The 70,609-nt window shown below is 45.5% G+C and overlaps 3 protein-coding genes across 5 annotated transcripts; 2 read left to right on the top strand and 1 right to left on the bottom strand.

Annotated features, from left to right (window-relative positions):
- Window positions 1–13,441: 13,441 nt before the first annotated feature.
- Window positions 13,442–29,777, top strand: VASH1 (vasohibin 1). Its single transcript, XM_065635282.1, has 7 exons — window positions 13,442–14,021; window positions 19,807–19,895; window positions 21,009–21,065; window positions 22,150–22,224; window positions 22,919–23,300; window positions 23,684–23,796; window positions 24,501–29,777. The coding sequence occupies exons 1-7, from the start codon at window positions 13,755–13,757 to the stop codon at window positions 24,571–24,573; spliced, it is 1,056 nt and encodes a 351-aa protein (XP_065491354.1). The 5' UTR covers window positions 13,442–13,754; the 3' UTR covers window positions 24,574–29,777.
- Window positions 14,464–47,136, bottom strand: ANGEL1 (angel homolog 1). Of its 3 annotated transcripts, none has more exons than XM_065635278.1 (11): window positions 46,805–46,983; window positions 44,439–45,038; window positions 43,682–43,908; window positions 43,015–43,084; window positions 42,160–42,593; window positions 39,976–40,102; window positions 38,992–39,102; window positions 38,117–38,186; window positions 37,523–37,686; window positions 36,520–36,684; window positions 14,464–14,637 (listed from the first exon to the last, which is right to left on the bottom strand). In XM_065635278.1, the coding sequence occupies exons 1-11, from the start codon at window positions 46,866–46,868 to the stop codon at window positions 14,594–14,596; spliced, it is 2,076 nt and encodes a 691-aa protein (XP_065491350.1). In that variant the 5' UTR covers window positions 46,869–46,983; the 3' UTR covers window positions 14,464–14,593. The 3 variants fall into 3 exon arrangements, with proteins under 3 accessions (XP_065491350.1, XP_065491352.1, XP_065491351.1); XM_065635280.1 differs by lacking the exon at window positions 46,805–46,983 and adding an exon at window positions 47,011–47,136 and having other exon boundaries at window positions 14,469–14,637; XM_065635279.1 differs by lacking the exons at window positions 14,464–14,637; window positions 36,520–36,684; window positions 37,523–37,686; window positions 38,117–38,186 and adding an exon at window positions 38,220–38,325.
- A 2,511-nt stretch (window positions 47,137–49,647) lies between these two features.
- On the top strand, window positions 49,648–67,799 carry LRRC74A (leucine rich repeat containing 74A). Its single transcript, XM_065636766.1, has 14 exons — window positions 49,648–49,735; window positions 53,153–53,263; window positions 54,448–54,623; window positions 55,252–55,359; window positions 56,088–56,184; window positions 56,613–56,662; window positions 57,448–57,529; window positions 59,216–59,301; window positions 59,650–59,844; window positions 60,719–60,814; window positions 64,310–64,453; window positions 65,618–65,725; window positions 66,374–66,459; window positions 67,724–67,799. Exons 1-14 carry the CDS (start codon window positions 49,648–49,650, stop codon window positions 67,797–67,799), a joined length of 1,503 nt encoding a protein of 500 aa, XP_065492838.1.
- The last annotated feature ends 2,810 nt before the right edge of the window (window positions 67,800–70,609 follow it).

Here is a 70,609-nt window from a genome sequence, read left to right as displayed (position 1 = left end):
GCCAGAAGTCAAGAATAGTAACATAGAAGAAGCAGTTTTATCATAACCACATCACCTGAAGGTAACCTCCACGCTTTTTAGAGACCAGTGAACTGACAGATGCTGCCTGCAGCACCAATTTCCTCTAGAGATCCACTTGTCAAGATGGACAGTATCAGTGTCCTTGCCAAAATCAGTGCAAGTGCTTCCAAGTGTGGCTGCTGCCTGCATCTGCCCTGCAGCTGGCCACATTCTCACCATGGATATGCTGTCACATACAGGAAGGGTTCTAACTACCAAGAAGTAAAACACAACTCTACACATTCAGCACCGACACAGGCAATAATCACCACAAAAAGTACAAATGAGTGGCTGGCCAGCACTGTAACCCATATGACCGGAAACTCTACATGCAACTAGTGAGGATCTGGCCCTTTGTAACAGCTGGTTTCAGGCCGAGAAAACAATAGACATCCATAGGGATGGCTGTGAATTGGCAAATCTCCATCCACAAACATAGAAAGGTGCTGCAGTTCAACCCACAAGTGGCCTTGGAATCTGCTTGCTGCAGCTTTAAAAAAGGTCAAATAGTAGGTGCTCACAAAAAAAAAAAGTTATGCTGTGATCACTCTGGCTGCTTTAATTGGGCAGCCAATTCTGCCTTGTGACAGACAGCTGGGAAATGAAGCTACTGAGAGACTGGCTTGCATCCACATTTAAGCACTTGTGTTTCACACAGACACATGAATCGTACAACAGGAATTTAGGAGAGGGAGCAGCTGCATTATGAGGAGAGATTTCTCTCCTTAATTTGGAGACATGCAGGCTGAGGGCGATACAACTGAGAACTACAAAATCATGAAGGCAGTGGAGAAAGTGAGAGCATGACTGTTACTCACTAAACCTTGCAATACTAGAAGTATAAGCACTAACTTAAACTACGTGCAAGAAAGGTTTAAAACAGACAAAAGCATTAGCTTTCCTTTACAAACACAGCAAGTGCTAAATTTCTGGTCATGTGGGACTGAGGAAAACAATATCAGCAGGCTAGACAAAAGAGCAGGCTATACAAAGAAGACTAATTTATGGACAGCAGTTTCAAAACAGGTAAAAGAATGGGCACAAGTGTACCTCATAACAGTCCTAATCCAATGGCTATGTATGCTGAGAAAGAATAAGGGGAATGCACAAAATGAAATGGTCAAGATCATGTCCAAGCTCCATATAATATCACCTGCTGTTACCGTCCAAGGCAAAAATACTAGTCTAGATGGGCCATAGGTCTGACACAATCAGGCATTTCTTACACTTTTATGGACAAAGTCATGGCTGGAGAAAGGCCATTGACACTATAGACCTAAGAGGCCTGACTCATTGCAGGAAAAGCAGCTGGTGTAGCTTTACCTGCAATTGCTGTCATATCACATATCATACTTGAAAAATACATGCAGAAGTTTTAATACAATAGGCACACATTTGGAAGAAGTTCTGCTACCTGTTAGAGCCCTGAAACTAAATGCAGAATGGTTTCTGTCATATCCCAGTAGCTGTAACTACTGAAGTTTTGGAAAAATTCCCTTGCTGTTGTCCCCCGCATGCAGCTACTGTCCATAACACTCCTCACTCAAGAGGAACTCAGTGATGGCACTGGGCTTTGTGCCTGTTGTAATACAGACTTCTCCACAAAACTTGTGCCCCAACAAGCTCACCTCATAGCTTCATAAAGGAGGTATCTAACAATGACAAGTCTGTCCCTTTCTCACAGTACGAGAGCACAGAGTTTTAAAGGAAAAAATCTGTAATTTGCTAGCATTCAAACACATGCTGACTTCCTCTGAGCACAACAGATTTCACCTGTTTCCTTCCTTCTTCTTTCAGACTCTGCAGCTGTGACAGATATGTCACTAACACAGCACATGTGCCACACATCCCTTCATCTTCCTCCCTCCACTTCTGCACCCCTGAAGAACGGAAAAGAAACTAAGCTGGGCACACTCATCCAGATGTATCTAAGGCCAAATCAGAGACTCATGAGACCTGACAGATTGACACAGCTACTGCTCCTCCTAGGTATTAAATGCCACCTCTTTTACCAGAATTTTCCATAGCTGCATTTTTATATATTACATACCAAAAGCCTTCTGGAGCATATAATTTGCCATATAACTGTAATTACTGGGTTAACTGCAGTGGTCATGAGTCTAAACTCAACCCAACTAACTTACCCAACTTCATACTATAATGGATGGGCAAGAGGATTTCTAAATATACTTACGACTTCCCAGGAAGCTGAGTAAGAGAGAGACTGATTTAATTTCACTGGAGTCCCCTCCTTTCTCAAGTCTGAAGAAATGTCTGCTTCCATTCTCCCTGAAGCCTGCCAAGCAAGTAAGAAGGCACAACATTTTTCATTACTGACATCTAAAAAATATGTTCATACACTAGCTCATTTCTTAGTGTTCCAAATTCTAACCTGAAATCATAGCATTGTATAATACAAGAAGCCAAGCACTGTCGGGGAGCAATGGAGATTTTTATCTAGCTCCTACTTCTATGGGAACTGGACAGCTGGAATTTGTGTGTAAGTATGTGGTAGCAACATCAGTTAAACTGGTCCAGTAGCCTAGAAAACAAGCCTTTGGAAATTACAAGAGGAAATAACCTATTAAAACTACCCATCTCCTCCACCTGGATCATACAAGCATAGTCCATTCTGTACCCTTAGACAGAATCCATTCAACAAGGTTGCCTGAGCTTGTAGAGACATGGGCTGAATGATGGAAGTCCAGTCCAGGACTCGAATCCTTCTCAGTGGAAGTGAGCAGTGTCAGCTCTTCTAACACTGAGAGTAATACATGAGGAAGTCAGGTTCTCAGTATAAGAAAACAGGTGATATTTTCTGAGGTTAGTTTCTTTTCAAATAATTTTTCCTCACAACTAAGCTATTCATGAGATTACCTCCCGCCAACACCCTAAAAAATAATAAAACCATATGATCCTAAGGTCATTCTGGTTGTGCGAAAGGGATAGCCATGTAAAAATATTCCTAAAAACAAACAAACAAGACATTAGACTATGTTAAGAGTAACCAGGCCTTGGCATCAAATATCAAACCCATTCTATGGCATCAGTCATCAAGTGAGAAAGTTACTGCTTATCAGAGGCTGGTGGCACACAGAAGAAGATGCAGTGATAACAAATTATCTCTAAATTTCGAGTTTTATAAATTCTAAGTGATCCCAGGCCATTTATTAGGAATTTATTTACTTTTCATGGTCTTGAGGGGAGAAAAATTAGTTATGTGCACTTTCATTATTAACCAGCAGATGTCACTCCTCCCATTTTGTCCTCACGCCTACACCCTCCCTGACATTCTTACCCGAAAAAATGCCAAGTAATCACCCTACAGAGAAACAGCGAAATTATCAAATATGGCACAAAGCTTTCACAAACACAGCCTCTTCGCAAGCCTGAAGTTAAAAAAAATCTAGCTTTCACATACTCGCGGGTCAGGGTGTTTGGAGCTGAGGCTTAGATTCAGCACCACCTCCAGGTGGAAAGAGTGCAAAATACAATCGTACTTATAGGTACAGACTTATTAACTGTCCAATTAATTTCCAACACAACACTAATAAAGTTAACAACTTGGGTGAAAGCAACACCTCTCAAGCCTCTGCAGAGTCCATTACACTCCTGGAGTGTGTGCCTTGAGCCCTGCACTACATTCCTTACATGATATTCTCTTAGAAAACTTATTTTTTAGTCCACAGCCAGCTAAAAAAATTCAGCTCTTTGTACAACAATGTAACTTCATGCAAACCCAACCTTATGTCCAAAATCTGAGGTAACAAATTCTCTCCTCTCTATGAATAGATGGCACTGTGTGGCATCAATCACTTTCAATTGGATACCTACAAAAGAAATTTAATGCGTTAGTGAATGTAAAAGTATCATTACTAGGAGATTAGCAGTTTTCAAACAACCAGGTTAATAGTAAAGAACTGCAATGTAAAATTCTATAGGGATAGGTCTGGATTTTTTGTAATTTGGCCAGGATTTTCAGAATACTTCCTGTTTTCTGGTCCTTGTTTGGCATCCTAATGTGCTAGTTTCCTCTAAGCAAGAAGACATATACTGGAAGGAAGCAAAGAGTGAGACATTGGTAAAATAAAAGCAGAGCTGTATTCTTGACCACTATTATATTGGGAGATGCGTTTTTCTTTTCTTAAGGTTCTATATGTTTATTTCTGGGAAATAAACTTGAGAGAGAAGCCAAGAGTAAAGGTCCCACTTGTAAATAAACTTGCCTGAGCATCTCCAGCTTGAATGGTCCATTATGCAGCTCTGCACCAACACAGTTAGATTTAGGTCTTCAGAAGTCAGCACTTTTTAACAAATAGGAAGTGCACAAACACTCTGCAACTTGAGCAATGTGCAAACTAGGACACTAATGCAGCCTCTCAGGTCCTTTTCTCATGCCATGTGTAACTCAAGAGTTTGCAGAGGCTCGGTTTGGAGAAGGAAATGTTGCCAACTCCTACCACACTTTTCAAAAAGCTTTGTCCTCTCCATAAGCTTTTCTGCTTTTCTACTTTTCAGTCAGAGAGTTTTTCCCCTCTTATGAGAAATTTTAATGGAACTCAATTTAAAAAACTGCATTTGAAGTTTTTCAGCTGTTTTCTACATTTAGTGTTGAAGTTACTGCTAAGGCAAAAGGTGGGATTTTGGCACCAGGAACATACTGCAGCTGCACCCACTATCACTCCAGTTTCCTCAGACTTCCCATGCTTTCAAAGATGGGATAGAATACCACTGACTAATGCATTGTGCAAAAAGGAAAATGCTTCCACAATGCAGACAACACAAAAAACCCCATCATCTTCACGTTCTTGTCAGTTAAGTTGGGTATAATAGGACTATGAATTAACAGGGTCAGAGGCAGATCAAGAACCAGGAGATTAACACTGACAAGAGGAATGTACCATTTCTTAATAGAGATAAACCTGGTTTTTGAATGAATCAGTTTACTAATATTCTTCTAATACATTCCTCAATGTATAACAATTCCTTTCAGGAAGGAAAACCCTTTCAGGATCTGCCCTCATAGGGCAAGATCAGTGCATTCCTACTCTAACTTCAATAAATAAAAGCAAGATGGAAGGCTGATCCATCAAAATTTTATTTGCATTTCCAACAGTGAAAAGCAAACTATGTATTTCCTTAGCATAACTAATCCCATTCCAAACAATTCTCTCCAGTCCACAAGACCCATGCTGTCAAAGGAATTAACCTACTTTCAAAAAAACATTGAAGAAGTCTTTCCAGATGCACAGAATTCTTATTCACTTACAATGTATATAGCCTAGAAGCAAAATTAAAAGAAGGTTGGCTTGCTGCTTCAGAGAAAACTCACATTAAGTCCCTACTCTACCAGAGTCTTCCTGTGTAATCTTGGACAAGTCATTCAGGACAAGTTTACACCTCACCACAGAGAACGATGCAGAGAGCTCTGAGCTGTGGGTTCCTGAGCCAGGAACTGGCTGTACCAGTATGAACCAGAGTCAGCACTTGGACGTGGTGCTAAACCAGTGAGCTGGTTCACTCCACTGAGCACACTGCTCTAGGTCAGTGGTCACAGCCCATTTAGGTGTCTTTTCACCTGCAGTAAAAGCACAGGTGCAAGTTCTCTATCTCATTTCTCCATTTGCAGAAGGGGAAGAGTAGCACTTTTATGTTTTGCAAGGATGTTGCAGGCATACAAACAAGAGAACTGGGGACACACGGGACAGAACAGAGTACCAGAGAGGAGGCAATGCAGCACAGACCTCTAAATTCCATAGAACACTTGGAAGTTTATTTGCTGCAATAATTTAGCTCAGGCTTCAGGGAAAAACAAAACAAAAACCAAACAAAAACAAACAAACAAAAACACACACACAAACCCCGCAACAAACACAAACCCATACATCACGCTATTACCACTAAATGACAAAGTTAAAACTGGAAACACTAAGGATCAAGGGATCAAGCTGTGAACAAAAGACTGCTCAGGACCAATTTGACTGAGAAAAAGGTTAATCAAAAATTTCTTGAGGAAATATCTTTGCTCTTGGAAAATGCCAGTTCATTGAAAGTTCTTGAAGAAAAACAAATTTCTGCTAAGAAAGATTATTCAGCTCCAGGGAGGATTATCTGACTAAACCAAAAGGGAGAGGTTCCCATTCCAGAATGTACCACCAATCTGCAGAGTCAAAGATAAGACAGACCATGGCAGGTGTACTCCACCCAGCCCATCCCGACGGTGCCAGAAACTTCCGGACCAATGGACCACTTTGGTCACATACACAACCCTTGGCTGACAGACGGTGCCCTTGCCAATGGGACACCTTAGTTAGAATCATAGAATCATGGATTAGGTTAGGAGGGGCTCCTGGACCACTACAGCTCTGATTCAACTTAAAGTATAGATGGAGCCCACCAGAGACCCTGTTGAGCTGGTCTTCCTTGGAGCAGCAGGTCTGCAGTGGAGGCCTCTCCTCCTTGGACTGGGACACCATCTAAGAGTTGTTCCGCAGTGACTGAGATGTCTTGTTGATGATCATCTTCTGGATGCCCTTAAGAGCCCTCACTTTTTATGAGTGGGGGGATGCACATTTTGAATCGTCATTCTGGAGGTTTGGGATCCCTTGAGCCTGAATTGGCTGTATAGCAATTGAAGTCCTAACCAGTATCCAAATCTGTGTTTTATAATGTTGTTGAATTGCTCAATAAATTTGGATGAACCCCATTTCTAGTTAGTTCTCTACTAAACAGTTAGAATAAAAACTGTCTAAACTGATTTTGGGGGTGACTCCATGACTCAGACTTAAGTTCAAATCAAATGCATGATGAGACTTGGCACAGGGAATTGAACTTAAGGCTCCAGATGACTTCCTGACCTGGTTAGTTTCGGAGTAGCATTTTTTATATACGTAGGTGAATGATCACTCTGACCCACATAAGAAAGACTCACATTATAGCCCAAGGTCAGCACACCTGTCTGGATGCAAGAAATGCATGCTTCAATTTCTATTTCACACAAAGCATTGTTGGGATTTGAAAGCAGTTCTACCAAAAAATCTAAATAAATACCCAGTGTGTTGGTATATTCATTATTCTGTTTCCAGTTAAATCTTTCAGAGGTGTCTGCTCTTTACCAACACAGAACAGGAAAAAGGTTTTATGGGATAGAAGCCTGTTTTCTCTCCATCTCTAGAAAAAATATCAGATAGACAGAAAGGAAATTAAGAATTTTATGATAAAAGAACCTTCCAGCTTTATCCAAAAGCCCACTGTAGAAGGAACTTTAAGTCAGGTACACTTATTTTCAATATATGTTCCACCATTGTTTTACTAGTTTTTAATGGAGCTATGTCTGTTTAGCTTTCACATAGAAAAAGGACCTATTAACTCTTCTATGACTCCTAAAACTGGAGTTTGCCACTCTCTTCACGAAACGAAGCTTCTTTTCCTTACCAGTTAGGTACAATACTTCATACCTGTTAGCTGTGCAACTTCCTTTCATGGAGGTTTGATGTGAAACTGTATCAGGCTATGGTCTTTCTCTGAAGGAAATACCTGAACTTCAGAAAGCATTTCCAATTACAGTTCTTCCACTAGTCACCGAAGTATCATGATGCTTTTCTGCTCCCTATTCAGATGAACAGACCTTCAGATGCCAGTTCTGCACACAACCCAGAACTCTAGCTTTTGGTCTCACACCCTGCCCCTAAGCTGGGGTGGCACAGAGCACGCGAGATGATGGGCTGTTTGTTTCCTTTCTCAGCTCCAAAACTCCACACCCAAGCCCTCTCTGAGTCTCTTTCATCAAGCAGAGGTGTTATTAAGAACAGATTAGAAACTCAAAAAAACCAGTCCAATTGTAAAGTTCCGATCACTATCTACAGACCTCTCCTCATCCCAGCAAGTCCTAACCTTTCAGCCTTTTTGAGTCCCAGTGTGAATCTCCACATGTTGGATGATGCACGGCTTGTGTATCAACTGTGTGACAGACAGGAAAGGGAATGCCATAACAAAATGTCCTGGGTGATGTGACAAGGTAAGGTCAGTTGGCTGTGTGATAACAGGCCAATGATAAAGGAAGATAAATGCAAAAGTTTCACAAGTATTTGCTGACATTTGATAACTTGATTGAATCTTAATCTCCTCTCTGATCTGACCCACACAGGAAACATAACCAGTATGACTGCACCTGAATAGTAAAATGTGTGGAGTCACTATATCAGTCTCTGATGAAGGCATTCTTAGCTGCCCATAGAATAGGGCTATTCTGGCACTGCTACGCCAATCAATCTCCCAGACAGACTAAAGGTTACATCAGCTTTGCAATCAAATAACAGAAGATTTGCTGTTATCTTCCGAGGTAGCCCTGATTAGAACTGAGGCAAGAGCAGAATTAGGGGCAAAGGTAGAATACCTGCTCTGAGCAAAGATCTGTTGCAATATATTATATGCATACTGCCCAACCATATACAGATCTCATAATGGTTTTCTTCACAGCAGAGGACTTCATTGCACATATATTTGTACGATCAGGCTAAAGGCAGTACAGTTGTGAGCAGAAGGAAGCTAAACACAGATAAAGGAAACAGCACACAAACAAAAAACACCACGTAAAACATTATTTTCAACTCTCTATCTTTAACTCAAAGCATCTTAAAACACACACACAAAAACTACTCAAAAAAGGTGATTCACGTAATGTGTAAAAAAGAAAACTTCCATTAAGCCGCTCTGCTCTGATGTTCCACCCTGACATACACGTTTCTCTCATATAAGTGCAGTAACTTGAATCCAACAGGCTGTTTGTATGAGAAAGGTTCATTCACAGAACTGAGTTGAGCTTACTTCACTTCAAGAGAGCCCTTCAAATCAGCAAGTCTCTCCCCACCTTCAGTGGTCAATATATTAGGCCATTGACTTTCACGCAGAGGACAAGGGATTTTAACAGGTCATACAGGTCCCTCCCCCTCCTCTCAAAAGCAGGATCAGCTCTAACTATCTCACTCCTGACTGACTGATGAACAACGCTTGAAACTTTTCAATGATATGGACTCCATATTTTGCTGAGGGCATTTCTTCCAGTCTTTCACTGTCCTTACAGAAAGCTTTTTTCTAATGTGTAACTGAATCTCATTATATTTTAAGTGTGTATTACTTCTTGTCCTATGTACTCTAGAAGTACAAGACATGCCTTTTATATATGTAAAGACTGTACCCTTTTAGGCTTCTCTGCCCCTAGACTTAAAAAATTCTGCTCCCCCACTTATTCCACACAAAAAAAAGTTCATGTAAATATGTTCACAGAACAAAGTATTGTGAATCCAACTTAACACCATATCTCACATGATTTTGCATAGAGAATTTGCTGCAAAAAAGCTATGCACGTTTCCTCCCCAGTCCTTCACCAGGCACAGTAGCTCCACTAACCTGTCAGGCCAAGGCCATCCTGGACTCCACCATGACATCCCTTCCAGCCCACTCCCCCAGCCATGGGACTCAGGTAGATAGACCCTGCAGGGCCCAGGCACAGCCAGGCAGCTGCAAACCTCGCTGCCTGCCCTTCAGCTCCTCACCTCCTCTCCTAACTGCCACCAGTAGAGTCAAGCCCAGATGAAAATACACGAATCTGCAGGAAATTTCCTACACATTCCCTACAGATGCAAAGCAATCTGTGATACATAGGAACACAGCCCTCACAAAGCACGTTGCAGGCTATCCTGTGTGATACTGAGGCTCTGGGTGACTTTGCACAAAGTTCTGAAACCAGTTTAGACAAACTGCAGGTGCCTTTGAAAGAAGCATTCCAAACACACACAGAGAATTAAATAGAATTAAAAAGTAAAAAAAAAAAAAACACACTGAAGGAAATCCAACAGTTTTTAATAAAAGCTTTGGAGCTAAATAAACTCTGGGAAATAGATTCAGAAAGCTGCTGATTTGTCACATGAGGCTTTTCACTGAGCTCTTGCAGGAATACAGAAAAGGGAACCACTCCAAAACAGTTACAAAAAAGGAAGTTAGTGGCACAGAGAAGCTTAGATCACAGAGAGTTAGGCCAAGATGGATAAAGACAGCACAACCCTTGCTCATGCTCTAAGCAGCATTTAGTGTTATATGAAGGGTTCTAATTCATACTAAGAAAATGCATGTTAACTAAATTACGGAAATAGTGGCCTAAAATTGCCGTCAATAGCTAGAAATATCTGTTAAGTGTTTTAATTGTTCCTGTGTGAGTTCATAAAGACACTGCCTAAAGAACAGTCTGGTGTTGTTGAAGGTTATTTTTTTAATAATAAAATGACGTCATAATAACAAATGATTGGCAGAAATTAGAAAAAAATAGTAAAAGACATTATGAAACAGGAAATCAACACTATCACTCACTATCCATGTTCACAGAAACAAATTTTGTATCCCCTCCAATAGACACAAAACTCCCAATTCACTCAGAACAATTTGTTTTTCAAGTGCTCTCTACACCACTTGAATGCTTTTATCAAGTATTTTATCTCTTATTTAATAACTTTATTCAAGGAAGCGCTGACTCAATTTCAATTCTTTATCAATGTTATTTCTTCTTTCACAAACAGCAAATCCCAACCCTGTCTTAACAAAGCTTTACCCATTTAAACCAATCTCAGGTGTGATTCACAGAGAGTGCCTGCACAGGCTTCCTCTACAGAGCATAGGTAAATGAAAGCTTTACATTGTTATTAAACAAAAATTGAATGGTCTTCAGGTCACTCATCATCCTAGCCACAGTAATATGCTAGGGGAAATTAGAGGCAGTGTTGAATGTCCATCACACAGCCTGTGCCACGGGTAACAACATTTGCAGTCAAGGAAACACCTGCTGTGCAGAGAGGCAGAAAAGTCCCTGTCCTCTGCTGTCACTGCAGTTACGTTCAGTCCCCACGGCAGGGACTGGCTCTCTCGCCATGGCTGTGCTCTAGTCTTTCCCAGCTAAACAAAGTGTAGTGCCGTGTTATTACCTTCAATTCCCCTGCTGCTGCTGCCAAATTATTTAAAAGTGATGGCCAGCAGGGAGGGACACCGCCTAATAATTAACTAATATAAACCAAAGAAAAAAATCCCCTGACAATCCTTATTTTGAGGCCTGATGATTATTATCAGCTACGTTTCCTCCAACCGAGATTTGAGAATATATTTTAAGGCATTAAACATACAAGGATAGTATTTCATTTCTGCTATAACACACTATTTTCATTTTTGGGAAAGAATAATTCTTAACATCCCAAAAATGCCAACTAATCTTTACAAAACCTCTGGCTGCAAGTTGGGGTTACTAGCATTTCCCTCTTACAGATAGAAAACCTGAGGTATAGAAAGCAATGTGAATTAACAACTGTGAATTAGTGCCAGAGCTCAAAATCAAAAGCAGCATCCTCAGTTTTATGGACAGCTGCGCTTAGTTTCAAGCAGGGGAGGCAATGCAGCTCTAATAGAAGCATTTAAAGCCTTTGCACCCTGTTCTTTTCCCAGTGCTGTTACTGGAAATATACCTGCCACTCAAACTGCAGATGATGTCCCTCAATCTGCCTGTGCACTGCCATCGCATGACTGGGACACTTCCAGTCCTGTGTCTGTAGAGTAATTGGGGACCACAGGGTAAGAAGGGACCAAGGACATGGGATGGCACGAACTTTTCTTACAAAATGTGTTCACTCGGGGGCCGTAGAGCGATTCCTGCCACAGGCTTTGCTACCTCTTTAGATATAATGAGTCAACTTCTACTGATCTCCACTTGCTCACAGGTAGAAGGCAAAGACAACCATAAAAAACACCAAAAGCCTTACTGAAGTGATAAATCAGCACTGCTCAAGGTCCCCATTCAAGAGAAAATCCTTATTCAGTGAAGAAGCACGTGTTTAAGTATTACAGAAGTCAATGCAGATTGCATGAAGCGATGCTGGTGATCTGTTTGGAAGGCAGAAGCAAAGACATGCATTTAGCTTAATTTTCCTGAAAGGAAATCAACCTTTCAGCAATTTGGGCAATGTTGAGTTCAACAGAGATGCTGTGTTCACGTATTTTCCCCTCAGAAATGCTCTCATGTGAACATGTGTCCACATAGCATTACAGGAAAAGTGGCATTTCTCTCTGAAATCCTCCGCCAGACTCCAAAGAGGTTATAGGCAGTGCTCAGGATGCATCAAATCCCATGGCAACCAGACCCAGGATGTATTTCCCTCATTCCCCACAACAACAGCCCTTTGTTTGGAGTGCTAAATGTCAGCATTCCAAGATGCCTTTCAGAAGGCGCCTCAACAGCTGACCTGTTACTTTGTACACATTTCTTTTACTCTGTGCTTACATTACAGAACACTTTTATATTAGAGCTTTCAAAATGGATTGATATCACAGGGTGAGGAGAAAACACAGCCAGCAGTCCTGCCCACAGCAAGACATAGCCCAGCTCTTATGGAAAAGCGCACAGCTGTTGTACCGGGAACACAGTGGACGGGAACAGGCTTCCACATGTCCTGCGTAGTGTGGAGAACCTCCCAGCGCAGCTGCAGGCTGCACAGTACCGCAGGAGAGCTGCAACAGAGAACCAGGTGGTGAAGCCAGAACAAAGTGCTCGGTCTTTCTCGTGTGGTGCGTCTCCACACCCCAGATAAAGATGCGTTTTGTCTCTTTCCAGGCAGAAGAGCCCTGCGTGGTCCCTCTCATGAGACAGACACACTTCATGTAGCACACCCAGAGCTCAGGTGCAGCTCACGACCACTTTAGCACCACTTGATAAGTCAAAAGAGGAGCACCCCAATTACCTTCTCTGCCACACGTTGCTTTCTAATCGCTTTCTACCTGGCGATTTTATCGCAGCTCTTCTGTTCCTCAAAGTTAGCCCCACGTGAAAACCTGCCCCCACTTCCAGCGGGGCTTTACCGCGCAGCGGCACCACCTCCCCGGAGCCGCCCGGCGCCGCATCCCCCTCACGCACCGGAGCCCCGGCGCACCCCGCGCGCTAGCGGCCGCGCGCACAGCCGCGAGCTGCATCTCGCGGCGACCGTTAAGCGGGCGCTGCGCTGCGCTGCCCCGCCCCTCGTGGCCCCGGCCCCCCCCGCAGCTCGCTCCGGCCCCGCCCCCCTTATCGCCCGGCTGCAGCCGCCTCCCGGCCTTATCGGCCGCGGGCAGCGGCGTGCCCACCCGCCCCGGCGCCCCGCGAGCGGCAAGGCGGCTCCGGGCACGGCGGTGGGGGGGTCTGCCGCGAACCGGGGGCCTGCGAGAGCCCGCGCCGCCCGGCCCGGGGCGGAGCAGAGCGGAGGGGAGCGGCGCCCGGCCCAGCCCCGGCCCTGCCCAACGCGGCGCCGCCCCGCCCCGCCCCGCGCGGGGGCTTTGTTACCCCGCGTGCAGCAGCTGCCGCCGGGCGGTTGTCCCCGCCCGCCCCGCGGAGCGCTGGGGAGGCGGCGCGGTGGGGGCGCCCCGGCGGCAGGCCCGCCCCGCGCGGTGCCCGCCGTCACTGCCGCGGGCGGTTGGGCCGCCGGCGCCTCCCCCGCCGCGGCGGCCTGATGCGGCACCCGGCGCCGCCCCGCCTGAGCTTTTTCTCCCCTTTTCCCCGAATTCCCTCCGCCTTGTTATCTCCGGAGGCGAGGCGGGGGCGGTGACGCCCCGTGCCCGGTGCGCCGGCCATGCGGGGCGCGGCCCCCGGCGGCCCGGCGGCGGGCGGCGGGCGCTGAGAGCGGGCGGCGATGCCGATGCCGGGGGGCGGCGGGGCCGGAGCCGCGGCCGCCGCCAGGCGCCCCCCGTCCGGCGAGGCGGCGGCGCGGGACGAGGAGCAGCAGGAGGAGGAGGGCGAGGAGGATCTCCGCGACGGCGGCGTCCCCTTCTTCGTCAACCGCGGGGGGCTGCCTGTGGACGAGCCCACCTGGGAGCGGATGTGGCGGCATGTGGGCAGGATCCACCCCGAAGGGGAGCGGGTGGCGCAGAGGATCCGGGGCGCCGCTGACCTGCCCAAGGTGAGGACCCTCCCCGTGGGCGAGCCCGGTCCGGGCCATCCCCTGCGGGGCGCACGGAGGGAAAAGCGGAAAGGCTGGCAGCCTCCTGGGAGGGCTTGCTCGCCTATCTCATTGAAGCCGGGCTCCCCGCCTCGGGAAAGATCCCTGGGGAAAAGGGCTCCCCCGGGGATGCTTTTGCAGGAAGCGAAGCCACGCAGTAACTCGGAGTGCGGGAGGGTGTCCGCGGGCGCTGCCCTGGAGTGACAGCAGTACCTTCCTCTTCCGAGGCCTTGCTGGAAAACACACTTCAGATGGCTCATGTGCGAGCCTCTTGGGAGGGAGATGGATTTGAAGAGAAAGCCTGGATAAATGATGAAGAGATGAGGAGAGTTAGTTTTAGTGGAGTCCTGAGGTGGGAGGGTAAGACAGGGAGAGGTGAGTTTTTCTCTAGAAGAAATTAGATTTTGGGTACAATCTCCCACACCAAAAGGCATTCTTGCACATGACGGCGTCTGTCAGAAAAGGCACTCGTGATGCCCAAGAGTTTTAGGAGGAGTTGGCGAGCGCTTGTGGAGCTTGTTGCTGGTGTAGGGTCACATGTGACTTCCAAGCTTGTTCCTGGCCTTGCTGTAGAGATCTATATGAAAAGAGGAACAGGTGATCATTTCACTTAACCTTGTGCCATACTGAATAATTCGCATGTGAATTCTTGTGATTGTTGCTATCTGTGTTGCACCTCAGCAGGGAGAAAAATCTCCCCCTTTCCTTGGCATCCTGTGAACAAAAGACACTGCAAACATTTGTCTGTCACTCTGCTGGCGGGTTGTGATACCATTCCCATCATGCTAAGAGAAGAAATTCAGATACAAAAATATGAAGTTTTTTCTGCTCAGGCTTTTTTAGCAAGGATTTACCTTCTTGGGAAGGTAATTTGAAGTATGCAAGAACATGTTATTATATAGTGCATAGGCAATCCATACTGCTTTCCATGAGGAACTCTGGAGAAGCATGTGATGGAACATCCTTTGTACAGTGAAAAGTTACAGGCATCTGTGGCAGCAACCAGAACAAATATTGAATCCTGATTACAGTCCCTATTCTAAACCCACTAGACTTTTCCTTCCTTTTCAGATTTCCTTCCTCTCCTCTGACTTTGTCCTGAGCCAGAGTGAAGGCTGGAAACATGTTTCAGATCAATCGGAACACACACTACTTAATTTCCTGACTAAAAGGGCTGATTTGGCCAGGAGAGGCAAGGGAAATCGAAGAAAGAAGTTCACAAACAAGAGTCCAGTGCATGAGAGGAAGGAAATACAGTGTTCAGTCTCCAGTTTTGGTATTAATGTAAAGTACTTCAACTGTTGTCACCTTATAGTCTTGGTGCCAAAGAGTTACAGTTTGGGGACACAAGTGGTACAAGCTCTTGCAGTAACAGATGAAATAGGGCTATCCATTTTTTTTGGCATCTGCTAGCACCCCTGGGAACCAAATCTATAAATTTTGTTCAGCACTCTGCAATCTGAGATCCCATTCCCAAGCTCACCAGGCATACAGCTGAGAGGATGCTGGGATGCAGGAAGCAGCAAAGATGGATGGGCTCTGTTTCCCTAGCTCATTTTCCCCTCTAGAGATGTGTTTATATCTTTGAGGGCTGCTTATATCACCACCCCTCTTGGTGCCATCAAGCTGCTTTGAATGGCTGATGCAACAGATGAGAATTAGGGCACTGAGTGTACTCCGCAGGGCTAGCTCCTTTGAAAAGCCAGATACTCTCCATGTGCTGGAGGGTGAATAAGCCTTTTTAAGTGCTGGGAACTGGACAGTGGTTTACCTACTCTGAAATTTTTGGCCTCGAACAGTAGCCAGTATTGGGAGAAATAACTCTTGAAAGAGTTGTCCATAAACTAAATACTGTAAAATGATGACTGCAGGAGGCTGTGATCAGACTTTATAAATATGTTCACAGATCAGCTGCAGGGGCCTTGTCTTTCACTGGCGTGTGAGAGCTCAGAGATCTCCCCTGGTCTCCATTTCCATCAGGCCAATTTGGGGTGAGCGGGCATTGAGTGAGCTGTGTCACAGTTGCAAGACGTGGTTGATTGGCCATGCGTGCTGGGCTTTAGAGTGCCTCCCTCCAGAAGGTTGTTTCCTTTCTAGCAGCAGGGTGCATATTGCTTTGCTTGGAGCTGCTGGGACTACCAAATGGGTGCACACTGGAAATACAAAGTGATGCATGCTTGCCTCATTAAGAAACGATGGATTTTAAATGAGGCGGTTATGAGGGCAAAGACAGGAAGAGTTGCATCTAATGGTTTCACATACAGAGAGGGGGAAAAATCCAGTTTCTTTAGGGAGGCTAACAACTGGGATTGGTATTGCTCCCATGCTGCTTGTAAAATGAAGATTAGGGAGGTGCTGGGATACATATAAGAACCATAAAAGAAACTGTTGCTAAACTAGGCTGGCCAAAAGAGCACCTCTGTGATATGGATAAGGGTGGAGCTTTGTCTGTGCCTCATTCTCATGTGCCTGGTCTCTTGTACAGCATGGCCCACTTTGTACAGGAAAATCTTTGTTGTTCTTGGGATCCCCTTTCTAAAAGCAGAGTCCCAATCCCATGCAGACAGACAGCCTGCTGGATGTGTGAATCCAGGAGAAGGGGTGATGCAGCCCCTCCACGCTAGTGACGAAGGGCCAAGGACATGTTAGTCAGTCTGCGAAGCCTGGCAGAGGTATGTGCTCTGGGAAATCTGGGCTCTTTTCCTAGCTCTCTCTCTCCAGCTTTCAGAATAACTAAAAGGGAGAGCAAAATAGAGCTGATTTCCTATCTTTTCTGTTACAAATAATTCCTCTCTGCTTTCTGGAGGATTGTGAAGACTGCCTGATATTTATAGCCCTTCTGAGATGTGCAGTGGACAATGCTGGCTAAGAACAAAGCATTAGGGTCTCCCATCCTGTCAGTGTGGGATTGAGGGATGGAGACCTTATGCCTCTGCTCCTGCTTCTATTGCCCCATTAAAATGCTATAGACCTGATGCAAAAGAAACTGCAGCCCAGTGTGGGCTGCAGGCCCAGATCTGAGAGAGAGCGAGCATGATGTACTTTCATCAGTTTAATTACTTGAGGTGCAGGAGGCTCTTCTGTGTTAACTAGTCCCCTGCTGAACTGGTTGCCATTACGCTGTCTCAATGTTGCACAGTCCTTTGAGGAAAAGGGGGTGTCAAGGTTTGATTGCAGGGCGCCAATAAACTGTGGCAGATGCTTTGTTAACCTCCCCCCCTTTCCCCCCCCACCCCCCCCTCTCTCCACTAAGGAAAGGTGATAGGAGGGAAAAGAGAGAGAGAAAGAGGACTTGCAAGTTGGAAAAAAGTTTAAAATGTTTTACTAATGCTACTAATAAAATAGAGAAAATAATACAAAATATACAAAACCAATCTTGAATTCCCCGGCAAAGCTCAGCACTGCTCCAGCAGCAGCAGAGCAGGCACCTGGAAGTCCTGGGTTGGACTCTGCAGCAAACCAGAACTGGATTCAAGGATGCAGGGTCTGTCACTAGGCCTCAGATTTGCAGGGACAGCAGACAGCGTCCTTCCCAGATGTTGGCCATAGTCGAAGAAGACAAAAAGGGACGAGACCCTCGTATTCTCCCACTTTTATATGAAGTATCACGTGAATGGGATGGAATACTTAGTTGGTCAGTTTTAGTTACCTGTTCAGTTCACTCCTCCTCGCCCCTCTCACTTACAGGACGTGCATCCTTATCAGTGACCTTGCATTCCATTGCTATGTCTACCAAAACATGTATCCAACTTCAGAAAAGTGCAGTTACTTAGAAGAATTTAACTGAAAGAAAAATTCACTAAAAGAGAAACTTGCCTTGTTTTTAACAAAACCAGGACAGGGGGCCTGGAGGCCTGTACTAGTAAAGGGAGGAGTAACTACCCAGAATCATTAGTCTGTGCTGTAAACATGCACTTCATCCGTCTCCACTCGAAAAGGATGAAACTCCATGCTGAAGAAATGAAACAAAGTTAAATAGTCAGCCTGTCCTGGTTGTTACCTCTTTCATTGTTTCTGCCTAGAAACGATTTCGTATGACTCAGTGCATCAGCTCACAGCAACCAAACTGACTCAGCTCATGTGGTTCCAGAGACGGCTCCATCCCTGTGCCACTCTCTGGAGCCTTCCCTGCTCCTGCTGCAGTTAAACAAACCCAATTTCATATCCACACCTGATGTTCCTGTGCTGTCTCCTGCACGTGAGCCAGCCGGTGCCTCTGCTTGCTCCAAGCAGGGTATGGAAATGAAGCACTGAAGATGGTAACTGGCACCTCCATGAGGTCCTAGGAAAATGGGTACCAGTGCCCAAATGGTGCTATTTTGTTTTTTAAAAAAAAGAAAGAAAAGAAAGATCAAAACACAGGAGAGAAAATGGATAAAGAGTTGAGTTTAGGTCAGTATTTACTTGCCGATGGTGTTTGGAGCTAGACTGAAAAACAGATTACAGTTTCCAGAGGCAGCGACAGCCTGTCTTTCCGAGTTAAGCAGTCTCTGGCCCATGTGCTGTGGGGGCACAACCAGAGTGCGACCATGTGGCAAACCAGAACAGGGAACTGATCTGACTGAAAACTACCCCTGCTTGCTGGCTCAGCTTTCAGCTGGTTCAGGTGCCTGACCTGGTTCACCAGTCACTTGTGCCAACTCAGGGCAGAAGAAGGAGGTATGGAAATGACTGGCTGCAGAAATACACGTGGAGGGTGATTAGTGATGAGTGGCTAACCAGTGCTGCTGGCTACACAGCCATGGCCAGCAGAGGCAGATGTGTGCAGCAGAGTGGAGGGCCCAAGGGAAGATCTGGTTCTGACTCACTTTTTCTTAGCTGGGGATAGCCCAGCTCTGGGGGAAGTCAGAGGAGGAACCGAAATGCTAAAAACCAACCTGCTGTGAAAAGCTGCAGTCTGATATCAGAGTGGTGTGTGCAAAGCACAAGCCCTTCAGAGGGAAAATGCTGGGCTGTTTCTCCAAGCCTGTCAGTCACACTGAATTTGTGTCTTCTCCATTATATTTGTCCTGTGGACAGGACCCTTCTCTTTCCTTAAACACATTTTCTCAGCTGCTGACAAGGCTGCAGTAATCCCCTGTGGAGCAAACAGTGAGGAAAATCTGACTGGACCCATATGGCTGAGGACTCAGAATGGGACAGCAGTCTGAACACTGAACTTTCAGATGTCATTGTGACCATGTAATTCAAAACAACAGACACTGATGGACTCCTCCCTGCTGGGGAGGGAGTCATGATGCTGTCACGTCTGTGGCCTAGTCAGTGCCAACTCACCTGATATGCCAGGAGGCAGTAAGGGGCCTTTATACCCTTGCTTATTGGACTATTCCATACTTCAGTGGCTTTGGGGAAACTCATTCTCTATTTTTGCCTCTCTCTTTCCTTCTCTTGTTTTTGTTTTGTGCCTTCCAGGTTGCATACTCAAATGAGGCCAAGCTTGCTCAGGTTATAGCTTTCCTGTCTCACACCTTGCCTTTTCAGTTAATCTAATTCTTCCAGTGTAACATTGCCTAAATGCAGGACCCTTTCACACAGTTTCTCTTGCAGCTCTGTTGTGGTGCTTCATTCTGAATCCTTTCTCAGTTACAACTGTGGCAACAGAGGAATGTTCCTGGTGTGGGCACTTTGGGCAGCAAAAAGGGGCTCGTTTCAGAGGAACACGCTCCCTGTAGCTATGTGCCACTGAGGTCAGCAAGAAGCCGGAGAGGTTTGGAAGTGGTGATTTATGTTCTGCTCCCCGTTTCAGATTCCCATACCAAGTGTGCCTACGTTCCAGCCGTCCACCCCCATCCCTGAGCGCCTAGAAGCTGTACAGCGCTACATCAGGGAGCTTCAGTATCCTTTACTGCTACCTGAGTCACTGGAGTGATAACCCAGGAAGGGGGAGCAAGGGGACTTTCCTGTGAAGAACAGAAAAGCTCATTCTGTGGTAGCTGGAAGAGAACTGAAACTTGCTCCCTAAAAACAGGAAGCTGGATTTGGGATGATGGTTTGTTTTGCCGTTCTGTTTTGGTTTTCTCTTTTTCTTTCTCTTTTTTCTGCCCACGTTACCTTCTGATCCAGTTCACTCTATGTCACAAACGGGCATGTTGTTGAGGGCCCTTCCCTACTACCCACCCTTCTAGGTCAGTGGCTTTACAGTGCCGTTTTGTTAAAAACATACATACCTAGGACCCTGACAGCCAGGTCTCAGATGGACTCAAAACTGTGTCACCTCACTGTTAAGGCACAGGTGAGCTGTGGTGGTGAGAAAACTGCCTCTCAGGTCATCCTACTCAAACACTCTTCTCTGTAACTGTCTTAAGGACAGCCAACTACTCTGCTTTTGTGCATCTGTGGTATCCTGCCCCTTTATATGCAGAGTTGCCTGTGCGACTTGTCCTGACATTGAGATTTCTCCCTCCCTGTTGTGCTGGACAGTAGGCATGTGCCACACAAGCACAGTCTAATCTCACTGATGAGATACAGAGCTAGCTCTGGCTTCAGCCCTAAAACAAGGCAAGAAGGCAAACCTTTGGGCACCTCTCACCCATCTAAGGTGGTTGTGCTCTGGATTGGGTCTCAGTCTTAGAATAAGGTATCATCAATGTTTCAGTGCTCCACGCATTCTGTGCAGAGTGGAGTAGGCAGAGATCAGTCAAACTTTATTCTGCCGTGGTAGCTGGAAAGCCGAGCAGAGGATGTGCTGTCAGCATGGACCTTTGGGAAATGGAGTGGAAACCTGTGTGTGGAGAGAAGAACTGACAAGAAGGAAATGCAGTGGAAGTAAGGAGAGACTGTAAATGGGAGAAATGCAGGAGAAGGAGGTGAGGACTTTCTTGCGTTGGTGTTGTATTTGTGGGATCATGATTCTGCTGTGAGAATAGTAAGTAATGTGAAAGTTCCTCAGACAGGTTTTCTTCAAATTCTAATTTCCAAGGTGCCAAGCCCTTAACTTTTTGCCTCCAGGTACAATCACACTGGGACACAATTTTTTGAGATTAAGAAGAGCAGACCTCTGACTGGGTAAGCGCTGGCAATCCCTACAGCATTTAATCCTTGCTTTAAGATGTTGGGGCCTTGCTACACCCACTGCTTTTTCTGCCACTCCATGGCTAAGGTCTAGGTGGCACTTGGGGCTTTCAAGTACTGCAGCTCCATCCTACTTTAGGTGACTTTACTGTCTGTTGCCTAAGGCACAGCTGGGCACAGCTGTGTCTGCCCTTTCTCAATGACAAGAGGAGGTTTTGTTGTCATGAATCAGTAAACCTAGTAAAATAACATCAATGTATTTCAAAGATGTACAGATTGTGCCTGCTTTTAATTGGAATATAACTACATAAACTTCTGATGGATTCTGAAACCAGGTCCTGCCCTAAACAAGCTTCATAAAAGCCAAGTATCTTTACAGGTCTAACTTCATAGTTCCTGTGAGTGACTTTGCAAAATCTAGGCTAAGTTTTTGGTGTCTCATACTTTGAAGGAGAAGAGGGATTCTCCTGAATGCAGATTTTGCGAAGAGCCATGCCCCATAAGTTCCTGGAGATAAGCACCTCACATTCATTGACTGTCTCAGCCAGCATTCTGAGAGTCTTTCAAGACTGGCTTCTTACTGTCGGTCTAGTCCATAGACTGATGTGACCCCACACGTCTTGTGCTGTAATCAGTGCAATGTCTCCTCCGCAGTATTTGTTGAATGCAGAGCAGGGTTGGTTCCAAAGAGGGCTTCACTGTCCTTGAGTCTTGTGAGGCAAACACTGCTGGCTTTTGGTCTTCTGAGGCTTCTGCTGGTGGTCACACCAGTGTCCATCCAGACCTCGCTGAGCCAAGTGCTGTGGTCTCCCTGAGAACAGAAATTGGCCGAGCAGGCAGCTTGGCTGTAACTCACTGAAGGGAGCTCCTTGTAAGCAGCAGCAGCATGTGGCAGAGACCTGGCTTGGATTCAGTATTTTCCTAAAGAAGGTATTTTCTTCTGTTCCCTGTCCTCAGTGGGCCACCTTCTCTCCTGGAAACCTACCTTACATATATAGCGCAACAAGGCTGAAATGGCCGTACTTGCATAGCACAAGCCTTCTAACTGTCCACGTCTTTCCCTTGTCCCACTCTGCAGGCTGATGGACCTGGCCAAAGAAATGACCAAAGAGGCCCTGCCAATAAAATGCCTGGAAGCTGTGATCCTGGGAATGTATCCTTTCGTCTTGGGATTGTGCATGTCTGCCCATCCTTGTGTTTTCTCCTCTGCTCTCTTATGATGCTTTGAGGCTGCTGCTAATATTTCACTGAGCCCCACATCACTGTTTTCCCTCCCTGGTTCTCCCCAAAAAGCTCTGTGTCATCTTTAAGCACACATTATTTCCTAGTTATATTCCAGGCTTAGTCTGTGTCACTCGGGCTGCAGATTTTTGACACACATTGGCAAAGCCACCTGGAGGGGCAGAGATGGCAAGTGAATGGTTCAGAAGGGTTGTCTGATGAGTATTTTGTCCTCAACATTCCTTGGTTTGTGTGTGAAATAGTAGCTAGTGAAACAGATTAAAACAAACTGAGGAATAATGCTACAGCATTACAGTTTGGGAGCTAGGGAATATAGTGCACTTGAGGTGTCAGCGTTTCAATTTCTGCATCACAAAACTGCCAGCAAATTAACTTCTCTTTGTTGATTGTCTTGTTGAAGAGGCCAAGTCTGGTTTCCCCATGACACCGATGAAAGTAGGGCAGCTTGCAATGAGCTGGACTCTTGATCTGGAGAACAAATCCTACTTACGTGATGTGTGAATCAGTGGTAAATCTGCTGAGCAGGCAGGGATGGTTTGGAGCAGGAAGTATCTTGCCAAGAAAATGGTATCACTGGTTGTTTCCTGAATAGCGGCTGCTGTCAGTTACCTCACCAACAACATGACCACGCTGGATCGTTTCCCCATCAGCTTCAAAACCCACTTCTCAGGGAACTACTTCCGACACATTGTACTGGGGGTGAACTTTGGAGGCCGCTATGGGGCGCTGGGCATCAGTCGACGTGAGGAGCTCATGTACAAAGCACCCGTCTTCCGCACACTGAGCGAACTCATCTTTGACTTCGAGGAGGCATATCGCCGCTGCTGGCACACTCTCAAAAAGGTGAAGCTGGGCCACTGTGTGTCCCACGACCCCCACAGTGTGGAGCAGATTGAGTGGAAGCACTCCATCCTGGATCTAGACAAGCTGACCCGGGAAGACTTCCGCAAAGAGCTTGAGAGACATGCCCGTGATATGAGGCTGAAGGTAAGCAGCAAGGATGGAGAAGTAGTTTGCTGCTGCATCCGCTGTCTTGCCTGGCTGATGGTGTGCTGGGGGAGTGAAGTGGCAGGAGGATCTCCTCGGTGGTGGTGGAATAGAGGGTGAATTGGAGGCTCTTTTCCTTTGTATACAGGCTGGTCCCCAAATGGACACTCATGCAGATGCAGCACTGCAGTTCTGATTAGCTTGGCCTATATACAGTCCTTGAAGCCATAGCTGTCACTGTAGCTTGTTTTTTTCTGGCTTTTGCATTTTTGATGCACTTTTTGTCTTTTATTCCTGTGTATTTATTGTTGTTAGGCTTTGTGTTTTCTGGTTACTACTCTTATTGGTTTTCTGCTCACATTGCTCTTACTTTGTTTTGGTAGATTGGCAAAGGAACCGGGCCACCATCTCCCACCAAGGACAGAAAGAAAGATGTCTCCTCCCCACAAAGAGGTCAGGCCAGCCCCCACCGGCGCAACAGCCGTGGGGACCGACGGTGAGTGGGGCTCCTGGGCAGGAGACCTATCTAGAGCATCACTGTTTTACTGACAGACTCCATGTTGCTGTCTGGTTTTGGCTCCTTTTGATATCTTACTGGGGTTCTTTATAATGGGGGATATTTCTCTGACCTGCAGCAGAATTCTTCCCTAGTCTTTGCCTTTGTGAGTTTATCATCACTTGGGGAGTGGGGGCACAGCTGTTTTTTGGTTTGGGTTTTTGTTTTGTTTTGGGGGGGGGGTGTTGGTGGTATTTGGGGAGGGTGTTTGGTTTTTTTGTTGTTTTTTTGGTTTGGTGTGGGGTTTTTTGTTTTTGTTTTTTAATTTTGGCAGGGAGGAGGAAAGTAGCTCAAATATACAGTGAGATGGTAGCTGATATTTAACCTTATGCAGGGCTCTGAGCTCTGGTGTCTCACAGACCTTTGCCCCAAAGAGTTTCCAAAAATTACACTGCTGTCAGTGAGATTGTTTTCCTGAAACTGATCTGGGGTACCAGATTGGACTTCCTACTCTTCCTCACCTGCATTTTCTTCTGTGGAGATGGCTGGGAGAGTTACCAGAGGTTGCAGAATAATCCTGCCCTCAATAGTGTAGGATAAGTCTGAAGCTTTCCAGTACCTTTTCCTGTGCTGCCATCTCTATGTGCAGCACCTCCTGACTGAAAAAACAGTTTCTGAATAGCTGTTACCCTCTTTGCTCACAGGCCATCTGGTGAGAAGAAGCCTGCCGATTCCAAAGCCATGCCAGACCTCAATGGGTACCAGATCCGGGTGTGAAGAGAGCTGTGCCTTGTCTGCCTGGCTCCACAGACTTCTTGCTGGCCACAACTGGGACCTGGATCCACCTGCAGTGATTCTGACAAAGGGGACAGGGGAGCGGGAGCGGAACAGAGTGCTGGTCTTCCCAGGTACTTCCTAGTGGGCCAGTCCCAGAGCTGGATCCCATGGGTCCCAGAGGATTCACCTGCCTGTTTCTGGGAGAGGTGTCCATCTTAATTCACTGAAAGAAGTATTTTTTAAAAAAATAAAAAACATCTGTACGCTGGTGGGAGTTTGTTGCAGGAAGAATATGAAGTGAGTGGGGTCAGCCAACTTGCTATCAATTTTTTTGTGTTGACAGCAAGTGGATGAAGCATCTTGTCAACAGTACTTCTTCCCTGTCTGCACAGAAGTCTTCAACCTATGCGAGGCCTGCAGGGCTGAGGGGGAAATGATGCTGCAATGGGATGGCTCCCACATCTTGTGCAAAAACTCCTGGTTTTGTCATTACGAACACTTTGTTTAGCATTGCTCTTGTGAAAGACAGGGCTGAATTTGCTCAGGCTGATTTATTGATCATACATGGGCTTCTCATCCGGAGAAACCACATCCTTTGTGTTTAGTCCTGCCTATTTCAAAGCATTTCATTGTCTCTGAGGGGGTAGACAGTGGGTTGATGATCCTCTTTACCCACTGCAATGCTGGTGAGCTGTTGCTCTAAGTCCTTTTGTGGTTAAGTGGGTCAGGATATGCCTATGCCATTACCGTATGTAAACAGGCACAGGAACCTCAGTCATCCCAGCAGTGGAGACAGGGGCTGGTGGGAAGCCTGAACTTTGAGTCATCTCCATATCAGCCTTTTCTCTAGTAACTTCTAGTGACTGCTACTGTGAAAGCTTGCAGAAGGCACTTCAGCCACTGAGGTATGAGTTTTAAGACTAAATAGTTAAAGAAGGATTTAATTATGTGAACAGGTTTTACAAGCACTTCTCCCTTCCACAAGGGTCTTGCCCCTTCCTCACTGTAGTGTTAGTGCTAGAGTTACAGACACCTGTTGGTGGAAAGCCCTGCTCAAGGAGATTGCTGCCACTTTCCTGACAGCTCAGCCTGGAGCCTCCAGAAGGTAGTTCTCCAGTCCAGAGCTGTGCTTGTGTTCTGGCTCTCCGGATAGCTGCAGTATAACAGCACCACTTATGGTAGCCTTCCCCGAAGGGCTCGGCTGGGCCTTTCTGCCTGCTTACAGCCTTGACTCTTCCTACACTTCTTTTCAGGGGAGTGTTGTATTACTGATTAAGCAGTGTAATGCTTGTCAGAAGTCTGGAGTGTTGTCAGAGCTCTCTTTGAAGCCTAGGGCCTGGAAACAGTGGGGTTGCCTGAAGTCATAACAGCATGGCCTTGAAGTGAACTGGTGTGTGCATCTAGGGCAGGAGTGACAATCTCATTTTCACTGGGGGCTCACATCAGCCTCGTGGTTGCCTTCGAAGGGCTGAATGTAATCTTAGGACTGTGTAAATGTAACTGCTCCTACTCCTTCGGCCCTTTGAAGGCAACCGCTGATGTGGCCCCTGGTGAAAATGAGTTTGACACCCCTGATCTAGGGGATGCAAAAACTGAGCTTGAGAGTGGGAATATACTTGAGAGAAACCAAGTCTTGTTTTAGCACAGACGAGGAGCTAAACTTTCTGAAATACTACACATTTAATTTTGTTAGAACTGGCCTTATTCCTTCCTGTGACCTTGTTAAAAACATGATGGAGCTTAGCTCTACCAGGTTTTTGTTGCAGTTTTGCTTTGCCACACCCTCACATAAGCAGTGCTATTTTGGTGGCAGAGAATGGATTCTTATCCCTAAACAAATCAGCTCTCTGAGTTAAAGCAGTGTTAATCCTTGAAGCACCACCCACAAGCGATTTAACTCTGGCCTTACAGGTTCCTAATTGTACATCCTTAATTGTGATGTAACTTGCAAGGCGCTATATCCATCCACTGCAGTCTGTCCTTCCAAGCTCTCTTTGTAGCCCGTACTTTTCTGCTATGCTGTATGACCAGGAGGACAATCCACAGGGATGTGGTAGAACTTGCTGCTGATCCAAGATAAAGTTAATCCAGAAGAGGATGCCAGTTTCCAGAGTGCAGCGCAACATCTGTCCCCTCCCTTGCACTCCAACTACACACAACAATTTGCAATTAGACAGCTGGAGCAACCCAAGCACCCATGTCAATGTGTCCTCTGGTCAATTTTGTGCAGCTGTAAATTAACATATTTAGTGTCCAGATGCTAACAATGATGTTAGCTGCAAAGGTACATTACCTGTAAATATGGGTTACTTGGAAGCCACAAACTGCCTTTGCATAATGTTTCCTATGCAGCGGACTGAAAGTTCAGGTGACACTGAATCACGTGATAAATACAAGCAGCAGTCAGCAAGGAAGACTGAATGTCAGGTTTTATTAAAGTGGATGAAATCCAGAAAAAAATATAAGAGCCACTTAGATAAAACTAGGATGCATCCTCACCATGATTTTGGTTGGCTAGTTAATTCAGAGTAACTGGAAAGCTCCTGAGAATAATTAGTAGCTTCATACAGAGCACATTCAATAGCTGGATAGACTTGAGCCTTTTTAGGTGGAAAGGAGGGGAAGTGTGTTGGTGGGAGGAAGACTTCAAAACAAATGGGGCAAATGAGGAGGCAGCTGCAAGCTAATGATGCTTTCTTGAGAGCAGGGCAAAAGGGATGCTCAGCAGTGTTAGATCACCAGGGCAGCATGGCTTAAAACAAAATGCTTTGTTTGACCTAGTGATTAAGTGCTTTCCTGCAGGATGTAAGCAAGGCCAATAGCTTAGAAAACCAAAGGAAGTAGATGTTTAAGGAATGAATGACAGGTAAATTTCAAGGTCTCTTAATCCTCAGCTGTAGCCAGACAAGAATATCCCTTTCAAGATTTAGTTGCACAATTATGTATGTTAGGAAGCATTTACTACTTCTTCTGTATCTAATGATGACAGCTTCTCAAGATGGGCACAGGAACAGATACGAGCCCTCTCCTAGGGTTACTATTTCAAGCCTTCTGCTAAGTTTCTCTGTGTGGTAGAATTCCTGCCCCTTACTGTTTCTGTATCTCCAGTTTAGCAGATGGTGCAAGAAACTGGAAAAAGACCAAACAGTTCTCCCTTTCTTGCTCTTACTCCCCTCATCTTTGTAACAAGATGAATCACTTCAACACAAAGCTTAGCTTCCTTGCTAACAAACAAGACAACATCTCCCTGTGACACTGAGGATTAGTGCAACCCAGTCTTAGGCTGTAAGAAACATGAGGGTACAATGAAAGATGAACTTTTGCACTTCCACTTCTTCCCGCCCGCATCCACCTGCTCTGGCTTCTGGTCTGTTTGCCTTTAACCATAGGGGAAAAAAGGCTGGACATGAGGTTTTTTCACTTCTGCAGCCTTAAGAGCTACAGAGAAGGAATGAAAATAAGGAACTAGACTGTAACTCATACTCCTTAGTGCCTGCAGAACAAAAAAAAAAGGATCTTGAGGAGTCCTATTAATTATTTAATGTTAAATATTAATATGATCATTCATGTAGCTCTGAGGTGTAAATTTCACTGTTCAGTAGGTCCCATTTGGTGTCTGTGCTGCAGTGCGAGTCCTTCTGAACTCTGTGGAAGGGAACTGCATCTATACACAAGGAATGGAGAGACACTGCCTATGCTGTATGTGAAGTCTGAGTGAGCTTTGAAAGATCTGAGCAAATGCTGACCTGCTACTAGCAAAACTATTTTAAATGTAATGCAAATCTTGAAATAAGAATTTCTCTTTATACTTTTATGTAGACAAGTCCCTTGGTACCTGGCCAACTGCATTTTTTTTAAATGGATGAATGGATTAGTGAGCAAAACTTTCTGCTCTGGTGTCACTGATATAAATTTCATATGCTAAAGAGTGGGATTGGGAGTCCAGCAGTCTGTGACACACTAGCCTTTTTTAACTCTGATATGGTGAGCTTAACAAGTCTTTAGGAACTTAAGGTATGTTAACAAGTGTTTTAGCTGGGAGTGGAGTGCTTTTTTTTCAGTTGACTATTTTACCTGTGTGCCACTATATGAGTCAGTATGTAGTATGGCTGGATCTACCAGAATAAACGTCTCTAGAACAGTGGCTGAAACATAGTTTCTGTTCATGCAGTAGCTGTATTACTGTTATCAGATCTGTTTCACATGAAGAATTTTTTTTTAAGTATTTCAGGTGAAAGCCTTAATCAGGTGTCTGCCCCTTAAGGCAGGCTCACATGTGGTATTGTATAGACTGAAACATGACTGTCCTTAAAATTGCAGAGTTTAAGAAACCATAATGAACAGAAGAATGCTCCTGTTGCCAAAAGGCAACAGTCTGGATTAGATGGGTTTAACCTTGCTCCACTGCCTTGAGTTAATCACTTCAGGTACTTGCTTTAGCCATTTGCTCCTTCTAAGTGAAGTATTTCAAGTGGTCCTGATAATCGGGCACTAGATATAAGCAGGAGGTGCCCTGTGTCCCATGCAAACTGTGCGTGCAAGTCCGGCTGAAATAACACCGCCTGTTCCAGTGGTCTTGCACTGTTGTCCTGTCAACACTGAGACCTGCATTATAGATTTATAAGTTAACATAAGAAAGCAGGTGCTATTCTGGCTTGGTGTTTTCTCTGCCAGAGCAAGGTGGATTTGGTCCCTCTACAGCCAAGCTGAACTCCTTAGGGAATGTAATGTTTTTGTCTGTTTTCTGAGCAGGTGTTTACTTGTGTCACAACCACTTTCCTTCAGTGGTGCCCTGGCCCCATTTGCTCAAGAGCAACTCATCTTAGGCCCAGAAGGCTACTGAATCCCCCATAATCTCTGCAGAGCAGAGATTCCCTCCAGGTCAGGGTTGCGATGGTGCTAGTGGGACCTGAGTGGTCCCCTTCCATATACATCAGTATTCTACTCTAGCACTGATAGAGTGCTCCAAAACCATTTACATCTTTATCACTGGTACAGCTCAGCACTAAGAAATGGAAGGTTTCTTTCTTTAAGAACAATATCACGTGTGTCTTTTTGTAATTAATCAGTGTTGTTCTGTGTTCTTATGTAGCCAACACAGAACTTGTACTTAGATTTAGTTCTTACTGCACTTCCCATAGCCCTCACATTGATACTTCTTCCTGTTCCCTTTGACACTTAAACAATAAAATTCCCTCTGTACTGCTCTCAGCTTGTGCAGAGAAAACAAGATGTCTGTGCTGTCTTTCTTTCCAATTTAAACTTTCCCGTTGTAAGTTATCTGAGAAGTCAAAGGCACAGCCTTAAGGGATGGTATCACACATTATGTATAGAAGCCCTGTACTTGAAACACTGTGGACATGGAAGAACCCTCATTCTCCTTCAATCACCTGAACAAGTGAGTATGTCTGTACACACAGAGGCAGCTGCCAGAGATTAAGTATGCATGTGGCTGTGCAGCAAAGGGTAAAACTCATTGTTTCCTCTTGAACTGTCATCAGTCAGGCTGGATGGAAAAAAAAGTCAGTGGATGCAGCAAAAGAAATTTCAGTTTTTGAAACAATACAGTAAGGGTTAACAGAAGCCGCTGCTTGCACTGCGCTACTCTTCAGGATCCAGTCTCCCTTACCAGCCTGAAAAGCAATTCTGCTTAAGCTCTATAGTTTAGTGGCCTTCTGGACTAATAACCTCACCAAGACTTCTCAAGACAAATGCTGGGTTAACGAAGGACAGTCAGCTGCAAGATTCAGTGCGTTTCCCCAGCAAGGAGGATCTAACTTTATTCAGACTATCATCTTTCAGGCATAACATACCCCCTCTCTCTAGGGAAATGAGTAATAGCTGGGATCAGGGCCAGGACGTAGGCAAGCCTGCAGTGTGTAGAGGAGAGGAATAAACAGCCCCTAACCTCTTACTCCAAAGAGAATGGCACATGCTATAGTCCCTCTTGGCTAAGTTAATTATATGAACAACTTCTGCTCTGAGAAGTATTTGCACAAGACCTAGTAGGTGGTATGAAGAGACAAACGAAGAGAGTAGCCACCGCATAAGCCTGCATGGCCTGTGCTCAAGCCCGGGAGTTGACAATAGACTTCAGCAGCAGTAGAAGGCTTCTTGCTCTCCTGTTAAATACTTAAAAGACTAATAATATTAGCAAAAGAGACTAAAATGCTGAGACTTCTGTAAACCTTTATTTCAGATGCCTGCTTGAAAATACCCTCCACCCCATGTCTTACAGATTTTGCTAAAAAGCAGGTAACTCCTAAATCCCCTACAGATTCATAGGTCAGGGTGATTGCTAGCTAGCCAATCAAGTGAGAAAGGCAAAACAGTGACTTGACCACAGCTGAGATTAAAAATAAGACTTTCTGCTGCCTCTTAGATCAGGCTTTCCCCCCTGCTACTGATAGTTCCTGCAGTTATAGGTTTTTAAGTCAGTTAGAGATTACACTACTTGGACCTTAGTGAAAAGCCTTTGTCATGGCAAGGATGCAGAACTCAGTGAAGTAGTAATTAAAAAAAAAACAACAAACAAACAAAAAAACCCACCCCACAACCTAGTTGGCTACTATGCTGAGAAGCCCAAGACTGCAAAACTTAAGGCTCTCACATGCCTAACAGCAAACAGAAATCTATTGAGAGTGAGACTGAGCCTTAAGAGCACCATCCATGCTGGATTCACTGCAGGATTATGGAAGGCAAAGGCACATGGCATGCTGTGGACAGCAGGCTGTTACAGATTTCAGTGAAGTCAGCTGAGTTGGCTTTCCTGGTTTATATTTTTATTTTGGCAAAGAATGATTGCCATCCTACCTCCAGCCTTACTCAGGAGGAGGAAGGGAAGAGAGAAGTAGCTTTAGAATAACTGCTGCATTCATTTACTCCCCGCTCAAAAGCAGCTCCTGAAAGTGGACAATAACTGATTAAACTTAGGACTGCTGTAAAAGGCTTTCCATCCAGAAAGAAAAGACTAAAACACTAAATAGCATTGCTAAAGCTTGAAGTCAAGTTTTTTGTGTGTATAAAAGGAAAGACTAGATGGAACAAATGCATCTTTTGTTGTAGCACATGCCAGTGTCTAGTCCAGTCCTTCTCCCAGTTGCCAACTCAGTACCTTGAAAGCTGCTGTGTTTGTCTAACCAAAGTTAGGAAAAAACTTCCAGCTCCACTATACAGCATTCCTATTCCCTTAGAGCACAAGAATGTGCAGTCTAGGTCTGAAATAAATAAATTTAAAAATAAAAGGAAAAAGAGTTTCAAGACTAGAACGACATTTTCAGTGGAAGTTGGAGGATAATCTGTCTCGACAGGAAAAGCCAAACTCGTATAGCTGACAAAAGGAAGGACCTTTAGGCATGGCAGCTGTTAAATCAGTCATGTTGGTTATCATTATAGCAGGTGTGTTCTCTACAGAAACTCATTTTCTCTATATACCTTGAAACGCCATTCAGTGGTAGTGATCATGCAGCCTGACAGTGCTGTGGAAAACGCTAAAGGCCAGGCAGCTGCGGTCTGGTAAGGAGCAGGTTGCAGCCAGCAATCCAATTACCTTGCACACCAGGAAGCCTACAGAAAGGAGATGGTGTCCCACTAAAGCTTCTGAGCTCCTTTAGATGAGCCACAAAAGGCTTAATCTGCATTTGGGTGAACCATGGATACTCTGCAAATTCCTAACAGTACATCCAATAATGTTCATTACTGTGGTGGTGGCAACAGGAGAAGAAACTGCACTGTAGTGACACCCTGCTTTGCAGACTGTTTGCCAACACCACTCTCAGATATCATTAGAAGCAGGGCATGTACCTTGATCACTTCTTAAAAGAGATTCTCTCTGAGATGCTGAACTGTTCTTAGAACCTCTACGAGACTCCTGAGTGAAGAGGATTTAAGGTCAAGTATATTTCAGAGTTCTCCTGTGCTTCACAAAACAGGTGGCATACAGGTGGCTTTAATGATAAATCTTAAACTTGTTTTTTTGTTTTATATAACAAGAATTATTCCCATCCAAGTGTTGGATTCAGAGCTCCCATCCCTCCCACTCTTAACTCTTAAGGAGTGAGAGAAACCACTATCTTACATCTTGATGCTATTTAAATATTGAGTTTACAATAAAACTTAGCCCTAAAGAACTCCACCCATAGCTTTTAACTGAAGAAATACAGCTGCAGAAAAAAGCAAACATCAGTAGCTCAGAAAGATAACTGGATATAGCAGTCATGGGAAAACAGCTGTTGGAGAGATACATCGTAAGAAAAAGGCATGGAGAAAGACCTCAAGCAGCAGCCAAGTTTCGTTTATTGAGAAAAAAAAAACTAGAACAATTTTGTTTACCACTCCTCCCATCCCATGTAATTGGGAAAACTGATTATAAAGGGCATTCTCCTGAACTGATGAACTTAAAACTCTGAGAAAGTGAGGAAGTCCAACTTCTATCTAAATAGCATAACTAAATACTGACTAGCAGCTGTGGTGCAAACTAAGCTGTTGTCTAGCAAAGATACTGTGTCAAATATGTGTTTGCCTCAACAGCTGCATGCTCCCGCAGCTTAGGACACCGGTCACAGGGTATGTATACACATTGCCAGTGGTCTCTGGCATCCCTCCCTCTAAGTACCAGTCTCCCTGAGCTCAACATCACTACTGAAATGATGTAGATGATCCTACCCTCATGATACCTTCCCTTTCTGAGTACAGCAGATATTCCTGTTCCACTTTCACAATCATTTACAGAACCCTCTGTAGTCCATCAGAAAGCTGTGCTAATGACAACTAGTCATGCATTTAGGTCAGAAAACAGTGTTAAGAGCTACATCTGGAATCTTAGTTCTGCTTCCCACCACAAGTTGCTCATTACCACAGCCTCTTCTTATATCACTGTGAGCTATTCTCTAAGCATCACAGAACACATTCTTTTCTTGCTACAGCTATATACCAGTTGCTATTTTAGTGGTAGCGACTCTTTCCCCCAGTCCCACCTCCAAACTTCTCCTATAGTCCCCCACAGCCAGAGGCATTCATAGGTCTCCAGATCCATTTGGTGTTAACTCCAAATTGCTCTAGAACACAGGGGGTGTTTTTCTTTCCTGAAATAGGTCAGCTCTGTAGTGGTCTATGCCAGAATTTCAGGAACATTCATCAAAACCACCACAGCAATTGACTCCTCAACTCTGTCTCTGTGTGTCTGTATGCAGACACTAGCAACACAACAGTTTCACCTATGAACACCCAAGGAAGCATGTGTGAGCCGGGACCTTGGGAGCTGCAGGTCCCTCTGGGAGCTTTCTGACCTTCAGAAGGAAGAACAGGAGGACTTGCAGGCATTGTCCTGGGGTTTCTCAGCACATGACTCCATCTCCAGTGTTCAACAACCTAACCATTCCAAGTTCATTCCATATTATTTCGTGTATTGAAAGAGGAAGCATTAGCTTGACGCAACGGGTGAGGCAGGAGGGCTGTGTTCACACAAACATGCACACCCCCATCAACTGCCCACCAGAGCCAGCCAGCAATTACAACCAAAGCAAACTGCCCAAGTTGTAGGTGCCAACACTATGGGTCACAGTGCTTTTTGTTTTGCTTTCGGGTGGTTGTTTTTAAACCCTTAGTGTCTTCCAAGTTTCCTATTACAACGTTACCAGCTGGAGGATGTTATTTGCAACCAGGCTGCTTTTTGGCAACCTCTTTTCAAGCCTGGCAGAAAATAAAGCTCTCAGTTCAGTGATTTCCCTTTCCTCCCCTGCCTTTACAAATACATCCAATTACAAAATCAGAATAAGAGTACTTGGAGAAATTATTGCAACTGTCACACAAACAGAGCCATAGAAACACACAGCTCTGCATCGCTCCCCATGTACAAACACCAGTGTCACGCCAGAACCATTACCTGTGAAACTAAAGGCAAACAAAGCTTCAAACTTATTCACCCCCAGATTGCCATTCATTATACAGACTCCTGCATGTTATCCCAACTGGGGTAGCAAAAGCCATCCACACATCACCAGGCAAATACCACACCATCTGGCAGGGGCAAGAAGGAAACATGCAGTCCTGACACAATCATATGGGCACAGACCACAACCTACACACACCCCTCTTGTTTCTGTAGAGTTTACAGAAGTGAGCTGTAAAAGATCAGCAGTACTTGCTTTCTTTGGGAGGAGGGGAAGGACTCCTGAATGCAAACCATTTTGCAAGACAAGCCCGATGCCAAATAAACCACCTCTAGGATTTGGGGATGTGCTGGAAGACAACAGCTAGGCCCACTTCTTCCCTCTCTTGAGACCTCATTACTACTACCACGTGTAGCTCAATTGTCCTCTCCTCTTTCACATCCCAGCCAGCAAAGCCTCGTTGAGCAAGCCCTCTGAGCATTCAGCTGCTAAGAGCACAAGGTGTTGCAGTTACTTTGTGGGATTTTTTCTTATATTAGAAAAAATTTATTTTTCAATACGGAAAGTAACATTTAAAACATGAAAGTCCCCCAATATAACCCAGGAAGAGAGAACAATATTTCAAGTCTCCTTGTACCTTCCCACAAAAACCTGAAGTGGGACCAGATTTCTCTGCCTCATTTGTAAATAGAAGATTGATAATATTTCCACCAATATTGCTCTCATCTCTCAGGGAAAAACTGAGCACCAAATGTCAGGCTGAACTGCGGAATCTGCCCTAGAAACCAGCATAGTTCTATTGTTTTTCTACTGGCCAAGCCACTGCTGACAAAAGTACATTGACAGGACACCAAAGGTACACTGGGATCGAAGAGACTGACAATCTGGCTCCATGTTACACAGCCGTCCTCTCCATCCCAACACCTGCCCAGACACAGGAGTCAGTACTACAAGTTCTACCTACAAAAACAGGGCTGGCTCCAGAAGGCAGTAGTACCAACTTCAGTCTGGCACAGGAAGATGCTACAGGTTGGCTATCTGACCCCTGCTAGGCTGAATGCAACAGGGAGGGGAGAAATAACAGGGCAAGTGACAAGCATCAGTTCTTCCATCTGATGGCTCTGCTGCCTCTCACATGCCTTCCATTTTCATCTCTCTTTTGGGACCTCCCAGACCTATACGCTCCTGGGGTTGTCATGCCTTACAGGACAAGTTTTTCCACCTGATATTCACTGGGAGGATTTTAAGTATTTTTCCTACAAGTGCCAAACTAGGTACTGTTCTGAGACTGTTAAAAAGGAAGAGTGCCTTCCCCAAGGCCTCTAAGCTTTTGCTGCAGTTCTAGAGCTCCTGCGGGTGGCTCTGCAGAACCCCTGGCTCCACTCCTGACAATCCCCTTCCCTGGTCCACTAGTCACAGCAGGCAGCTTCTTGTAGAAACTGCTCAACTACACAAACCCTTCTGCAGCAAGGCAGCCCTTACACATTATTAAGTAAAAGCCATTTCCAAACAGCAGAGCCAATACTCTCAAAGGCAACACAACTAGTCCTAAAAGGACTATACTTCATACATAAACTATCACCGAGAAATTAAACCAACCATTGTTCTGGTGTGAGAGAATACTGGCGTACACATCCACTGCTTCTTGGTGGCAATTAACTAGTCAGAAATAGGCAGTGTTGTCCCCTCTTCCCCAGTTCCTTGAAGATCTCATATAGGGACAGACAAACATGGGATTTATGCTGGTTCCTGCAGCACTAAAACATCTGCTGAACAAAGCAGTGGAACAAGGATCCCTTTTAGAGATGGTAATGCCTGAATACAACTGGAAGCCCACTGGGAACACAGCTCAGCTTTGCAGAGACCCACAAAATATCAATGCAAAAAGCACTCCAACTGTCCAACATCCCTGCTTTTTGCGAGGGTGTGAGGGGAGAAAGGGACTTTTAGGGCATGGCAAGGAAAAGAGTTTTCTTGCAAGCAGGTGGTACAATCCAGAGCCTCATCTGCTGTATTCAGAACAGCTTTTCTTTAGGGAAAGGGAACCAACACTAACCCTCTGTGAGGCTGGAGATCTCCAAGCCAAAGCTAGCCAGCAGGCAGAGATGATCAGATGAACAAAAAGGATTTGGTAAGCCATTTGCCATCAAGAGAACATCTTCAGATAGAAGGGAAAGGCGGCCAAGCAGCTTCAGGGCTCCATCCTGGTACAGCCTACGACCTGACAAAGAAAATGGAAGTATCAGCCAGAGACTGGTGCTGTATATTAACTCTTTACAGTCACAGGAGGATACTTGTCAATGCTTTCCTGTTCTTTCCCTGATGAATGAAGACTGCCTGCACAAACACTGCATGCACCTTTGAGCCTAGATGTGAAAGCAGTGAGCATCCTATAATACTGCTGTTCAATGTTTTCGTATACTTGCAGGCACAGGAATTGAGTATACACTAAATTGACCAGGCAGTTGCTTAAATTGGAAGTTCCATTCATGGTACTAAGTCCCAGCAATAGCTTCAGATTCTCTGAGGAGGAGGAATTCATCTCTTCATTCCTAATCTCCTCCCAAAAATTGATTCTGACACTATCCGAACCAGGTCAGAGACAGTTTCTGGATGCATTTACAGGTCTTTCATCAATGTTTCAGGTAGCAAAGAGGTGGTGCCACTATAACGAGATTCACCACCTTCTAAGGCCCGTGTGTGGTCTCAGTCAGACCAGAAGTCCAAGCCTTGAACTTTGGACCCAACACTGCCTGTTACCAAGAGCACAGGTAAGAGACTCATACAAAAGAACAGCATCCATCCTGTTCTAGCTTCCTCAAAAGTCTACATGAACCTAAGCTGAGCAGCTTCAGTTTTTCTACAGCAAAGATTAAGCGTCTTCTCATGATACCTGAGCAAATGTTGCTTCCACTTTGTGCATCATTTCAGCCAAAGTCGCACTCTGTAGATCCACCCCACCTTAACGAAACGCACTGCCCAACACTGAGCTGCATGCTGACATGCCTCACAGCCCTCTCCCAACATCACAGGGATAAGCCCTGCACTGCCACACTCACCCCCTCTGTTCCTATTCTCCACAGGCTCTGCTGAGTAGAAGATATAATCGACAGTGGCTCCAAGGCCCATGGGCATCGTTGTGACCTCTGGGCGTCCTCTCTGTGGCAGGAAGTGGCTGTAGACGGAGGTCAGGTTGAGGCCATGCTGGATAATGCCTGAAGACCTGCACATGAACAGCCACCGTTTAGCAAGGAAGGAAAGAGAACAATGCAGTGTTCAGCACTGCACTCACAGTTGAAGTTGGGTGTTCCCTTGCTGATGCAACTGACCAAACTATTTCTATTTTGTGAACACATAAAGAACAGTCTTTCAGAATTATTCACTCCACTTACACCAAAGACTATGAACTTCCTTTGCCTCCAATACCCAGTCCTGTCTTCCTGTCTATGTCCTTCATTGTCAACCTTACAACGCTGACAGAGCAGCGCCCAGCTGCTGGGACAACCCTGGGTAGGTCTGGCTCTTTCAGACAGCACTCCTTACTCTTCGCCACCCTCTCATTTATTTCAGTGTTTACTTCAGCCAGATTTTCAGTGCTCAGGAAAATGAAACTGGGCTCAAAGAGTGGGGCCATTGAAGATGCAGCAAATTACCTTGGGACGAATGGCTGGGGATCAGGGTCTTTCACGACGGCAGCAGGCTTGGGCCAGTGTGCAGGGCGGTCTGCAAAGGAGCAAAGAGATTCCAGCCAGACTTACACAGATCCTGGAAGAGGCTGCTCATCCCAAGTCTGAGAAACTTCTCTTGAGACCAAACGCATCTTTTTGCCCAAGAAGAGCAGATAGCTTCCAGTCACAGGTACCTTAAAGAAAAATATTCAAAGGAAACTCCAGCTCTAAGACTAATAGGAACATTCTAAGAGCAGATCAGAGCAAACACCTGAGAAGTCATATTCTGTCCTGGTAAGAACATGCCCTTAAGGCATTTATGATCAAAGCTCAGGATACTTCAACCTTTGCTCTCAAATCAAGTTCATTTGCCTCAGCCTAGAGCTTACTCAAAGGGTGTCTAGAAAGGCAGAACATAAATGGAGAGAGCAGACCCAGCCATGCCACAGGGCCCAGAGGTGAGGCAGTGTCTACTGGGTACCAGCATCCAGAGAGATTTATGTTGCGGCCATTGTGACATTACAGTCTTCAGGTTTGTCCTCCCTCACCAAAAATCTTGAAGGAGAAAAAAAAAAAAGTACACATATATATATTTCACTTCATAAGAAACTCCAAAAAAAACTTTATAAGACTTCAAAAGAGACTGAATTGCATCACAGTGCATCTCAAGAAACATCGTCAGTGTGTATGAGGGCGATAAGACTGTACTCCTCTGAGCTCTCATGGAATCCATCAGTAATCACATGGCCACAGAAGACACCCTTCTGACTTCCCCTTTTCTCACCAGGTATTACCTCCACCTCGCATTTTCACCAAATCCAGCTAGGAGAGTCACAAGCTGAAAAATCTCCCATTAATACCTGGTTTAGCATCTGTCACACCTTCCAAGAGGACCAGGTGTGGTGGTCGTTCACAGGCAACATCGCAAAAATGAAACTGGAGCAGGAAGTCCCGGCTGTATTTACGTCTGCCTGCAGAGAAAAATAGAAGTTAAAAGAAGAAAATAACTGCAGCAAAGTCACATTTGTAGGGAACATCTGCATACTCTTTAGATCTTCAGACCTCTTCAGTTTGAGAAAGGTTTTTGTGCCCAAGTAGCCTGATACCATGAGAATTGGAATCACTTAATAACCTAAATGGAGAACAGAACACACCTGTAAATGTAGCAGAACAGAACACAGTTACTGCTACCCCTTTAGCTACTGCAACAGTCATGGTCAGCACCTTGATGAAACAAATTAAGAATGTTGCCTCTGAGACACCACAAGTTCAAGGGACTTTTAAGCAGATCAGTTAGTGTGTAATTCAAGGAAATGTCTGCCAAAAAAGAAAAAAAAAATCTGGAGATCAGGTTGAATACAAGTTCTACATTCAAGATTCCAGCAAAAGCTATTTAATGTGGACTGCTTAATTTTTTTAATCCACTCTAAGAACAGTAGAGAACAGCCATGATTGTAACTGTGCTCTTAGGAACAACTTTTTCAATAGTGGTGTGCAAATACTGCCCAAAACCGCTCCCACAAACACCTGCAGCTGAAAGCTGTGGCTACCGAAAAAGGTTTACAACTGCACAAAAGCTAAGTCTGGGAATATGAAAGAGATACATAGGGCAGTGGTTACTGGTAGGTGAACACTCAGCTCCTGACTAGAGAAAGAAAATGGCAGAAACTGGGCTACAGCAATAGACTCCAAAAAATAAATTTAATTCATATACCAAGGAAATAGAAGGGAATCTTTGCTGAGTGCATCATGCAACACATGCTCAAGCTACTCAGAGAGACAGCAAGGCCCACAAACTGTCCATTCTCAGCAAATTCATGTTGTCAGTGCACACCAGAGCTCACCTAGTTTCTTTGGCTGGCACAGGGTGACATATTGGCAGTTGTCTGTTATACTCAGTGAGCTTGGCAACAGTGGGGACAGCAGTTTCCGTGAATACAACTGTTGGGAAAAGTCTTCCTGACCAGACACCTGCAAATAGGCCAGAAACAGGAGAGGAAACATCAGCAACACAGAGCAGAACTTTTGCAAGCCATATACAACGGACACATATACACTTGCCAAGAATGCCCACATAGAAAGGCATGAATTCAGCTATTCAGAGTGTGGTGCTGACATAATAAACCTTCAGCTGTGGGGGACAGACACAATTAGCTAAAAGTTACCTGACCAAGATTCTTTGCAGGCATCTATTACTGAACTGATGATTTAGCTTGAAAGCCAATTATGTATTTAGAATCATAGAATAATTTTGGTTGGAAGAGATCCTCAAGATCATCAAGTCCAACCACTATCCTAACACTGGCATTAAACCAGTGCCAGTAAACCTAAGCCTAGAATTACATTTGGCCGTTTGACACCCCTGCACTAAACCACGTCCCTAAGAATCTCATCTACACATCTTTCAAACACCTCCAGGCATGGTGATTCAACCACTTCCCTGGGCAGCGCATTCCAATGCCTGACAACCCTTTCTGTGAATAAATTTTTCCTAATATCCAATCTGAACCTCCCCTGGTGCAACTTGAGGCCATCTCCTCTCGTCCTATCACTTGCTACTTGGGAGAAGAGACCAATACTCTCCATGCTACAGCCTCCTTTCAGGTAGTTGTAGAGAGCAATAAGGTATCCCCTCAGCCTCCTTTTCTCCAGGCTAAACAGCCCCAGTTTCCTCAGCTGCTCCTCATCAGACTTGTGCTCCAGGCCCCTCACCAGCTTTGTGCACTCTCTCCAGTACTTCAATGTCTTTCTTGTAGTGAGGGGCTCAAAACTGAACACAGTATTTGAGATGTGGCCTCACCAGTGCCTCACCAGTACAGGGGGACGATCCCTACCCTAGTCTTGCTGGCCACACTATGTCTGACACAAGCCAGGATGCTGTTGGCCTTTTTGGCCACCTGGGCTCACTGCTGGCTCATATTCAGCTGCCATCGACCAACACCTCCAGGTCCTTTTCTGACAGACAGCTTTCCAGCCACTCTTCCCCAAGCCTGTAGCGCTGCCTGGGGTTGTTGTGACCCAAGTGCAGGACCTGGAACTTGGCCTTGTTGAACCGCATACAATTGGCCTCAGTCCAATGGTCCAGCCGGTCCAGATCCCTCTGTATGACCTTCCTACCCTCCAGCAGATCAACACTCCCACCCAACTTGGCGTCATTGCAAACTTACTAAGGGTGCACTCGATCCCCTCATCCAGATTGTTGATAAAGAGATTAAACAGAACTGGCACAAATACTGAGCCCTGGGGAACATCACTCGTGACCAGCCACCAACTGGATTTGGTTCCATTCACCACAACTCTTTGGGGGCGGCCGACCAGCCAGTTCTTTACCCAGCCAAGAGTACACCCATCCAGGCGATGAGTTGCCAGCTTCTCCAGGAGAATGCTGTGTGAAACAGTGTCAAAGGCTTTACTAATGTCTAGGTACACAACACCTACAGACTTTATCTCATCCACTAAGCAGGCCACCTTGTCATAGAAGATCAGGTTTAGTCAAGCAGGACCTGCTTTTCATAAATCCATGCTGACTGGGCCTGATCATCTGGTCGTCCTGCATGTGCTGTGTGATGGCACTCAGGATGATCTGCTCCACGACCTTCCCCGGCACAAAGGTCAGACAGACTGGCCTGTAATTCCCCAGATCTGCTTTCCAGGTGTCATATTTGCCAACTTCCCAGTCGACTGGGACCTCCTCAGTTAGCCAGGACTGCTGATAATAATTGAAAGAGGCTTGGTGAGCATCTCTGCCAGCACTAAAATCCCATAGCAAAAGGAGAGCCAGGACCTGAAATTAAGTGGTCTATTATCACTGGTCTGCCTCAAAAGAAACCAAAAGAGCAGTTGTGGAAACAATATGCACACATTTGTCCACTTCTTTCCCCAACAGTGGTGGAGGCATTGGAGAAGACTGCTGTATAACTGAATTCAATATTCAAACTATTTCCTCATGAGATAAAGAACGCAGCCATGCATTTCTCTAGCAGCATGCAATAAAGAGCTACCCCATCGCAGTTCTGGCTGGCACCTACCTTCCAGGCTGGCATCCCATGGTAGGAAAGTTCACCATTCCGGATGAATTTGTAGAGTGGAGAATCAGGTACAGAATTCAGGTCTCCACATAAGATGACAGGATAGTAGCTGCCTTCAGTAGTTTTAGCAATCTTGTCGATCTCTGCTAGAAGCAAGGCCATCTGGGCCAGTTTGATATCTCCCCGCCGGGGATTGAACAACACATGAGTGTTGGCCACGCACAAAGGACTGACTGCCTTCAGATCCAGGCCCTCTGGGAGTAGAGGCTGTAGCAGCAGCACCAAGCCCACATTATCCCGATTGAGGACCTCCAGGCCAGGACGGAAGTATTCTATGGGGCTGTGGTTGATCAGCTGGAACCTGCTGTGCTTATAGCACACTGCACAGCCATCTGTCTTCGTCCCGGTTCTCCGTTTGTAGGAGCATGCAAAGCCTGAAAAGAAACCATCACCTATTTAAAGGTTTATCCAGTCACTACCTCAGGATCCCCACATCAGCTGAGGAGTTCAGCAAGTCTGTGTAGCAGAAGAGGTTCCTACTACATCTGGGTACAGCACTATACCCTATTCTGTTCCAATAATCACAGTTTATCACTTATCACTGAGGGTATTTTCTCTCTCCTTGTCCTTCTAGGACCCTCTTAATTTTGCTACTCTGATCTGTCAACTCTGAGAAAGATCAGTTACAAAAGAAAGAGTATGGGTCTAGGGAGACAGTTCAGAAGTAGAGCCAGCACCCACCCGACAAACAGGAAGAGCTCTCTCCACAGCAAGTGCTGTGAAGGCATTAAGCGGGAAGCACTGCTAGGCCAGTCCCGTGAGCTGGAGGTACAGACACACAAAAGCAGGACATACCCATCTCCTTGAATGCTGGTTCCAGCTGCTCCTGGTAGTGGTTCTCTTGCACCTCCTGCAGACACAAAACCTGGAAGGAAGGTAGAGACCTCACTTGCTCCACCAGCATTTGCTAGTTACCTTGTTTTGGGGAAGGAAGAAAGCAGAAAGTGCACTCACATACCAACCCTGCAACCAGAAAGGTCATCATTGCAACTCTGTCCTGTACTTTCCAGATAGAGAGCAATAACTTTCTGGGTCACATTAGCTTATTATTCAGTTTTTCGGTGACAAGGCAGAAGATCCTTCATTACACAAAGAGGACTCAAGTAACAGAGAAATCATGAAGTCCTCTTCTGTGCAGGCTTCCCCTCCTGTGCTGCCTTATAAACCTGGTCCTTTCCTTATCTCTTCTTTCTCTGCTTCTGCTGTTTAAAGAAGTTAAGCCCTGCTATCAAAGTATGACTATTTTCTACAGTAACACAATCAAAGCAAGATAGACACCAAAAAAACATAAGCACAATGCCTCTAACACACTCAGAGGAATCAGTGTTCAGTTACCAAGCAGGCAGCATATCATAGGGATTTCTCACTTACTTTTTTTTTTTTTTTTTTTTTTCAGTGTTAGATCAAACAAGGAATTCAAACTCTGGTGGCACTGATGTGAGAAGGGCCAAGTCATACTCACATCAGGATCCCAGTGCTGGATCTCCTGCAAAAGGTTTGGAAGGCGGTAGTTCCAGTTCAGGATGTCTGGATGACAGTGTAGATAGAGATCAAGGCCCTGCTCCACCAGGTCCTGGGCAAGGATGTTGTAAGACATGACTCGAAATTCAAAGAGAGGAGTGTTTTTTGAGACCTGTTCCAGCACATGGGGCTGGACAGAAAGATCCTCCCAGTCTCTCCATAAAATATCTACATGCAAGAGACAAAAAGCCAAGTTACAGCCATGCTGGATACCCTGCCGATAGTTTTGCTCCCCAGGGACCCAGAAAATAGCCATTCTTATTCTGTGAGCTAGGGTGTTCTAGCCTCTGAGCAAACCCTCACCCAATCTGGTTATCAGGTGCTCTTTTTGGATGCCTTTGGATAGCTGTCAATGGGGATGACACCACAGAAGACCACAGTCAAGCATACTGAAACACCCGACCAGCTTTTGGGTGCTTTTTACATTATAAAGCTGGCACTTGGGAACAGTTCCTGGGAAATGAACATACATTGATGTTCAGACCAGATGGTCTAATAGCACAGAGACTACTACAGTGACCAGCCTTTCCTCAGCAAAAACTCACTTTACAGTTTTCACTAGTAGATCCTGTCAATTCTGCATGGACAGATACAATCAATGTCTTACTGACAGCAAGCCCAGACACAAGAACCTGACCACATTCACTACAAATGTGAATTCCAACCCAAACATTAGATTCAGAGCTGTTACTACTGACCATGGTAGGGTACCTCTGTCAGGAGAGGACAAAATTGCACTGTATCCTGAATGGGCCAGGCTGGGGGCTCTGTTGGCACTGTCTCTTCATCAAGCGCTAAACTCCAGGCCAGCACAGCTGGGTCTTCATTCTGCACCTTCACATCAATTGTGGCACAGCCAGCTATCTGGTGATCCGTCTGTGGTGCCACAGCTGCCCAAGGGGCACTGTCTGCTACAGCCACTGTTTCCTCTGCTGGTAATTTTGCCAGTTCAGTCACTGCATCATCTTGTGGTTCTGAAGAAGCCAAGGTGTGTAGCTCTGTGAGCTGCTGACCAGCACACTGGGTGACTTCTGGAGCCAAATTCAGGTCACTGAGGCTAGTCATCAATAGCTCTGAACCTTCTAACCAGTCACTAGTGAGTGTAACTGATACTTTCCCCACAGCTGGAGCACTCTCATCGGCTGGCAAATTCCCTGCTCCTTCTTCCAGCCACTGCTGCAGAAGGGCTTCTTGCTCTTCTGGGACCAACCTTCCTCTGGTCGCAGCAAAGACGCCTTCTATCTGGGTGGACGTGCTCTTCGCCAGAAGCACATTCTTTCGACAGGTAAAGAAAGCATCTGCCATTTAAAAACAAACAAAACCAACATAAGACAGAAGGAAATCCTTTCTCACCCTTTTCTTTTTCCTATATGTTTGCTGTAACTCTGTGCAATACAACTATTCAGCATGGGAACCCAAACGAATTACTTCTCTGAAGAAAAACAGTTACAGTCTGAATAACTTACCCTGCCTCTTCCTGAACAGTCCACAGTCCAATTCTAATTATGTTAGTCAAAGTCGCTGAACCTGTACAGGATGGCTATGGCTTTAGCAACTCTAGAGAATGCAATTCTAACTTGTGTAGTGCCACAGCCAGTCAGCCAAGCTAAAAGGCCTTGTGGAAACTACCAGCTCTCAGCAACACATGTAAAGGCACAGATTATGGAAGTCAGCTGATGGGGCGCATGGGCTAAGAAGCCAGGCTCTGGCAGACGCCCACTTGGAGCAAGTTTCTTTCCAAAGATTGAGTAAGAAAGTAGTGTTCAGCTAAGAGAATCAAACACATCACAAGACCATGTTGCAGAAGAAAAACTGTTCTGTTATTAAGAGATGAAAAATAAAGACACAGAGGAACCAACATGTGCAGTTAAAAGCATTATTAGAGAGAATGTATACACAGAAGTAGTCCTGGTGAGAATTACAGATCACCTGATTACTGACATCCATGTATCAAATTTCAAAACCGTTGCTGTTACTTTAACACTTGAATATACTACTATTGGCAGGGTAAAGTAGAAAAAGAAAGGGACTCTGTTCCCTTGTACCTATATAAGAGACGACAGCACTTACGTTTTGCTATGAATCCCGCGCAGACACTGGTCCCTACTGTTGACTTATCAGTATCTGTTGTCTACAGATCACTTTTTCGCTGCCATATCCCTGTGACAGTCAGTCAGCCAGAGCAGTAACGTACAGGAGTCAGCAACATCTGTTTAAGCTTTTACTGTATTTTTTGTGTCAAAGCTTTCTGTATGTGTCATAAATGGGGCTTTAAGAACCATACTTCTCCCTGTAGTTTTGTAATTCAGTTAATGAACATCAGAAACACCAATGTACCAAGGTAATATTTTCACACACCACTAGCCAGGCACAGCTGTTACAAGAGCCTGCTACTGTAGGATGGGAGCTGAATTTGAGAGGAGTCAGGTAGCTGCTCACTATGACCACGGCGTGTGTGCTGGTGGCTACTACAGGCCTGGGGCCACGTTCAGGCAGGAGGGTGGTTTTACACCAGCAGAGTCACCAGCGACTGTGAAGCAGCAGTACAGATCTAGGAAACTAAGTGAAACATTGATGCACGCAAAGCAAGACTCCATCCACGAGTCACCTGCTGGTCCTCGGGTGGTCACAGGCCTCAGAGCGGCCCATATCCAAAGACCTTCCCAAACCCGCAGCGCGGGTCGGGGCAGCAGGCTCGGGCCTCCATGCAGATTGCACCCGCTGCTGCTGCACAACAGCCGGCCCCTCTTTCCTCCACAAGCCGAGCCCCCGCGCCGCCCCGGCCCGGCACAAGTGCCAACGCCACCTCGGGCAGCAGCCCCAGGCCCACGCCCGCCCGCCTCTCCTGCCGCCCGGGGCGAAAGACTCGGGGAGCTGCGGGGGGGCCAGCACGACCCTGGCTCCCGACCGCCGAGGCCCGTCCGGCAGCATCCCCCGCAGGCCGGGCGCGGGGGGAGGCGAGGGGCACCTGCACTCCGCCCCTGCGGGCCCCCGCCGCCGGCTGCCCCGATCCCCGCCGCCGGCTGCCCCGATCCCCGCCGCCGCCCGCCCGGGGCCGGGTTACCTCGGAGGGCCCGGAGGAGCCGCGCCGCCGGCAGCAGCACGTAGCAGAGCACGGTGCCGATCATACCGCCCGCCGCGGCCCGGCCTCCACCGCCCCCGGCCCGGCCCCGACGAGTCGGCGCGCCGGCCCCGCCTCAGCAGCGACAGTACGGCGCGGCCTGGGCCTGAGCCTCTGGGCCCGAGCCCCGGCGCCGCGCAGGCACTCACCGCGCCGGGCCGGCACCGCGTTGGGCCGCCGCGCCGCAGGGGCCAGAGGCCGGCTCAGGCCTGGCCCTCCTCGTGCGCTGCTGCGGGCCGCCCCCCCGGGAGGCCGCGGCCGGCAGGTGGGACGGCCCCAGCTGGTCGGGCCCGGCCGGGGTGGGGCCGGAGCGCAGCCGGGGCCCAGGCTCGGCCCCGCCGGGGACGCGCACCCGGGCGGGCCCTGCGGCGGGGCCCAGCAGCGCTGCTGTGCCGGGGGGGTCGGCAGCTGTGACCCTAAGCAGGGTGACAGCAGCTTTCCGGCCCCACCACCCTGAAATTTGTGTTGTCAAACAAAACTTCGCACGCCCTGTTCTCTGGAAATCCAAACTGAAGGGAAAATTCCCAGGAATTTTTTCCCCTGGAAAGCCACTAAGCAAAGTCTCATTTGCTCCAGATGAGTTAATAATTACACGGGCTTTGCAAACACCGTTGATGATAGCCAAGGTTTGGCGGAGTGCAAGCTCTGTGTGGACAAACGCCATTGGGGATGGGTGAAAGCGCTGCGGGAGCGTGCCTTGCCTCAGCGTGCTGCTCACAGGTCCCTTCCCGCCTGGCTGTGCAAGCTCTGTGTGGACAAACGCCATTGGGGATGGGTGAAAGCGCTGCGGGAGCGGGCCTTGCCTCAGCGTGCTGCTCACAGGTCCCTTCCCGCCTGGCTGTGCACGCACTGTGCCCTGTGCAAGATGAAACCAGTCACATGTTGAAAACAGACAGTTCCATATGAAAAGAGGAGTGCTGGCTGAAGTCCACGTTTTAAATGTTTTGCTTCATTCCACATTGGAATGTGCACAACATCTAAAGGCAAACAGATTGAACTGAGCACTCCTACAGCTTTTTACACCAAATACACACTTGTAATGTGTGATCTCAGTAGTCTTCCAAACCCTCTTTAAGATGGGCACATGCAATGGATTCAAGACTCATGTCATCCCTGCCTTCTGCATTGACGAGTGCTGCCAGACTGCCCCCTTGATGGTGACCTGCTGCTATCTCATGGTTTATACTTAGACAAAACACTTACTGAGGGACAACCTGGCTCTTACCCTTTTCGTGTATGGTGATTAGCACAATAGGTGTCCACGGCTAGGATCTGAGCTGATGTTGTAATGTATATAAATAATAATCTCACCAGTCTCATTTTCAAATCCCCATTTATAAAACACCACAGACATAGGGACTTGTCTCAAATCCCGCAGATGTCCCTGGCAAAGCACAGAACTGGACTGTGGTGTCCCATCTCCTGCTGCAGTAAGCAAACCTCTAGAAACTATCATTGGTTTCTAGTCTGAAAATTGAGAGTATTCTCCAGAGGAATGACCCACAACATTAAGGGCTGATGACTGGGGCATTTAAAACAATGCTGTTCTTTAAAAGGAAAGATCTAAGACAGTATCTTCAGACCCAACCCAGATCAGTATAATCAGATTGAAATTGGAGAAGGATGTTAGACGGTGCCACACACAAGCAAGTATGTGGACAGCCACAGTTGTTTGGCCTACAGTAGAAAAAATATTTACAAACTTTGGCAATAAAATCAAAGCTGACAACAGTCATCTGCTTCAGGGTCAAACCTTCCACTGGCTTTTGCGGCATTTTGTTCTATATCCAAATATAACCCTACCATGGTCTCTAATGACTGGACTACTTGAGAGGTTTATGTAGAATTTAGGGGAATAAAACCACTAAAAATACCCTGTCCTTGGGAAAATGGACATTTCTTCCTCTCTGTATAGCCCATATTGCACTGTGTAGGCTACATAAACTTCAAAATATGTATAAGAGATAATGTTCACTGAGCATCACCTATAATGGAAAGATTTCTAAACATATGTATTCATTTTGTTCAACCCTTGTCAGAAAGCCTCCTCTGTTACAGTTTTGGTTTTAGCCCCTTAGGAAAGGTCACAAAGTCTTCAGTATAAATGATGTAAAATAAGCACTAAACCAATTTTGGCACCAACAGTAGTTGGTGGGATGAACGAGTACTTGAGTCAAGATCCCATTAAGTGCTGACATGTTTACAAGCCACACTTTATTACTGAATGTACTGAGGATTTGGCAGAAGGGAGGTCTGAATCTATTCAAGACTAATAAGGTGAATACACTCCTTCTATCCCCATCTCCTTTAAGACTATAACTGCCGCAGTCTGGCTTTCTCATGAAGTTGTACAAACCAGAATACAAACTGAAAGGAGAGGAGAACTCTTACCAGCAGTCTGGCACGACTCTCTGATGCATCTGAGAGGGTTTCACAGCCAAAACTGCAGCTATTCTCAGTTCTTGGGAGCCAATGGGATCCCAGAGCAATGGGGTTTCCAGCACTGAATGGCACCCCTTGGAGTTGGAAGGGGCAGGTGAGGTCACAGAAGGGTGGTGGTGACAGGACGGGGGCACGGGGCAGCCGCAGGCTCCGCAGAGCTTTCTCATGACACCTGGCCAGCCCCTGCAAGCAGGAAATGGGATTCTCCTCTTCACGAACAGTATAAATCAAGAACACAGATCTTACAAGTGGCGCCATTCGTCCTGGAGATGTTTTAATCACAGCCAAGCAGCTGTGCTTTTTGTGTGTAGGTGTGAGGAACTTACAGGGTCTAGGAGGTCGCTATGGACTCCTCATTTACAGAAGACAAAAAGCAAATGAACCCGCCACTCGCTGGTGATGACATGGAGAACGAGTCTGAGAAGGACACAGGTGCAGTGTTTAGTTACTAGCAAACTCACTTCAGAAATAGTCAGAAATGGCCAAAGGAAAACACCAGCAGCCCAAAGGACTGCTGCTGCAGCAGGCTGATCACCAGGTGGGAAGGCTTCCTCTCCCCAAGCCAGGCAGCAACGAGAAGGGTGGTGACCAGGGATCCAGGGTGCCAGCACCCAGTGACAGGAGCTGCCATCTGGGAGCAGCTTGGAAAAAACAAAATGCATCAGAAGAGGGCTTGTCAGTACCAGCTTCCAGGCAACTCCACCCAGCTGCCCCTAATGCCCATGGGAGATGTCAGAGCTCGGCACCTTGTGAGACCAGATCCTGTTTGACCCCTCCATTACTCAGGAGGATGGGCAGGGCGTGAGGGACAGAAGAGTTTTCTGAACATGCTGCTGTCAGGCTGTGCTTGTACACAGCGGAGTCAGGCTCCAGGTCACTTAGGCATTAAAAAGTAATTTCATAGTTTCCTTCATAATTCAATTACTGTAAGGTAGTCAGATGCATGGCACAACTTCTCTCTTCAGTTCTTGTTTTTCTGTATTTAACTAGAGTACAATGCAATTTATGAAGTGCTACATAATAATTTTCCCTAATGGTTGTTCTATTAGATGAGATCCTTTATCAGATATTTTTAATTGTTTCAAAATGACATTTGTCTAAATATCCTTTCTTATTTTTCTGTAAAGGTAGCTCTGGGTTTTTTTCTGATCCAGCAATAACAATTTATTGCCTATTTGGGATTAGTCTCTTTTAGATAGCTTTTCTGTAAACTAGGTTTCTGTTCTTGGCTAAGAACTCTTGAAATTTTCACTCCTTAAGTGGGATCTGACAAAATTAGTTACCTGCTATCAAGCCCAAACAATTATATGAAAAATTAAAATTTCTCATGGGTTTTTGACAGTATTACCTTAAAAAATATTATCACTATGAAAACCCTGGGCAGTTCACAGAATCACGGAATGGTTGGGGTTGGAAGGGACCTCTGGAGATCATCTAGTCCAACCCATCTGCTAAAGTATGTTCACCTAGAGCAGATTGCACAGGAATGCGTCCAGGTGGGTCTTGAATGTCTCCAGGGAAGGAGACTCCACAACCTCTCTGGGCAGCCTGTTCCAGTGGTCTGGCACCCTCAAAGTAAAGAAGTTTCTCCTCATATTCAGACCGAACCTTCTATGCTTCAGTCTGTGCCCGTTGCCCCTCATCCTACTGTTGGCAACACTGAAAAATGTCTGGTCTTGTCCCATCCTCTTGACACTCACCCTTGAGATACTTATAAGCATTGATGAGATTCCCTTGAGGCTGAACAGACCCAGCTCTCTCAGTCTCTCTTCATAAGATGCTTCATAAGATGCCTAATCATCTTTGTAGCCTGCCAGTGGACTCCCTCCAGTAATTTCTTGCCCTTCTTAAACTGGAGAGCCCAGAACTGGACACACGACCAGATGTGGCCTCACCAGGGCAGAGTAGAGGGGGAGAAGAACCTCCCTCGACCTGCCGGTCACACTTTTCCCAATGCACCCCAGGATACCATTGGCCTTCTTGGCCACAAGGGCACATTGTTGACTCATGGTCAACCTGTTGTCGACCAGAACTCCCAGGTCCTTCTCTGCTTCACAGAACTACGGAAGTTTAAATTGCTAGTGCGATTTATTGAATATTTGTCCAACACAAATTAGGTTACAACAGAAAGCAATGTAGCCAGAGAACAGGTGTTGTTAACCTAGCACAAGATAATGGATTTGCTGTTATCTGGATGCATCCATCACAAGTTGCACATCAAACCATGGAGTGAACTCCCTTCTCAGCTCCTGGTTTGTGACTGGTACAAGCCATGCATGAGGCAGCCTGATCAGAAAGCTGTATCTGCAGCCCCAACACCTGGGCAAAGGAGAGAGTGATCAGGGAGTGTCCAAGCTGATCACTTCCACCGCATTGGTTTTAAAACCAATAATCATGATGCAATTATTTTCAAATTTCTGCTTGAATGACAGTATTATCATCTGTACCAGTGCCAATTTCTACAGTTCCACAGGGGTGCAGGGATCACTTCCGGACCTACCTCAGAAGGCTCAGTCCACACACTGCAGGACTGGCTGAAGTACTCGGCACATGACAGCCATGTTTTCAGGGGATGATACATCATGAATGGGTTTTGTATAGCAGAGACAACCTGTTCTCCAGCATGGGAAGTTTATCTTTGTCAGGATTTCCAGCATTGTAGGGCCATTAAGCAAAGATGATCAGTGGGTACTGTCATAATGTTGCAAATCTTTGGTTCTACTTGTCTCATGAGTTCTTTACATGAGAGTTAGACCTTTTTTTAACCTTTCTTTTGTCTTTCTCACACTAAAGTAATGCAAGTAAACCTATAATTTGAACGAATAAAGTCTGACGAAAGGAAAAGTTCTTAATGAAGGAGCTGCAGCTGCAGGGCTGGTTGAAATGCCGTGATGTGGGTGCCAGCTGGCCAGTCTTTCTCTCATGTAGGTCTGAATGAGCAGCCAAACTGCAAGCTCCACATCACACATCAATGCTAAGTGACACCCAAGAAGGGTACAAAATTACAGGTCAATATCCTGAACCTCTAAAGGGAAATAAGGAGTAAGGGAATGAGGTAGTAAAAGCAGTGATAGGGAATGAAAAGGAAGATTCAGAGTAGGAAAAAAACATGTACTATGTTATTAGCCAGAAAATATTTTGGCAAAATTACTCTTCATATTTTTATGCATTTATTCCTCTTCAGAAAAAGTCTCCAAATTGTCCTTATCTCTAGCCATAAAATAAATTATGTAGGCAAGAGAAGCTGTGTCGCTTCCAATGGGTCTAGTTACACTCAGTCCCAATGCACGCTAGCATTCACATACTTCCTCTTCTGCCATGCTTGAAGAGTACTACAAAGCATTCCCAGTCTGATCGCAAAGTCAGCCACCAGTGTCCTGCCCATGCCTGGGGAAGTGGGAGTCAGTTCAGGAGAGTTAGGAGGAACTGGTGTGGGTTTGGCTTGTAGGTTTGTGGGGAAATGGGATGAAGAGAGGAAATTTGCTTTGCCTGGTGAGCTCAGAAATTGAGAAAGGGGAGAAAGGCAGCTTATGAGGTAATGAAGACCCCCAAATGCGGGAGAACTGTGAGCCCCCCACACATGGGCTGCAGAATCTGGGGAGGGCTCTTTCCAAAAGTAGCCAAGCCATGGCCAGTCTGCAGACCTGCAGCCCCAGAATGAGCCCATCCCCACAGCAGGGCCAGCACCACACGCACAGGGAGTAGTGGGCATGAAGTGGGGCTGGGGAAGGAGCACGTTGAAGAGGGGCACAAGCTTTAGTGACAGCCTTGGGTCATCTGTCACATCTGGGGAGTCACATCTCCACTGGGCTTGCACTGACAAAATGAATCTGTTTGGTTTCATGGCAGACCAGAATGAAGAGACAGCCGAAATCAGTGAGCCTCCAGAGCCCGTGTCGCTGGCTGATGCCTCAGCAGAGAAGGCCACGAAAGGCTCTGACACTGACCTGGAGGCTGAAGGTGAATGTTTTCTGACCATCTGCCCTCACTAGCCTTTCCCTTACAGTCAGAGCTGTACCTACCAACTCCTGTGTATCGGAAATGGAGACCAAGGACACAACCCTGCCAGGTCCCTGACAACCACATGTAATCTGGCAATTGATTAAGGCAGGGGGGTGAATTTCCCTCTAAGAGCTCTCCCTTTGATATCAAGCATCTTCCTTCAACTGCTTTCTATACACCATGGCTATTCCTTTGCTCCTTTTCTACTCTAGTCCTTAATAACCAGCTAGCTGAAACCAGGGACTGAGGCCCCGTTTTTGCGCTCCTGATGGAACACTGCACAACAATTGTGGTCTGTGCACCATATGTTTGCCACAACTGTCCTAGACTCTTCTGGTGGATCTCCTCTTATCTTCTGCTTAGCGAAGTCGGTCCTCTAGCTAAGAAAGTCTTGCACTCATTTTTCTAACAGTAGGATTTGTCCATAATTTAGGATGAGAACTTTTTAACTTGTTATAAATGGAAGGAAAATCAAAAACCTTAAGAATGCAAGAATAAAAGACTATTTTGTTAGAGGGCTCAGACTGAACTGGAAAATGGCTTTGATGAGAGGGAAATTTGTCTTGAGGTCAGACCACTGAATGCATATAATGACATAGAGAAATATGAGCCCTAAGTATGGGGTTTGATGAAGGAATTCCAAATGACAGGTTTTTGTGGAAATACAGCCGCCAGCTGCACTGATATGTCTCACTGCAGCTGTGTCAACAACACCCAATGGCCAAGATGAGAATGCTGGGATTCTTTTTGCTGGTTGTAAGCCAAAATGTTCTGAGCTGCCCCAGCTCTGCTGGCAATATCAGCTGTGTGCTTCAATTAAGATGAAAAAAAAAAAAAGATGAAAATGTTTTTGCCTAATGTCAAGAATTCTCAGTTACACCAAGAAAGGTTTAGTCGCATTAAAGACTGGTGAGAAGCTGCAGGAACTCACTGAGTACAAAATGGAGAAGCAAGGAGGATACATTAGCTCTTGGAGGTCTGGGAAAAAGGGATGGGGAGAACCAGGGGACAATAACCCTTTAAGAGTAAAACCCTACTGTTGTTGCATAGTGTTACTTAATTTTATTAAGATACATAATTTATTTAAAAGAGGAGGAAGGACACTGAACGCAACCACTCATCAATATACTTTTTCTCTGTAGATACTGAGAAGGCCTTTACAAGCATTAGGGGCGCAGAGCTGTACTTGGAAGCATGCAGGCTGGTGGAGGTGGTTCCTGTCTCATATTTTATTCAGAACTTGGACAAGCCTTATATAAACCTGAACCACCATGGTCTAGGACCCAAAGGTGTCAAAGCCATTGCTATTGCTCTGGTGGTGAGTAGCCAGTAAGAGTGGAGCTACTGTTCTCAAGAACAATAGGCATTTTAGGCCTCTGTCAGGCCTGGAAGCTGTCACTGAGTACACAGTTTGGGAGAAAAAGTCATGTATCTTCCTCATAGGAGCTCTGAGCGTCCCTAATGTTTCTAATCCCCTGCACAGGAAAGTCTCGTGTAGCAACTGCTGGCTTTTGCTGGACTTACTCCCAAGAGCAAATTGATGCTCTGCCACGGGACCAAGTCCCCAGTGCTCCTAAGTGCAACAGGACCAGAAGTGGAGCTGGAGGGATTGGTATCCCCCACCCTGGGTTCTGCATAGGGACGTGCCACACTCACCAATGGACAGGCCCAAGATGCCTGAACTGGCACTTGGATCTGAACCTGGGTCTCCAGGCTGGCAGAAAGCAACAGAAAGTCCTACCCACTCAAAACCCCTCCAAAAAGGCTTGTCTTTTGTATGCCAGCTCCCACTGCCAGGGCTCTGTCATGACCTCTGATCACTGTACGACTCAGGACCTGCAATGAGGTCTGGAGGAAATGTCCAGTGTCGAACTGAGGAAGCTATCCCCTTCATTAATTTTTCAGCAGTTTTTTGTGTGTCTTTCTTTACCTTTGTGTCTTCCCAGTCCAACACAACAACCACCCATCTAGAGTTGGAAGACAACTGCATTCTGGCAGAAGGAGCCATATGTTTAGCAGAGATGCTACGAGAGAATTCCTCCCTTCAAGTACTGGTACCCAATCTGACAAAGTTTGTAGCTTAAATTATTGCTCATGAAATTCAATCATCTGAGAGAAAACCAATTAATTCCATTATGATTTTAACCAAAATAACCATTGTTCCCATGCAAAAACATCCACATTCTGGAAGTTGTTATATTTTATGCTGCTCTACTTTTTAAAAGCACAAGCTTCTGAAAAGCAGAAGTGTCCATATGATGGCAGTCTGGTGAGTCTGGAACTGTTCATTAGCAGATGTGACAATAATTACCATAACTAAGTCTTTCTAGTTCATGCTTAGCCAATGGAAAAAATGTTCTGGTCAGGAACCTTCATTCCCCAATATGATGTGGGGAAATTTTTCTAAATAGATTAAGGGAATAATGCAAAACTTTCAGATATGAATGGGTAGGAATGTTCCTTCGATCTGAAACTGGGGTATACAAAATGCATTTTGATAGGCCATGAGATCTGTGTTACACTGGAAGAAAAGGTCCTTGTCCAAATGCTTCTTGGTTCACTGAAGTCAAAGACCCACCAGAAAGTGATGGCTCTAGAGCTTTATTCCTGTAGGAAGGACAGAGGGTTAAACGCACCTATAACTCACATGTTAATTACTGTCTGCCTGACAGTTCTCATTTTGCTCATCTTGCATTATTCCCTTGATATCTTGGGCATTAAGAAGACAATAAAGCTTATTCGTTCTTGGAACTCATCTTTCTTATCCTCCCTTTGCTTCCAGAACATCTCCAATAATCATCTAGACACAGCAGGAGCTGAAGCCATCACCAGCTTGCTTTTGGATAACATGTCCTGCCTCCATACTCTTCAGCTCTCAGGTGGGCTGTATGCACCCAAGCAGTGATGGCAGTGGAAGTGAAATAGCATGTATTTCATTCCAGTCTCTCATCCTGAGAATATCAGTCAGACTATGGGCAAAATCAATTTCTCAGCTATGTCTCTGACAGGAACCCAGAGTAACAGTGGAAATCTAGATTTATAGTGATATAATTAAATATTTGGCCTGCTCAACATCCAGCACCTCTGAAAACCAGTCTCTTATGAGAAACTTCGATAATTGCCAGTCTTTCTCACACATTGGGCTAATTCTACTCCCTGGAGCAAAGGGGAATAGTGACTAACTTCTTACAGCCTGATATGGGCTGTGATTGGCTGGAGGTTCCAGCTAAAAGCACAGCTTCCCACAGACCCCGGCAGAGCACCAAGAGAGAGATCAGCACTCTATTAACATACTTCTCCTCCCCAGGAAACAACTTTGGAGAGGAGGCTGCACCATACTTTGCTGAGGCATTAATGGTGAGTTACCTGAAATCCAAGGTCATTTGCAGGCCAGGCTGGGTGACAGACTCTCCTCATCTTGAAGCTGCTACTCACTTGGCATGATTTCACTTGGAAATGCCCACATGATTTCCTGGCATAATTCTGCTAAGTGCTTCTTGTCACTTCAGAAATGAGAAAGGCTGGGAGGACACAGGGCAGGATGGACTGCATTAACATTTTCTCAGGAATGTGTGGGTCTGGCTGAGAAACAAACTTTCAGGGCCATGTAATGGAACAACAGAATGACATCTGGGTGACAAAAAATTTTCAAGAAGTATAAGTAACCCAACTCCATATCATTTTGCAGTTTTCCAGTAAAAAGAAAACGCTTGACTTCTCTGGTTAGTTCCTGTTCCAAAGGCATCACTGGCACCAGCAGAAGCTGCCCTGAGGCAAGGCCTTGACCTGGTATCAGAAAGTGCTCTTGGTCAAGGTACAATGGTGGCAGTGAAACAGGGGCAGGAACAGAATTGCAGGATATGTTGAGGCCAGACAAGAGCTATGCGAGGGAAGTTTGCACAATGCCAAGTCCCATTGCTTCTGCTGTTTTGGGAAGATAATCACTGGGATGTTATAGGCCTGACAAAGCTTTGTTTTGGGACATGCAGTGCTGCAATCTCCATGCTGATATCTCCCAAGCACTGAAGATTTCACTGTGTCCGATATCCCTCTGTTTCATCCTTATGTGGGGACCTTGGCATGACAGCTGGTTGCAGCTGGCTGGATGATCCCATTGTCCCTGCACATTTGTCTCTCTGCAGAGCAATTACCAAGTGAAGAAGCTGGATCTCAGCCACAATGAGTTCCATGAGAAGGGAGGACAGCTCCTGGGACAGATGCTCGGTAACTTAATTTATTACTCTCACAAAGCCAGGAGCACAGGCACTGGGGGCCTTGATGATGTCAGCACAGTGAACATGTATTTCCTTCTCCAGCAAAAATGCCTCATGGTCTGGTGGGCAGTACAAAAGCCAGGGAGCCCAGATATAAGAGCTTCCTGCCTGGTCCCCAGACTCACCCTCATCACCACTCTAGTAACTGTGACTGATGTATCAGAACACAAATGCAGAATAAGAAATCACTGTGACAGAGCAGTCTGTATCAGACAGAAGGGAGCTCAAAGTCCCTCAGGGAATATAAAGCAGAAAATTGCATTTTATTAAAATCTAATAGAATCAAAACTGTTGTTTGTTTTAAGCCTTTGATTGCAAAGTTTAGGAGTGATTTCAATTTTTCCTAAGTAGCCCAAACCCTAATGGTTTGAGCCATTGCACAGCAAGCAGCAAGGGAAACAGATTAGGAAGAAATAAAATTAAGCCGCCTAATTTATCTGCTCAGACAAAGTGAGATCCAGAGTGTGCTAGCAGCCCTGGAGAGGAAAAGCAAACAAAACAGTAACAGTCTTTCATTAATCTCGGGTGCTATTACTGCACTGGGAAAGACTTACATGAGTATCTGATGGCTCTTCTTCCCTCAGTATGTCCGACATGCCTGCTACCATAATGGCCACAGGCGTGTGCTATGAGCATCCAGTTCCTTGAGCATTTCAGTAACACAGTGTCTTCAGTTTAAATAACATTTTCCTTCTTCTGGTTCAATATTTCCACTGATATGTGTATCTTTCTAATTACAGTCAATAACTTGGATGGATCAATTAAAACTGCAGTGAGGACAAGGCACTGTGCCCCTGCCTTGGACAAGCCTGCAGGCACTGCAGAGATCAGTACTAAAACTTGTGACCTTCCCAGCTCAGAAAAATGCCTCTCCTAAATTAAAGGTCTTACAGCTCTTCTCTCCTTCCAGGTCACTTGAGGCAGGAACAGCAGAGATTATCATAGAATGTCAGTTTTCTGTTTTGTTTCTTAAAGGAATATTTTATAGTCAGCTAAACTCACCATCTGCCTCCATCCAACCTCCCATCCATGGGAAATCTGGACGAGAACTTCTCACTGAGAATGAGAAGCAAGTGTTGGCAGCAAGTCGTACCCTTCCCAGTGTCACAGTAGACACAAATGAATTCACACACACACTGCTCTAAGTAGAACTTGTGCCATGAGGTGTGCTATGCATGTGAATTGGCCCTGGCACATATACAGCTGGGCACAGCTATTATACTATGAAGATTAATTCCTCTCTTTCGCTAATCAAACATACACAGAGTGAATCTTGATATTTTAGATGTAGCAAGGAGAATGCAGCCATTTTTCACAGTGAGAAACACAGACAGTGTCTATTAATAAGAAATCCTCCCCGTCTCTACCTTCTTCCTTCACAACCTGTCTTTGATTAAGCCAGAAAACAAACAAAAAAAACCCCAACTGTGTTCACTTTCTGCTTATGATCAGCAGCCCATTATCCGTTCTTTGGGCAGCGTGTACAGCAAAGACTCTGTAGGTACAGGTTCCTCCTACCGCAATCAATGAAGGCTGTTGCTGAACCCCCAGCAAACTTTCTCTTAGTCCCTCAGTGGGTCAGCAGCTGCGTCCAGACCACTTTTCGTGAGCTAACATCTCAGTTTCTCTCTCCTAGCCAGCAACACAAAACTGGAGATTTTGGACCTGAGCTGGAACCACCTGAAGAGGAAGGGGACAGTAGGACTGGGCACAGGTCTCAGGGTAGGAACATCCCTGTTTTGTGATACCTTTCACAGTGATTATTGCCAGGAGCTGGCTGTAACACTGCTTGGAAACTCACACCCCTGAGTTCTGAGCAGGATTCAGTAGCTCTAGCAAGCCTCATCCTACAGACAGTGGCAGTCAGTACCAGGAGAAAGACTAAAACAGTGAGTAGGTCTGGTGACTTATGTGGATGGAGAGACCCTGGTGAAATTGCAGAGATATAGGATTCATTGGGGCTGCCTGGGTGTGACTTGATGGATGCTCCTGTCTGAACCAGGCAAGAAAAGGTAGAGTGGTACAGAAGATGGGCGTGCAGTAGCTAAGATCCCTCTTCTCTCCCTGGAGGTCAATGATGCACTGAAAATACTCAACCTTTCTTGGAATGGCATTGGCAACGAGGGAGCACAGGCCCTAGGAGAAGCTCTCAAAGTCAATAACATGCTGGTTCACCTGGACATCAGCAACAACCAGATCAACAATGAGGGAGCCAAGAGGCTCTGCAGAGGCCTTGAAGTCAATGGAAATCTCAAAATCCTGAAGGTAAAGCAAAGCCCAGGCAGGGCTGGAGGAATAAACAGGGGGAGTAGAAAGATCTGGGGAGGGATAGAAGACAGAAGCGAGCTGTCTGAGATAGAACTGGAGGAAATTAGTATTGCTCTGGGTTGAGGGGAAGCAGGGCAGAAGGAAATCCTGTCCCATGAATTTCTTCCAGGGCAACTAAATTGCACTGTTCCCTCAAAAAATTCCCTAGGGACTGGCTTGGCATAACCCCACACCCATTATCACCCCAAATTGGTTGATTCCTGTCATGTCTAGTCTCAGTCAAGTGAGAACCTGGGCACTCAACATGTCTAGCAGATAGCCTAGGCATTCAACAGATAAAATGTAGTTAGGAAGGTACATATGTACATATAAAATGTATTTCAACCTAAAGCGAAGATTCACACTGAAGCTTGCAGGTGGGCAAGAGTGTGCCTTTCTCGATGTGTTAATGATATGCTAAAAAATTATTCAAACACATGATAAACTGTCATTGCCACATCAGCGCAATGTCACAGCACTACCTAAAGGAGAGGAGTATCATCAAGACCTGGAAAAAGACAAAACTGCCTTCTAGTAACCAAAGGTCAGTAATCCCAGAAAGGGAAAAACTGAATGACCAGCTGAGCTGGCTTCAGAGGTCAGGGTTGAGAGCTAGCATGTCTTCTCAATCCAAGATCATTCTCTAGGAATTCAGCTCAGAAAAGTCAGCTTGCTTACAAGCTGCATTCTCAGCTAGATCTAACATCACCATCCTGAGAGACTGCTCTGCTGAAGGACAGAAAGGGTCATCCTTGAAGTTACAGCATGGCTTCTGCCAGGGCATGTAATCCTCATTCTCACCATGTCTGGATCTATGTTTCTTCTTCAACAGATGGCAAATAATCCCCTGACCGTGGAAGGTGCCACCGCACTAGTCGTGTCTGTTAGAAAGAATTCCAAATCCATGATGGAGGAGATCAACATCTCAGTAAGAGCTTATGTGCTACAAAGCCTCCAGGATCATACACTATATGCTTTTAGGAACTGAGTGGATCACAGAGCCGCCCCCTTCCAAAACTGTTTTGAGACTTGCTGTTTGTTTCATTTATGCACAGCCACTAATAAAAAGAGGCTACTATTTGACAGCCCTTCTAGTAGCCATGTGGATGTTATAAGACTTTTGTCTAGCTCTGGAGGGAGGTGCCTGTAGTATCACCACATTTCACTCCCTTCCATTTTGCAATAGCAGAACAAGAACAAAGAGTGAATTCCCAGAGGAGGATGAATTCTCTTCATCCCCTGAGCCGTCTCCTTCCAGGGTAGCCTGAGATGCTAAATACTGTGAAGTGCTTTGATACTCTGTCTCTATGTATGAGGAGTGGAAGATGGATGCTTCAAAGCATTGAAAGCAAAGCAATTTTATTTAATTAAAAAAAAAAAAAAGGCTGTCATGGAAGGCAAAAAATCAAAGAGGCCAAATCTTAGTATGCTACTCCATAGCAAGTCGGGAGCATGACACATATTGTTGTAACCTCATGTGCTGCTTCTAAAATGGGAGATTCAGAAATGCTTCCGAGCTCCTGAGAGAGGTCAGGGGTTGCATTGCAGACCGACACAGGGGAGAGACCTGGGCGCACATTAGTGCACTCCAGGCCTTCCCATCCATGCTTCAGTGCTTCCTGGGAGCAGTTACAGAAGGTCTTAGCAGCCTCAGAGCCCTCCATTCACCTTTGGGAGCACCGTGATTAAAGAGCATTTTCACAAATATTAGGTTTGGGACTTGGAAAATAAATAATATGTTCACACTTAAAACATGCTAAAAAAAAGTTCATGTGTAGTTTGGAGAGTCATGTAATGGATTGTATCTAAGTTACATCTGCATGTGTATCTTTGTCCTGTGGTTCCTATAGTAAAGAAAGAAACTAAAACGATGCAGAATAAATATTCATCTATGGTCTTTCCTGAGAGTATTGAGGGCTTTCAACAGGGATCATCTGAAGAAGAGGCATTCCTCTAGGGCAAACAATTTTTCCTGCATACATGCAGATCAAAGAGAATTTGCCAATTCTGCAAGGAGTCAGGGCTCATTCTGCAAAGGAAAACAAAAACAGGCTGTGTGAGGGTAAAGGACTTCATTACAGTATACATGATTCTGTTAGTTTTATTACTAGTAACCTAAACCATTCACAAACCTATAAAGAGTAATGTATTTTAGCTAAATTCTGAGAAACTCAAGACATTACTGAAATGCATTTATTTAAATGGAGGCACTCAAGAAATTTTGAGGCAAGGAGTTTTTTAAGAATCTTCAATCTAAATCTCACTATGCATTTCTGCTTTTTAGGGTTAACAGATGCTCTCCTCACCGTTCAAAACATCTAAATTACCTGGCATTTCACAAGATAAATGGTCAATGGCATAAATTTACAATGACATTTCAGTATCCCAATCAAATGCTTGTAGGTAAACATCTAATCTGTCTGACAGACTTCATTCCACCTGTGATGTAGGGAGTCTTGCATTTCAATTCAGAGTATTTGCAAATATACAGCTCCAAAGATCTTATGCTGTCTTAAACCTTTAAGAAATTAGTAAAGGTTTTAATCTTTTATAGGAAACTTAAGGGAAGACATAAACAAAAGCCTTTTCTGCCCCTTTTCCCAGTGATAATTGTTTATCTTGGCTTTTAAAGAATTAATAATTAGTGTGTCTGTAAGAGGAATTTTGAATAAGGATCATATCAATAAACTATTGCATGGGTTTGACAGCACTAGCAAAGGCAAAACTACAGAAACACACATTTTTAACAACAGTTTATTACTTCTGGCTACATTTCTAAGCATGACTTGCCCACGTTCTTTTCATAATCTACTCTTTATAGGGTTTCAACTTGCAGATACCAACTATCAAATATTTTGTAGAAGTCATGAATCAAAATAGCCAGTACACACCTGTCTTCACCATCACAGTATGAAAGAAAATACTGTCCCTGTGTTGTTCTTCTGGCCTGTGAACTGTGTCAAACATATGGAAATGCACAAGCTGGCTCCATCCAGGTGCCACCCGACCCCAGCCTGGTTTGTCAGGCCAGACCCAGCACCTTGGCTGTGCTGCTCCGGAGGCCGCGCTGGTTGCCCACTGGCTTTCCCCTGGGGCCAAGCCCGGGCTGGCCGGCTGGCCTTGGAGAAAGCTGGCAACCAGCAGAGCCAGCTCCAGCTCTCCTGCGCTGTCCCAGGCCTAGGACACTCTGCTCAGGTGCAGAGTGCGGGGATGTCTCAATGGCTTCTTCAGAGAGTCAGTCCGCCTCCACAAAACCACTGGTGCTGAATGGAAGCGAGTAAAGCTAGCCAGGTCCAGACTTATTTAAGATTGTCTTCAAGTAGTAAGAGTCCAGAGCTCACTGCACAGTAGATCATAAGCTTCTAGATGGATCTTAAGAACAGGAGATCTTAAGCTTCTAAAAAAGAAGCTATAAGAATGCACTGGGAGAGGTTGTAAATACACTCTGGGAAAAAATATGGTTCTTGATGCCTCAGAAACCTCCCGAATGACAGAAACAGAAGCTTTCATTAATTTTCTGAACTGCCTTGAAATTTCCAACAATTACATATACATCTAACACAATACATGAACAATTCCTCTGCCATCATGGGTATGAACAAAATCATAATCACGGTTTCAAAAGATCAGTCAAGGCAAAGGCAAATTTGTCATAACTTAAATTTAGAAGAATAAATTACAATGACATCAACATTTGCATTGATAGTTTACTCTCTAGTATCCCAAACCCCTAAATCAGGACACTGTGCTGCTGCCCATTCTATGCATACTAAACCAGAAAGCTCACATTGTGAGCTCTGAAATGCTGGGCTGTCATTACCCTGTATGAAATCCCTGGGCAAAAAACAAACATCAGGTCTTGTACTGCTGGCTGGAGCTTCCCATTAGGGTTACACAATGAAACAGAGCTTCACCAAAAGTTCTTTTCATCTGGAGACACCCAGACCCTTGCCAGATAGATGGATCTTTCTTGTCTGGGCTATAAAGTTACATTGCTGGAGATACTAATTCTTTTAGGCCTTGGGTGATTTTTTAAAAAATTTTTGCAGAACTCTATGGCACATTTTGGCCATTAATGGTTCAAACTGCAGTCTGCATGTTAGTCAAATGGAGAGGAGACTCATGTAGAACTATCTCAGGGTCTTCAGTGTAGACATTTACCTGATGAACATCTAGCTCACATTGTTAATTTCTACATAAATTAGTAGATCCTTTTCTGTCTCAGGCATAGGAAAAGACGAACAACACTTGTTTAGGGTCAGGCATTCATAGGATTCCTGAAAGTGAAGACTACAGATGGCAGAAGGCACCAGCCTTAGGAGAGAATGGTTAATGTTGACTTTAGATGGATTTGTTCATACAAACAAGTTTTTATTGTTCTTTGGTCCATACTGACTGCACTCTCCTTCCTTCTATGTACCAGAACGTGTTGGTGAATGAGAATTTCATTAAGTTGCTGGATGGGGTGTATCGAATGCGTCCTGAACTAGATGTCATCTATGATGAGGTCGAAGGCTGTATCTCCAAGGTCCCCAAGCAGCATCCAAATCCCATGAAACTGATACAGGTGAGCTACTGAATTTGGGTCCATAGCTCCCCTGTACACAGTAGACATGCTCCCAGCACTTAGAGGGATGGAGGTTGGAAGGGGTAAGCTTTCTACCAAGTGAGAAATTCAGCCAAGTTCCTTCAGAAAAGTATATTCACAAAGATTGTTACAATGCTTACATATCTCAGTCCACACAGACTGCCTAAGCAAATCCTTTGATCTTCAGGAGAATCTAATGCCTTGGGATCTGAGAGCACTGGGGGAAAAATAATCTGAATATATGTTTGCTCGCTGTGTAAAACAAACTGATTGATTTCAGGTCTGATCCAAATGAGTGTCCATCCTCATCACACACCTACTGCAACTGCTGACTTTCATAGAACCCTTCACTGACAGTTGTGCTTCAGCATGAAAATCAACATGTTTCAAAAAAGTAGAATATGGTATTACAAGCAAATACCGTCCTAAATATAAATTACTTTGCGTTTCAAGGTCTGTAATTTCTACGGATGTCAGCAGATGGTGCTGTCCTCCTTGCTGCAAGGCAATACGAGCACTTGAGCACTGCTGAGTTAAATAACACTTTTGCACTACCAGCTTCACTGAGTTTCTTGGCTGCTGTGCAGGTTTTCAGCTAATTGGGTGAGACTTTGTTGTAGATATGGATTCAGATGAACTTAAGCAAAAGCTTGGGCTGTTAGCTGAGATCAAACAATGCTGCCGTGCTTCACAGCTAGTGATGCTCACTCTAGCATGCTTTGCAGTTTTTAACAGCCATTATGGTACTCAGATGTGTCCTCATTCAAACACACGGGAATTCAGAGAACTGATCAGAGATGTGGGGGAGAGGACTGTCTCTGAATTAGACAGCTGAGCCAAGCAGTGGCTGCTGGGATGAGGACCAAATAACCATGTGTAATTATCAGAAGAAACAGGTTTACTACTGAGTCTTATTTCAAGGTAGGGGGAGAAGGAGGTAGAACTGAGAAGAATGGGTTTAACTTGAACAAAAGGATTTTGTTCTGACAATAGAGTGGCTGCACAAGGAGTTATGGACTCATATATCTCAGTGATAGGCTGAGTAAAAGCAGGGTGACAGATGGAAGAATAAGGGGAGAGCTGGAGGCAGGTGTCAGTGGCTGATTCATGGTTATGCCCGTGTTTTATCTCTGCTTCTCTTAGAACTACTTGAAAGCACACAACCTACAACTCTGGGACTTTTTTAGGAAAATTGACAAGGATGGAAACATGAAGATCCCTGTGGCAACCTTCCGGAGAGCCATGATGCAGGTGTGCCTCTGAAAGCAGGGCCAGGACGCTCTTCTGGCAGGGTTCTGCTCTAGGGAAACCCTTCTGCTGTGGCACAGCCACCAGCCAGCCTTGCTGGTGACATTGTTCAGACTAAAAGGCTCAATTCACCCATTGTAAAACTTGGGCCCTGAACAAAAGTTGAGACACAATAGAAATGCTGTGACATCAAATAAATACGGCGGATGGCATCAGTGATAACGGATCAACTTCAGAATATCACAGGAGCCTTGTAAAACTCACAGAGGTCAGCTGTTTGAATAGGATATACAGGATCATTATAATTATGTCTTACTGCTATGGGAAAGTGAAAAAGAGGCATTTAAATCTTTGCCTCTACACACTGACTAGACCGTTCTCTTCCTGCCAAAACCACCGTGGTGCTTGGGATCAGCAGCAATGGTCAGCCAGCCAGGATGCTATTTTATAAAAAAATGCAAAAAAATGTTATTTTAATCCTAAAAGAGTGAAATTGCCTCCCCAGCACCACTTTGTGTATTTTTTCCATTGTTTCTGCCATGCACTGAGCCATCTGCTCACCTATTAAAAGATTATGGGTCCCAGTATGATATGGAGGACTTTTCTGCTTGAAAATATGCAGGTTTGCTAACATTTATCTTACCCTCTTAGCCATCAAGAATCCCACTGGATCGAGTCCAAATTGGGGAACTAGTGCATAAGCTAGACCAGAATCGGACAGGGTTTGTGGACTACAGGTGAGTGAGTGACTCCACTTACTGTCCTGGCTTGTCTGTCTTTTTTTAATTTGGCTCAACACCAAATAAACATAACCTTATTCACCTTAGGAGGTGAAGGGACATATGTTTTTGACCAGTACATTACTTACCTAAGTAAAAGGTAGATGAAGTAACATTTTGCATGCTTAGAAGCCCTGTTCAGTCAAACTATAAGCCAGTCTTATTTTTCTGTTTGATAAACTTGCTGTGAGAGTGCAGGGATCTCAGACCTGAATGGCATTTTCATTCATGCTCATAAGCCAGCGTGAGAAGCATCAACTCAACACTCTCCTCCCCCTGAAGCCAGGGTAAGATTTGCAAAGACAGCGTATCTGTGCCTTCAAACCGTTTCCTCCATCCTCAGGGACTCTCATTTTTTTTTCATTCTCTGTGATCCTCCTTCTTAGGAGACCTAGTTTTCCCTGGAAACCTGCCTTCAAACTACAGAACTTTTCATTCTCTTGAAAGTGCCTCTTCCTTAGCGCCTGTAGCAATCATGTCCAAGTTCTGAGAGCCCGAGCAGTCAGCAGCAAACTCCTTGGAGGTTGTCAGTCGCTGCAGGCTAAACAGCTTGTCATTGGATGCAAAATTCCCCTTAGATTTTCACTCAGTTCTGACATGTGACTCATCAGCTGAAAGCCCTATTAATCATGCCCAAATATTCCCATCCCTCAGCACATATTGATGGGTTTAAATATATGCTGTAGTCTAGTTTTAATCTTCACCTCTTAGCTTCTTAAAGTTTTCAAAGAGAAGCTAATTACTTAGTTCTGGTCTTTATTCCTTTGCATACCTCAGTGACATACTAAAAGCATCCCTACTCAGACGCTAGACAGACCTCAGCCTGGTTAATCTTGAATGAGAGGTTATGTGGGGTTCTCAGGTACCATAGGCACAAATTACAGAACCGTGGTTAAGCAGTAAGCAAATTACCCATTAAAACCCAATGGTCAACAAAGACTTCATTCGGTGCTATTAATGCTATAGAGTTGATATACGGGGAAAAATAAATACCAATATCTACTCCTTATCTAGCTGCTTAATGCATTTTAGCCCTGTAGTGTGTGTGGTAGCGGAAATATTCACCTTGTAGACAACAGTCAGAAGAGCTGTGACTTTTGCTGTCCTTACTGTTCCCACCTCAGGCTGTTTCCTCAAGATCCTTTCCGCAGCTTTAAGATACCTGACAGGGAAGGTTCGCTTTACTAAATTAACATTGGTTCACCTCTTTCTTTTCCTTCAGTCACTTAAAAGAGCAGAAGACAGCACAGAAGCTTGAGGAAGGGGAAACTGAGGAGGAAAACAAGGAAGAGCCATAAAAATGAAGCAAGGAGGCAGGTCAGACAGTGAAAGATTGTAGGAGAAATACTGGAAGAAAGCTCAGAGTGGCCCTGAGCTTGGGGAGGCTTAACCCTGGGGAGCTCTAATAGTCCAAGTTATTTGATGTAGGAATAAAGTTGATGTTCCCCTACACAGCAGGTCCCCATATAGTCTGGTCCTTTTGGTTAGGGACAGGAGACATTGGTCCTTTGGAGAGGGTTACCAAATCTGTCTCACTCTGCATGCTGATGATGCTGAACTTGCGTGCAGAAATGGAGACAAAAAACAAGAATGGGGAAACCAAGAAAACTCATTACTTTTATTACTTTGAGGGAGAGCAGATGGACAAAGAAAGACTGAAGGAAGTGCCCTGCAGACAATCCCTACCAGATTTAGTGGTTCTGACACAGGGACCTTTGCAAGAAGAGAATTAAACCCATAAGAAACTACAGCTCATGTTGCTCAAAAAATTATGGGTACTAAGAATTGTATTAAATATCTCCATGGGGAAAAATATGCTAGAAGAGTGGAAACCATAAGAGATTTTAAATGGCTCAGATACTAAACTGCTTTTTTAAACCAATATTTTTTTAAAAAGAAAAATATTTCAATGGCTCTTAAGAAGGAATGAAAACCTTGCATATATTAATGTTTATAAATAAACAGAATTTATAAAATGTAAAAATATACAGATGAGCAGATGCACAAGAAGTACATTTTGCCATGTGAGCAACTGACAATATAGACTATAAACCAAGAACCCTGGAGAACTGGAAAACATTGGCCACTTCAGTAGCGAGGAAAAGAAGCAGCTGGTTACCATCTGGTGTCTCTTTCCAAGCACAATTCCCACATGGAAAAAAAAATATTTGAATTAGAGTTCAGGTGGCTCCAGTGCCTCATCAGTGGTCAACATGACTGTTGACATGATGGCATTGGTATGACAGCTCAGAAGGCATCTTCAGTAGGCTTTAGCTCATTACCCCAGCAGGTTTGTGTCCTCTGATGCCTGTGACTCTTCCAGAATTTACTTGTGATTGCAGTCAGTGCCCTCTTCACGTGTCACAGAATCACAGAATGACAGAATGTTAGTGATTGGAAGGGACCTCGAAAGATCATCTAGTCCAATTCCCCTGCCGGAGCAGGAACACCTAGATGAGGTTACACAGAAAGGCGTCCAGGCGGGTTTTGAATGTCTCCAGAGAAGGAGCCTGTTCCAGTGTTCTGTCACCCTCACGGTGAAGAAGTTTCTTCTCAAATTTAAATGGAGCCTCCTTTGTTCCAGTTTATACCCATTGCCCATATGGAATATGTGGGGTTTGAGGTGAAGAATCTGAGCAGCAGAGAGCATTTGAGATGTTGGGTAGTTTGCACATGCAGAGGTATAATAACATTGTGGGTTTTTCTGTTCCTTTCCCAGTCATTCCTAAAACGTAATTAGCTTTTCTCGACTGTTCCTGGGCACTGAGATACGTTTTCACAGGAGCCTATACTAAACCTGCAAGACCTCCCTCGCGAAGACGAGGGCTCGGGGGAGCGGCCCGGGCCCATCATTCCACAGCCGTAGCCCCGCAGCGCGGAGCCGGCCCCGCTCACACGCGGCTCCGGCGGGAAAGGCTCCTCCTGCCGCACAGGAGCGGGGCGCCCGAGGTAGCGCCCGCGCCGGCCGCTGGGTGTCGCCCCAGCCCGGCAGAGCGGGCGGTGGTGCCGGCCCGCCCCTCCCCAGGTGGGCACCGAGCCCCGGGACCCCGCTGTGCCGGGACCTGCCCCCGCTCCTCTGCTGACAGCGCCTTCCTTGCGTCTATCCTGAGAAGCACGGCCAGCGGGAGCATCGCTCTAACGGTGGTGAGACACTCCTCCAGCATCCTGCCCCGGAGGCCAGTGGGGTGGGGGCAGTGGCTGCGGAAGGTTTTGTGCCGGACTCGCTGCCTCCACGGTTGAGGGACTGGACATACCTGACAATTGGTCCCTACCCATATGGCAACTCTTGACACCGCTTGTTGGCCCATGTTTGTGATGTGTACAGAGAGGTATCACAGCTGCAGGACAGCTTTAGTACCTCTTGGATCCATTGAAGTTACTGCACATGATCTACGGACCTGAGTGTAGTTATTAATCACTTCTGGAGGGGCTGTTGTTTAAAACAGGTCATCTTCTAAGATGTTCTTCAGCGGCTCCAAGTCTGTTGACCAAGTGTTCACCATTCACTGGCTACGCCTGTGTGCAGTATCTATGCCTCTCTCTCCCCCTCAGCCCCAATAAATCCTTTTTGAGTCTTTTTTTTTTCTTCAGCTTAAGAGGCATGCAATGTAAATACCAACAAATGCAGGCTGAGAATTAAGGCCAGGAAGCTGGGAACACCTAATGATTTTATACTTGCACAAAAAAAAAAAAGAAAAAGTAAGGGGTTTTTTGGCATCACCAGCAGCTATTGTTACCTGACACAGAACAAGATTTACAGCATCCCAGATTTTTCCTCAAAAATGAGCCTCTTGGCTTATCAGCAGGCAGATACTCTATGGCCACTTAAGCTAGATCAGGTGTGAGAAGTTTCTCACTTGTTTCCAGACTGGAAAACATGGGAGAGAACAATGAGATCTCAGGGCATCTGATGGCAGAGAGTGAAGGTTGTGCTTCACTACAGCATTGTGTTTGCTCTGCAGAAAAGGGTGCACTTTGGAGTGGAGATGTAGCATGGATATACTGTTAGATATCTTTGTCTTTTCTTCCCACAGTGTCTTGGGTTGCGTTGCATATGTTACACAAACATCTTTATCTCCTGCAGAGTGCTGTTGTGTATTAGTCACGC

The sequence above is a fragment of the Caloenas nicobarica genome, chromosome 5 (assembly GCF_036013445.1).
Source record: "Caloenas nicobarica isolate bCalNic1 chromosome 5, bCalNic1.hap1, whole genome shotgun sequence".
Classification (NCBI taxonomy): domain Eukaryota; kingdom Metazoa; phylum Chordata; class Aves; order Columbiformes; family Columbidae; genus Caloenas; species Caloenas nicobarica.
The sequence above is the reverse complement of the archived record's forward strand: the minus strand, read 5'-3'. Positions and strand labels throughout refer to the sequence as shown.

Bases quoted from the DNA above. Each gene is read 5' to 3' on its own strand.
- VASH1 (XM_065635282.1), top strand. From the start codon at position 13,755: ATGCCGATGCCGGGGGGCGGCGGGGCCGGAGCCGCGGCCGCCGCCAGG. The intron at 14,022-19,806 runs GTGAGGACCCTC...TCCCCGTTTCAG, and splicing joins GCGCCGCTGACCTGCCCAAG to ATTCCCATACCAAGTGTGCC. The intron at 23,797-24,500 runs GTGAGTGGGGCT...CTTTGCTCACAG, and splicing joins AACAGCCGTGGGGACCGACG to GCCATCTGGTGAGAAGAAGC.
- ANGEL1 (XM_065635278.1), bottom strand. From the start codon at position 46,868: ATGATCGGCACCGTGCTCTGCTACGTGCTGCTGCCGGCGGCGCGGCTC. The intron at 43,085-43,681 runs GTGAGTATGACT...CCTTCCTTCCAG, and splicing joins TCCAGCACTGGGATCCTGAT to GTTTTGTGTCTGCAGGAGGT. The intron at 14,638-36,519 runs GTTAGTGTTGGT...CTTTTCATATAG, and splicing joins GATCTCCAGCCTCACAGAGG to ATCTCTACAGCAAGGCCAGG.
- LRRC74A (XM_065636766.1), top strand. From the start codon at position 49,648: ATGGACTCCTCATTTACAGAAGACAAAAAGCAAATGAACCCGCCACTC. The intron at 57,530-59,215 runs GTAACTTAATTT...TCTCTCTCCTAG, and splicing joins GCTCCTGGGACAGATGCTCG to CCAGCAACACAAAACTGGAG. The intron at 64,454-65,617 runs GTGAGCTACTGA...TGCTTCTCTTAG, and splicing joins ATCCCATGAAACTGATACAG to AACTACTTGAAAGCACACAA.